The sequence below is a fragment of the Rhea pennata genome, chromosome 9 (assembly GCF_028389875.1).
Source record: "Rhea pennata isolate bPtePen1 chromosome 9, bPtePen1.pri, whole genome shotgun sequence".
Taxonomy (NCBI): Eukaryota; Metazoa; Chordata; class Aves; order Rheiformes; family Rheidae; genus Rhea; species Rhea pennata.
In genome coordinates this window covers 20,486,433-20,555,563 of record NC_084671.1, presented here as the reverse complement: position 1 = coordinate 20,555,563, position 69,131 = coordinate 20,486,433, and the positions used below count along the sequence as shown (strand labels likewise).

At 36.9% G+C, this 69,131-nt stretch overlaps 1 protein-coding gene across 3 annotated transcripts; it reads left to right on the top strand.

The window, feature by feature from the left end:
• The first annotated feature begins 10,185 nt into the window (after positions 1 to 10,185).
• ACSL3 (acyl-CoA synthetase long chain family member 3) lies at positions 10,186 to 62,439 on the top strand. 3 transcript variants are annotated; one of them, XM_062582845.1, is made up of 16 exons: positions 10,186 to 10,249; positions 25,758 to 25,859; positions 31,118 to 31,539; positions 37,284 to 37,461; positions 43,329 to 43,438; positions 45,106 to 45,244; positions 47,360 to 47,510; positions 48,374 to 48,497; positions 48,766 to 48,837; positions 49,604 to 49,743; positions 50,416 to 50,588; positions 51,704 to 51,778; positions 53,072 to 53,263; positions 54,447 to 54,561; positions 58,856 to 59,013; positions 62,095 to 62,439. In XM_062582845.1, the coding sequence occupies exons 3-16, from the start codon at positions 31,189 to 31,191 to the stop codon at positions 62,256 to 62,258; spliced, it is 2,142 nt and encodes a 713-aa protein (XP_062438829.1). In that variant the 5' UTR covers positions 10,186 to 10,249; positions 25,758 to 25,859; positions 31,118 to 31,188; the 3' UTR covers positions 62,259 to 62,439. The 3 variants fall into 3 exon arrangements, with proteins under 3 accessions (XP_062438829.1, XP_062438832.1, XP_062438831.1); XM_062582848.1 differs by lacking the exons at positions 58,856 to 59,013; positions 62,095 to 62,439 and adding an exon at positions 58,458 to 58,649; XM_062582847.1 differs by lacking the exons at positions 58,856 to 59,013; positions 62,095 to 62,439 and adding an exon at positions 58,230 to 58,442.
• Positions 62,440 to 69,131: the final 6,692 nt, after the last annotated feature.

The following is a 69,131-nucleotide window of genomic DNA, read 5'->3' as shown; positions in this document are numbered from 1 at the left end:
GGTCTGTGTTGCATGTGCCACAACAAGCGATGAAGGCAAAGGGGATGGAGAGCAGGGGTTAGAGCAGCTTGGTCAGAGCGCTTGGGTTATGTTCTGGGAACAGCCTGTATAGGTAAGTTGTTCATGAGGACTGCAGTTCTTGTTGGGGAGGGAAAAATCTGGCAGGAGATGAAGCTGAATTTTCAAGGGACCCAGAAAGTTTAGTTAAGCAGGAGAATTACCTGCTGGTTGGCCTCTCCCTTCCCTGGCACCAATTTTGCTGTGCTCTTTTAAAAGAGACATTGTTGAAATACAGCACCTTTTTCTTGAAATTGCCAGTTTGTGGTTGTACTGTCTGCACTTTCAAGGAGGTGTCAAAATCATCAGTTCCTCCTCCAGCCTGCTGTGTCATGTGTGCGAGTGCTAGTCCACAGCTGGCACAAAGATTATTTATTTTGGACCTATGTGAGTCAATGCCCATGTTATTATAGCATTTATGTATTTCCTAAAACAAAGACTGGGTTCTGTAGACAAGAAGTGTTTCTTGAAAGCCACACTGTTTATGTAAAATTTAAAAAATCATTAGCTGCACCATGAAAAAATCACAATTTTTAGTAGTAAACCTAAGATTACATTCTGGATTCTGAGCCTGTAAATCTTTCAGGCTTTGTTTATACAAGCACTGATTTTTTTTTCAATGGAAGTTAATTTTTTATTTTATACCTGACTAGTAAATGTAAGTTAGGGCAAACATAGTTCCCACAAGGCTTACTGTGATGCCTAACAGTGCTTTGAAAGCATTGCTTTTCAGCAGGTTAGGAGATCATGCAGTGTCTTAGGATTAGGAGCTTAACTATTTAGTATTTCTCCATGAAACAGCCTTAATAAATATCATAAAAAATTACTAAATAAGGGTGATAGGGTGTAATCTGTACCACATTGCATGATTCTTTGTATATTTGCAGAATAGTACTAATCAACTTCTAAAATCAGACTGAAAGCTGGATTTTCTCTTGATTAAAAATGACCATTCTTTTCATGGGGTAATTAATATCTTATTGATTGTTATCTTCAGTGCTGTGGACTAAGGAAAAGATGAGTAGAGTAATAAATAAGTCTAAAGAGTTTGTATTGATGCAACATATATTGATGTTGCAAACTGTTAGAATAAGATAGAAGTAATGACTATTGTATCTTTTTTCTAATGACTTGTTCTTTGAAATAGTCGCAGGATACTTTATATTGCTAGAAAATTTCTTTTCCCTTATACAAGAAAAATAAGGAGATACAAGTTTAATGCTCTTCATTACTATCATCAAAATAAATTTCTTAGGAAATGTTAGTTCTGAATGTTTTTTCTCATACTTTCCTCAGCTTAGCAGAAACAAAGCAAATGACACCTGATGTTCTTTTAGCTGTTCCTTTCCCAAAGACATCCAGATTTCAAACAGTGATTAGATATTCCACAATGTACTTTCAGTAATTTCATTTATTATTCACGAGTATGCCACTATTGTATTCACTATTCTTATCCTCTATATACATCACTGTTAATTACAATATTACCAGAGTAGTATTGTTGTCTATTACTAACTTGCAAAGAACCTTGAAAAAATAGTTGATCAAATTTATCTGAAGAATACTTTATGGTAAAACAACCGTTTAGTTTACAGATGTTTCTAATGCATCAGTGTACTACAAGAGTAATTGCTCTTATTACTTTAATATAAGAATAAGTATCTAATTTTGAGAGTGTAATGATTCACATTTGTCATGCCCAAGATTTTACATTTATGCTTATTTTGTGGATATTAATAAAATTTTTATGTAGGCCTCCAAAAACCATAGTTCTTTTCTAACTGTTTACTTAAGAAGCAATTATTGCCCAACCACCCCAAGGTAACAGCAGTACCTTGCTGCAGTCAAAACTGAAGTTGTTGGCTGTGTTAAAGTCCCATTCTGGAAGAAAAATGAGTTGATTCAGTCTATGCAATTGAGTTTTGTAATCTTTCAGTATTGTCTTCCAGTAGCAAAACAGGTTTTGTGAGAACACGGCCTTAATGAGTTGTACTAATTATAATGTGAGATTTAAAATTCCAGGCGTTTGTCTAATCTAGAGAAATAGGTGTGACGAAATGCCTTTAAAAACAACCCAAATACATTAAACCAAGGACAAATAAAATATAGTTTTTTTTACAGAGAATAACTATTTGCAACTAGCTAAACAATGTTTTGTTTTCCCCAAGTTGTCTTAGGATGCATGAAAGCTTAATATATTAAAACCACCTTTTTTGTTTATAGAAGGTCTCTGTGAATAGCAGTACTATCATGTCGTAGGATGACAACTGCCCACACAGCAACACAACGGTCTTTGTCCGTGCTGAGTGTATTATGTCCTTTCAACGCTTAATTGGCTAGCAGGCACAAACCCAAAATGTGTGTTGTGAGTTATTTATAGTTGGAGAGGATAAAGTCATGTTCCTTGTCTTCTTGCCAAATGTAATGAATGTTTGCATTGGGGTTAGAATTTCTTGGCATGGGTTGTCTCCAGAAAGGTCCAGAATACAGTATTTAGGAGGAAATACTGCTCATGTTTTAAACTAGATCCCAGTTTCAGGACCTAGCACTTCTCTGAGTTATGATGTTCTCCTCCAAATATGATAGATTTTTGGTTTCCTAAGGGGAGGGTTTAGAGGCATAATCCCTTAAAAATATTCACTACATGTAAAGAATGTGTTGTTTCTAATTTATTACCTCTATTCACATATATTCTACTTTCATTTCCTGGATGTGCTCATGCTTTGGAAATAGCAGGAGAAATACCAAGATACATAATGTAACATTTGAAGAACACACATATGGTCCATTAGCTGATCAAGCAATTTTTCTGTTGTGATGCAGATCATGATGTTCGGGTGTCCTCATTTAGTGCTGTTAAGAAAGCCTGGTTGTAGTCTTCCTCACGCTTAATCTTAATCCTTCTAATCCTTTGACCTTTCCTGCATCAGGTGAGGATGAACTCTCCATGTGCTCCTAGATATTACTGACCTGTTTTCCCTAAAACAAACCATCATACATCTGAACTCAGTGTTGGATCACTTCAATAATCAAAGAGATCACACTGTCTTCAGTTATTTATGCCTTCTTAAGATATAATTCAGGATAATGCTAACATGTAGGAGGATTATCAAATCATACTTCATTGTATCTTCAACTATAAATTCTTTAGAGAGACCTTTTTCTTAAATCTTCCTGTTTTTATTGTCTGTATGTTTTCTCATTTTACTTGTTACAGGTATTATTCAGCTCTATACTTGTAGCTTTCTTTTATTCTTTTATAATATAGAAGAGAGTGTTAGAGTGTCTCTGTAGAGTCTATTTTAGTATTTGATTCAGCATTTTATTTTATTTGGTTTTAACCTTTCTCTACTATTGCAATGAAATATTCTAGCACTTACTGGAATGCATTTACTCTTTATTAGGCATATAAAATATAGCTGTTAGAGAAATTCCTATTTTACTGTCTGTTGTTTTTGATACTATTTTTTCAATCACTGAGTAACTGTAATGATGCAAATGAGTAGGTGCATCAGTCAGTACTTAAGCAAAACTCCTGATAGCACTACTAAAGAGGAACCTGAAGAGTGAACGTTCTCTGGAGTAGTAGGCTGTATTATTTGTCTGAGACAAACAGCAGAGAACTCTATAAATTTGTAATTGAGCAGATCTGACATTCTGTTCATCATTGCTTAGAAGCCTATGAATGTGTATACCTGTGAATAACCACCAGTTTTATACATGTTCAAGTGTTATAAATTAGGCTTTAAGGAAATAGGTAACTTTTTTTTTTCCCCTTATCTCCCCTACTTGCATACCTCAGGTCTATTACTTGCTGCTGCATAGCCCCAGTGGCTCCAAAGGGCTTAACAGATGTTTGATAACATACAGTTTGGCCTACTTAAACACAATAAACTATTGCCTTGCAAAATGGTCAAGCAGCAGACAATGTAGTAATGGTCAGCATGGCCCATAAAATAGGACAGCTCTGCTATATCCCTAAATTTTTTAAAGATTTGCTGTCTGATTTAGTCAAATCGGTGTGATGGCTTACTTTCCATATCTCTGAAAAGGGGGGAAATAGTTGCTACCCTCCTATATAAAGTGCACTGAAAGCCATTCTTTGGAAGTTTCATAACTTCATTCCAGCATTGCTGTTCTTTAGTATAAACGAAATCTAAGTGTGTCCAATGAACTCAATTTGTGCAGACTAAACTTCATGGCTATTCATGTGATTTATTTTTTTGTCATGCCAATGTAAAATCTAATGCAAGTTAGTATTCAGACAACCCCAAATTCAAAATCAGTTTCATGTATGAATGCATGATGCAGTTTGACTAATCAGACACTGAATATATTGATCAAGAGCGGTGTTGCTCAGAAGCTGTAGAACATAGTCAGTGAGTCACAACATACTTGTTACACACCAGGCGCTTTTCAAAATGTATACAATGATTTTGTTTCTTATACATCACAAGACAAAGAGTGCAACTGCCTATTTTTATATGAAACTTTTCTCTGTTTTTTCCCAGGAGTAACTTCTCTATGATCAGATGTTTGTCAGACCTGCAGTATACACGACTGAATGTTTTCAAAACTATCTTTATAGTTGTAGGCAGGACTAAATCCTTTCAGTCACAAAAATACGATGGGGTAGCGGTGACTGACTTCACGAAATCTTTAGCAGACTTAAACCCACCCTAGAGGAAAGGTGCACTGCAAATGTGAGTGAAGAAGTTGCATTACAAATGCAGTTTGCACAGAACACCTGAGAAATAGGAGGGCATTTTCTCCGAACAGTACATTCAGGCATTGATTAAGTACTGTCATTTCCAAACTTCACATTCTCTGTAGTTTACCTCAGTTAATTTTCTCAAATAATCTCACACAGTAAGTTGCTAGGTAGCGTAGCCTGAAGAGCTCTTTGTGTGCAAACACTATGAAGGGCAGGCAAGACACCTCAAACATGGACCAGTGTAGGTGAATCTGGATATTTTTATAGTCTACTTGATGATTAATTCATGTTGTAACACATTGGTCACTCAGTCAGTCTTTGGAGCCTTCTTCCTGCAGACTCGAGTCACTGCTCGTTCTTGGATGCTTGTGATTCCTCTTGTCTGCCTTTGATGCTGTCAGCTCAATTGTAAGGTTTCACTGGCCTAGAAAAAGACATGAGGCTTTTGTGCTAAAAGTTCAAGAGCAGAATTAAATTCTATTTTTAATACTGCCTCCGATTTTCCATTGGTGACACAATTTCTCATAGTATGGCAGTCCCAGAGTGGCAGTGTTCCAGACTCTGCTTGGAAGGTTTTATTATAGATCCTAACCTATTTACATGCTTTCCCCTAGCTGGAAATTTCAATGTGTGTGTGTGTGTGTGTGCACACGTGCGTGCAGGGGGGGCAGCTGTCATACTGTTAATACCTAGATAGCACTCTGATTTACTGCAGTAGGTTGGCAGTCATCTGTAGTATTAGAAAATACAAGAGGGAAATTTAAAGAACTACTCAAAGCTGAACAATGTCTAGTGATGATAAATTTTACACTATATTCTTGATCACCTTATTATTAATATCATCAATCTCTCTGTCAAAAGCGATAGTGCATATTACCACTAGGCACAGCCATATTACCAAATGTTGTATTAAATAATTAATCATTGGAGGTATGTTGCCACAGTTTGCTGCTTTCCAGTGTAAGCTTAGAGACTTACTCATTTGTTCCTTTATTTGGAAACAAAAAGCTTCTTATATAAAAATGAGTCAAATGTGCTGATATGCAAGTGGAGGCTATTTAGCATTGAAATCTCATGCTGCTTTCTCTACAAAATAAAATCCATCTTTTAAAAGAACATCCCAAAAATAACAGTTCTGAGAATGATCAGTTTAGGAGCATGAACTCTTTCTGCTGCCAGAACTCTCATCGCAGCTGGCTTTCCCTGCCACTTCAGTATATTTGTTCAGCCCTCTCTACATATTAAGAGGACTTTCAAATGCCACACTACCAGGAAATCCTTAGAAACAGAATGTTACGATACCAATCCTATTTAATTAAAAAAGGTCAAATGGTATGATGTGCCCCTTTGTTGAAATGGTTATTGTTTATAGCTAAAGAAACTAAACTTAAAGCAAACAATTTAATAGCATTTTTTTTTTGGTTAAAATTCATATAACTTAGTATGAGTAATATTGTGGCAGTTTGTAGCTCTCAATTATCTAATCAGTCATGGAGAAAGTTTACTAATTGTAGAGTCATTTACTCTTCCCAAGTTTGAAGGCTCTCGATGGAATATATTCTATCCAGACCAAGAGCTGTGTTCTGCACAAACCTTTCTTTAGTAGCCTCTGCTATTGCACTCTAGAGGTCAATTTAGGTTTTAGTTTAACTATATATACCTTCCTGAAGTACCTTCCTCTGTGTCCCTACAGGGATTTTTAGCTAGAAGCTCTCACATCTGTGCTATCTGTGATACTGCTTTTTTTCCTCTAGCTTTTTTCTTGAGTATCAGTATGTAGCAGCCTGTTCATCAAGGATTAATGCCAGCCTTCCACACACATTTACAATTCATAGATTCTCTTTCATAAATGCAGCTCTTAGTGGGCGGTTTTATTAATACCCACTGGATATTAATTAGAATTGGCCATACAGAACCAGGTAACATTGGTCATCTGTTTTCCTTCCTGATGAGTCATTCGACTGTACTTCCAAATCAGTATTTGTGTAAGATCACTTGCAATCTAAAAACTGCTCACTGTTATTTACTACTTGCTCTTCATTCTCTGTTGTTGCTCAAACCATATGGCACTGTTTCTTTTTCCTTGACTGGATGCCCACAGAGTTTTAAAAGAGAAAGTGAGAATAGTTATCAGTCTTTCTTACTGTAAATTAAAAAAAAATGTGAAAGCATTAAGGTAATTGGTAAGGCCCATGAATATTTTCACAAATATTCCTTCTCTGCCTGAATTTTCCAGGGTGACATAAGATCTCCTTTACTACCTTTAATTGTATTATTGTGCTTTCTCCTTTAAATATAAATCAATGAATATTTTAACTTGTCAGTTCTGATCATTGAGCATAGTTTGTGTAGTAAAGATCAAAGCCTTCCAGAATCACGAGTGTATGTCTTACACAGTTTAAATTTCCAACCATAAACATAGGTTTTCAGTCATTTAAATTGTGATCATTGCATCTATTATAAATCCCCAAGATCTTTGGTTTCCCTACTGGATATTCAGCAGAGTCATACAGGAAAAAGTGATAAAGGATAAACCACACATTACCAAAACCTTTCAAACTTTCCAAAGCCCTACTCTGTATGAAACTACGTCTAAGCACAAAAGTATGGTAAAATCCCTGAAATCATGAAAAATGGTAGAAATCTGCCCGTGCTATTTACAAACTTTAAGAATCTGTAAAGAGGCTCAACCTCAGTACAGCGCTGTACAGTACCAGTACACAGCAAAGTTTAAGAAATCTTACCATAGAGGAATGTAATTGGACACAATTTAACCTTTTAATCACAACTCCTTTGAAAATGTTTTACACATTAATGAATGCTTCAAAACTTGTTAGCATTTACTAGTTCCAAATATTTTTGGTGTTTATTTGAATGGATTTACTCCTATCTCAGTTAGCTTAAGATCCATGCACTGGACAGCTTTCTAGGACATAAAAAATGTTCCGTAATGAATGTCGGAAATGTAATCCTGCATGTAAGTAGATCCTAGCTGAGTTCAGTGGTGAGGCAGTTAGGATTTCTAGTGCCCTGGAAGTACTTTTAACTGCTTTGGTTTCTGTAACAAGGTAGCAAACAAATTAATTACAGGCTGCAGTAATAGTTTGGATAACTTAGCTATTATCTCACTCCAGACAAAGTCAGTAAGCACTGGGGGAGTTCAACACTGAAGGCCTTAAAATTTCTGGGAAAATATCTTGCTGGAGAGCTATGTCATCATAAACTCCTCATTTGCTCTTAAGGCTTAGTGATATGGTCAACAGCTATGCCCATTTGCAATAAAGACAGGCCACAGTTAGCTTTTGTATTTCAAGTAACTCAAAGTTCAGGCAAACTTAGAGCACGCACAATGATGCAGCCTATAATAAAGTTACGGGTGAAATGCTAAGTTTACAACAAATTTATATGTGGAGTAAAGATGTATTTGGAATCTCCCTCTCCTAATATTTGGTAGTCTTCACATCTAGCAGTTTAATATAAGGCCACCTTTAAGTTGTGGATTCCCTGCATTTCTCAAAGTGAGACTTTTGCCCAAGTATTGCATTGCTCAGTTGGTAGTGATTACCTAGGAGCAAGCAAGAGAACAGAGTTCAACATGAGGTCTGATGCTGAGTAGGTAACTGGCTGAAGGGGGGGGGTTCCACCTTGCTCTCTCCAGTGTTAAATCTCATCTTTCTTTATGTAAAGCAGCTTTTGCAGTTTTATCTTGAAGTCATTTGAACTGCCTGTTGCAGAAATGTCGTGTTTTCCATCTTCAAAAAATGAGTTTCTCCCCCTTCCATGTATACTGTTTTATACTTACCCCTTTTCACATTTTCCAATGATGTGAGAAGCTTAAATATAACCTCTTTATACTCCTACCCAAATTTCAGTTACCATCTCTTTGGCTGGGTAATTCATGACCTTTACAGCTCAGAAATCTTCTCTGGATAATTCAGAATTGTCAGTTATGATCTCTTCTGTTCCAGATCTAATCACCTGGAAGGATTTCCCCCTCTCCCCCAGTAACTGAGACGACTTATTTCAGTTGGTCTTGGGATTAGAAGTGCATCCTCTGTTAACTTGCTTTTAGTAAGAGCCAGTGTATTCCCTGCCACACCGGGACCCCGGGAGTCTACACTGACATTGCATGTAACCACAGGTAAACAGTGCTTTTCCCCTAAAATACATGGTATTTCAAGGGAAAGGTGGAAGAGCTATTGGTTGTATGTACTGCATGTGCTGTGGACAGCTGCACAGTTTACGAATGCTGCAAAGTAATTCATTCCCGAGCAATCTGTAGATAAGCTTTCGTGCAGACTGCTGCCATTAATTTTTAAATCCTACTATCCTATTCATGTATTTTGCAGTACAGATCTATGGGCTCTTCAGATCCAAGGGCTTGTGCGAGAGGATCACCGGACCTGCATGTAGGGTGGAAAATGAACCAAGCCCTTCTGGCCTTGGTGGTTGCCACCAATGTGGGACAGCCATACAAGCTGCTTTAATCAAATCTTTCTTCTGAGCCTTGAAAACTTGTTTAAAACCTTAACAGTAACTCTAGAGTTCTTGCAACAGCGCTGGACCTGAAAAAATGATGAATGCATCTAAAAAGGCTGAAGACTCTCTACAAGGTGCCAGGGTATGGCCCAGCTCTGCAGCCCGTGGCCTCACCGCTGTCCTACACCCCTCGCTGGAGCTGCTCCTGACCCTTCAGAGCCGAGATCCGAGGCGGTAATGTGCGCTCGCTCCTTCCCACAGTGCGAATGTAAGCATCCCCCTGGCTCCTACAGCCCAAATTCACAATGACTCTTCATGGAAGGCCTTAAAAGTTATGTTGATTTTATATATATATATATATAAAAGTAAGTTACTAACATCTGAAAGGCGGGGCTCGCTGAAAAGACCTACTACTGTGTAACGAAGCTGCAGCCAAAACAAGGTAACAGTTCATGTTTTTGCACCTAAGGCAAAATTAACTTTTTACATGGTCTCTAAATCACTACAGTTCCCCCTCATGGAGGGAGCTGCTATCAACGTAGTGAAAATATCGGCAAAGATAATTAACCTCGCGTTCAGTGCCGGTAAAGGCCTGAGGAGACCGCGGTCCGCCCGCCAACGGCGCCCGCCCCGGCACGCGCCCGCCCCCCGCGCCAGTTCGCTCCGGTTTGAGCGGGGGACGCGCTTCCCGCGGCCGCGCGCAGGCCGTGTCGCGGATGACGCCGCGCGCCGCGGACCCGCCCCCGCGCTCGCCCCGCCCCCCGCCGCCCTCCCGGCCCCGCCCCGCCCGCCGCCAGCGCGGCGCGGATGACCTGTAGTAACCCGCGGCGCGGCTCAACCCCCTCCCCCCCCCCCCCCGCCGCCCCCGCGGAGCCCGGCCCCGCGCGCCACCGCGCCGCGGCCAACCAGGAGGCGCCGCTCGCGCACCGCTCGCGAGGGCGCCCGGCGGCGGGCTGCCGCGCGGGGCCTCAGCCAGCGGCCGGCGGCGCGGGCGGCCCGGTGAGTGCGGGGCCGCGCGGAGGGGGGCGGCGCTCGGCGGAGCGGGCCGGCTTCCGCTCGGCGCGGGCCGCCGCGGCGGGCGGGCGGGCGGGCGGCCGCGCGGGCCTGGCGGCGGCGGTGAGCGCGGGCGGCGCGGGGGGGCCGCGCGGCAGCCTGGCGGCGCGGCCGGGACTCGCGGCGCGGGGAGGGCGGCGGGGGCGAGGCCGAGGCCGCGGAGCGCCGCGCGCAGCGGGGCCCGAGGGCGGCGGCGGCGGCAGCTCCCGCGCGGCGCTCCGCGGCGGGCGAACGGCCGCGCAGCTCCGGGCGCCCCCGGCGCGTGAGCGCTGCGCGGCCGCCGCGACGCGAAGCTGCCGGGGCGGAGTAACGCCCGGGGTGTAACGGACGGAGGGGCGGTTGGGCAGACCCGCCTGGATCTCGCGTGGCGGTGGCAGGGCTGCGGCGGTGCGTAGGCGCTTTTGTGCGTGGTGCCCGGTTTTCATGCGCGGGCGACGGTCTCTGGGAACATCTAAAGCAGAAACGACACAGCTAGAGGTGGTTTTAATCACAGTTTCAGTCATGTTTTACTGTTTTTCATTCCTACTTCAAAATATTTGTTACTAGATTTAATGCTAAAATGTGCCCTCTCAATGTATTCCCTTATGAAAGCTAGCAGAGGGAGCCTTTTTTTTAAATAACTTACAATGTGTTTTCTCCTCCAATACACTTCAAGATTACTTGAGCTACTTTTATAAACAGGGTGAGGTCCAGTGTGTGTGGCCAGTATAAAATCTTTATAAAGTGAGCAAACGATAGTCTTCAGTGAAAATTAAAACCGTCACTTGAATAGGAACGGTTGCAAGGAAGTTAGCTTGTGTGTGTGTGCGTGTGTATTTTATATACATATATGTTTTTTAACAGCAGTGTGCAATAGCCAGCAGATAAGTGTGTGTGTATATATTTTAAATAGAATTGCGTTTTGTTAAAAAGTATCAGATTGTAGAATGTATTATCTGGCCTGCGAAATGGATCTGCTAAAACTAAACATGAAATTCCTGCGTTTAAAAAGCCAAAGTCTCTAGCTACAAAAGTGTTAGTGTCAATACAGAATTTCTGAAAATGAGCAAAACCAATAAACCAGGGTATTTTTTTGCTGAAAACAGAAATGAAAAGTACATGTTTGTAAGTCTTTTCATATGATAAATGTTTTTTAATATTTCTAACAGTCTGTTAACTGTAAGGGTATTAATTCTTACGCAAAATATTTTAGGATATCCTAGAAGTCTTAATTGAGTGATCATGAAATTTTTTTTATAATGCTACTCTAAGCGTCATGTAAAGAAAAGCTACAAAATGAAACCAATATGATTTTATTGGACTTGATGAGATTTTTGTTTGATTCTGCTATAGTAACAGTCTTTCCACATGTTGGACTTAGTGTCTCACTGCGTGAAACTTCACTGTGGCAGGTGACTTCTAGGCGTAAAAAGTAAAAGTCAGAAATGGTAGATGCAGTTTCAGGTCTGAATTATGCCCTAAGAGGAAGATAATCATCTCAGTGTGCTCATAAGACTGCATGCTCATAACCATCTGCACTACAGCAAGAGCATTGTTGTATTTACCTGTTCTCTGTGCCCTAAAAAATTAAGAAAAGGCATTGTTAAGTCTGGTAATTCCTATTTGTACTTCAGAAACAGTTGAAGCTAAGCATTGTGACTGAAAAGCTTAATTTTCTTTGCAAATATTCAGTGTACTTTTTATTGTTAGTCCCTAGAAAGTGGAGGTAGAGCCGAATTTTGTGCTTTATGTGTTTGCTCTTGATGGCTGTCTGACAACCTTGAGCAGATCTCATGGATCTGATCATACATGTGCTCAAGATTTCTGAAAACCATTACCCACCTAGCCTTTGGTATGGACCCTATCCATTGTGTCTGGTCAGGAAAATGGGCTTTTTACTAGTGGAAATAGCATCTCTTGGAGAGAAGCATACCTACCAAATTTATTTTAAAATACTGTATTTTGTCTGATTCTCAAGAAGCTACTGTGTGTTTCTGAAAGTTGTCCCATCTCCAAGATTCCCATTCTTCTCAAAGTAATTGTGAAAATAATATACCCTAGCCTCAACCAAAGATGACATCAGCAGATGCTCTGGATATTGATCTATGCAATCTTCCAATTTGTGTCACTATTATACTATTGTGTCTTGTAGGCGTTCTAGTATAATAATAATAATGAAATACATTTCCTTAATAAAGAGATCTTGTTCAGCCTGAACCCCAAAATGTCAGACTGATGCTTACTGGAAAAGTGGTTCATTTTGAAGAACTACGGGAAATGCCTCGATGCTTCACTGAAAGCACTGTGTTCCTCCTGAACTGGTGAACATTAAAGCCATTTATTCCCCAGCCCATATTTAGTGCCAGTTTAGGGCTTTTATTCCTTCTTTCAACAGGCCAGTGAATGATTTGAGCCTTAGTCATATTAAAGACCAAATTTTTACCTGTGAATCTTCAAGACAGCTGGAACAAAAGCGGTGTACATGGCTCAGAGAGAACTAGGCATCAAGTGTCCTTGCTAAGGAGATCCAACTATGGTATAAATTTCCAGAAGGTAGCAGGAAGGATTGAGAGTCCTGAATTATTTAGAAACCTACGTTTTCTTAAAAAATATTTTTTTTCTTTAGAGGAAGAGTAACTCAATACCTATCCTACTGAACAGACCTTCACCAGTTGTCACAATGACAAAGTCAAAAGAAAATGTAGTCTGAAACTGCAACATTATCATGCCTTAAAGACCAAGTCCAGATGGCCTAAATTCCACTCAAGACTGTTTTCTCAGTCAGTGGAGGAATCTAGGTGTTTTTAGAGAGCCATTCAGGAAGTTTATGTAAGATGCTGAATGGGGAGCTGCCTGAAAGCCAGCTAATAAGAAAAAGTAGGCAGAAGGATTTATGTGGAATTTAGGCCATCTGAATATGGCCCTAAGATGCGACTTAGTACTTAATAAGTAAGGTGTATTAGCACTAAGAAGTCTTGGCTTCAATTTCTATCTATTTTGTCTGCTGCTGATTACTAAGCAAATTTGCCATTTAAGCAGTTACTTAGGGTTGAGGGTTTCCTGACTTTGCTTCCTGGCAGAGGAATAACCAGCCCCTTGCAACAATGCAGCTGGGGCCTGACTGACTGGGGGGCAGCTCTGCAGAAAGGGCCCTGGGTTTTGGCAGACAGCAGGCTGAGCGGGAGGCGGCTGTGTACACTGGCAGCAAGGAAGGGCAAATGCATTCTGAGCTCTATCAACATGAGTATAGGCAGTAAGCATATTGAGTGATTATCCCCCGCTACTCAGTACTCATGAGACAACATCCAGAGTATTGCATCCAGCTGTACTGCTCCCCACCACCGCTGCAAGACAGATGTTGATAGAGTGGAGTGAGTTCAGTGGTGAGCTATCAAAGTGATCTTTTGAGCTGGATTGTCTGCCCTATGAGGAGAGGCTGAGGGAACTAGGCTTGTTCCGTTCAGCTTGGCGACGGGGCTGGGGGTGGGATGGGGGGGGCGCGGGGCTTCAGGAGTGTGGTATTGTGGGGGGAACCTAACAGCAGCCTTCCAGTACCTTGGGGGGGTTATCAAGAAAGTGGAGCTAGGCTATTTTCAGTGGTGAGTGGTGGGAGGACAAGACAGGCCAGCCATAAATTGAAACGAGAGGTTTTTGGATATGAGGCAGAGCTTTTTCACCATGAGCACAGTCACACAGTGGAACATCCTGCCCAGAATGGTATTGTAGTCTCCATCCTTGGAGATTTTCAAGACCTGACTGGATAAATCCTTGGTAACCACAGCTGATCTCATAGCTGACCCTATTTTGAGCGGGAGTTTGAGCTAGAGACCTCGTGAGGTCCCTTCCCACCTGAATTATTTTACAGTTCTGTTTAGTTTCTGCCCACATAGCTGTCATGTTGCTGAGAAGTTTCTGAGACAGCTTATTTGGAACTGAATGCAGTGCAGGAGTTACAAGGTGGAGTTTAATGCAGGTTGATTTATCATACTTGGAGCATTTAAATCAATCTTAAGAAGCTCTCCAAAAGCAAGACTTTAATTGTTTAATTTTACACTTAGAGTTGAAAGTAGTTCTCTTCATCCTGAGATCCGGAGCTACATCATGATTTGCAATTTAGTAAGGCCTGAAGAACTCTTGAAGGATTCAGTAACCAGCTTCAAGATGTGGGATCTAACTATTTTGAGGATGTTGAAAGAAATCATTTGGATAGGCCAACATCCTAATCATACTTTCTGAATGACTATTACTAAATTCAGGATTATAGGAAGTAGTAGTTCAGATTTCTTAAGGAAGCTGAGATCTCAAGCTGTAGTAGCTTTTAAATCAAACAGGAAAAAATGCTTCCTACTCAGTCAAAACTGTTTTAGAATCAGCCTGTTTTAAAACTTGCAAAAATCTTCACTGACCTTTGAGAAGGAGTTATTCTCACACGTCTTCTCATTCTCTAGGCAAATCTACAGCTAATTGGAAGTCGAACTACTGATTTACAGTCCATAATTTCACAGAAGGAGGAGGAAGCAATGTGTCAATATACGTGTACTGTGCAGTTACACTTCTATCAGTGTTCATGAGTGCTGTTAATTACTAAGATGTACTAGTTAATTACAGTTTCAGATATGGGACAAACTAACTTCTCTTATTTCATGAATTTCCAGAAAGGCAGGGAAGATGTCCAGAATTATCAAAAGTTACCGAACACAGATCTTTCACTGTGTGTAGCTCATAAACAGCAGTCACAAACTGCAAGCCTTTTCCTATTTCACTTGAAAATTGGAAACCTAATGTTTAATTTTTGCTAAGTACTATATAAATACTATCCGTATCCTAAATGCTTGTTGGTAGTAGATGAAACCAACGTAAGACTGGGATAAAGGATAGAAGTGACTTGCTGAGAATTAAGCAACAGAGTAGCAGTAGAACTGCTCTTCTAGATCCAGTTTCCCATCTATTTGCTGCATCACTGTCCTTTTAGAACATAATACTCCTCCTGTGATAAACTCATAAGGATGTTCTGAAAAGAAAGCAAAACATTATCTAACAATTTCCCTTCATCTTTAAAGGAAAGAATTTTCTGCCTTTTCCTTTCTGTGCTCCAGAACAAAAAAATGGAATCTACTCCATTTTGCTCAGGTTGACTACTAAGAGAAGTGCAAGAAACCTGGGCCATCCACACAAGGAAGGTTTTATGTGGGTTTCGTGCTTTATCACCAGAAGGCTTCAGACAGACTCGTGCAATATCATGCATCATTATGCATGATAACATAAGATTTGTTGGATCAGACATATAGTATGGTTTATATGAACCAAAGTTCTAAGGTAATTCCAGAATACGTTCTGTGAAACAGTGGAGCATGGCCTGCACTTGTTCCACAAAACCATATTAAAATTTATGAGCTTTTAGTTCTGTGAGAACCTACAAGAAAGTTGGAAAGAGGAGCAGGTGTGGTGAGTGGTTTATGTGTGTTTTTCAAAGTTACATGTGTATGTAATTTGTGTTTGGTAAAGAGAATGCGTATGGTGTGTGTTTCAAGTGTGTTTGCAAAAGGTGGAAGGGAAGAGGGGAGAAGCAGGGGGTTGGGAAGGCTTTTCTGGGAGGATTTTATCTGGGAGGATATGTGTTTGAGTGCTGAAGAGAAAAGGGGTAAGGCCAAAAGTATGGGAGGCACCGAGTGGTCTCAGGTCTTTAGGTTGTAAAGCTTAGTAGGTGGTAACAATGTGACTCAAATTTGTTCCACAACAGTAAGTTCTGTTTTCAGGTGCTGGCTACTTGAAAAGTTCTGTCTCTTGTCATTCTTTCATAGCTGAATTTTTAATTGGTCTGATGAAGTATTGCTGCATTTTTTAAGGAAGTCGTGAGTAGAGAAATGATTCTCCCACTGAACAGCTTTGAGACTCCTAAAAAATACTTTCAATTTTTTGCAGTGCTGATAGCTCTATAGATATTTTTCCTTGTAGAGAAAGATGCTTATGGAGATTTTATCTAGTTCTCTGACAGTCTGTGTAAATAGATTAACCTGATGATGTTCTAGACATCCATGAATGAAGTACAAATCCGCTTCCCAATCAAGGGTAATAGGGCTGTGAACCAGTGTTTGAGTGTCCTAACCATAGAACTTTTGCCTCACCCAAGGTATTAGTGGGTGTTGGAAGGCAGTGTGAAGGTTTTGATCAGGAATGCCAACATAAAATAGACATTCATAAAGAAACTTCTATTTTAAGTTTCTAAAACCTGTGATTTAACAGTAGTAAAAGATGTATTTAAAAGAAAAAAGGTTATCCAAGTCCTGTGTCATGAATTCAGTGTTGTGGCCAGGTCCAGAGCATAACAGAATGAACTGACTTTTTTTCTGTACATCTGTAGATATTTGTATGTCTAAGAGTACAATAGTTAAAAGTATATATATTTTAATTACAACATTACCTTTATTTTTAGTGATTCTTCTGAAGATTTTTTAAGTGGAAGACATGTTTTGGGTTTTAAAAATGCTAGTAGCTCATGAAACACAGCTGAAATAGTAATCTGACCTTCTGTAAAATACAGGGAAAATAATTTCACCTGAGAATGTTCGCATAATTTCTGCAAATGCTGTTAGTGCTGTGGGACTATTTTTTCTTTTTTCAAAGGTTCATGTTCTTAAATTAAAAACTCAATTGTGGAGACTCCACCCAATCAGATGCTTCAATTTTTTGATCTTTATACTATACAGTCAGGGTCTAAGGGTGTGTCTGTTTTCCCTGTGTAGAGAAACAAGATTCTTTTCTTTTGCCCAGAACTCCCTACCTACCGATTACATATCTACTGTTAATGACTTAAATTATCCTCTATGGAGAGTTAGAGAATTATCTTATGTTTATCTCCTTCAGCCCACATCTGTGGGCAATGGATGTTGTCTTCTGATTTTCAGCACTTGAGTTTGTAACTTGCATTTTAAAGGGAGCACTTAAGGAGTTGGGGTCAGGATCACACTCTTAATTGCTTCTTTACTTAGGATAAAATGGTCTCTAATTTAATGAGTCCTTGTTTTTCATATATTTTGTGTTATAGAGTTGTAAGGCAAATTCATAACTCATTCTGCCGTGCTTTGCTTACAAGAGGAGAGAGAGAATACTGGAAAGAGAGAAAAGATATTCTGGTACAACTGGGGAGAAAGGTTCTCTTTACGTTCCGTTACTTTTAAGGTTAGAAAATAGGAGATAATCTCAAATGAGTAGGTTAGGCAACCTTATACTTTATATAAGTAAATTTGAGTGCTAGATTTTGAACAAGGGAGTCGTTTCACCAATCAGTATAGATATGAAACCTAGATAAAGTAATTCTGCAAACATTGAATTTGACAGAAATATTTTCCTTTCATTTTTTAAAATTTTGTAGTATTGGAAGGCTACTGGATTGTTACAGCTATCCCTAAAATTCCAGAGCAGCCAAGAGAATTTACTTTATAAAATGAGTTGCACCAAAGCAGCCTACTAATTAATCATTCTGTAATTTAAACTTTCATGTGTGATTCTCCTTCCCTCTCTCCACCCCTACGCACAGTTTTTTAGTGTCAAGAAAGAATGCTGGTGGCTCCATAAATAGATGGGGTTAGGGCACAGGGAAGGAGGATGAAACAGTAACAGTTGAAATCTTCTTCTGTGGTAGCCTTAAAGAGATACAGTGAATAGGAACCTTTTTCTGGTCCGCTTTGCTGCTGCTGAGAACAGGACTGAGTATCCATGATAGATAAGAAGAGTTCCTAACTGGCTTCCAGGTGTATTTGTGATGTTCCTGCTTGGCAGTTTAACATGCATAGTGTCGTACTTATGTCCATAGACGACGTTATTTGTCGAAGTCCTATTTCTCCTTCTTAACTATGTGCAGCATTGTAAATGTCTTATAAAACAGTTTTGTTTCGTTTGACAAAGATTTGTTTCATGTTTCAAATGCTTTTTTTTTGAAATTTTGAGTTAAATAAACTGAGTGTTTTTGTAATATTAGGATCTGAAAAAAAATATTGGGGGAAAAGTAGATTTTATGCCTTGTAGTGCAGCTGGCATACGTGTTCTCAATATTCAGATATAATTCATTTTAAACTATTTCTGTAAGTAACGTAAGTAAACCTCTAGTTTGATGTTTTGGAGATGAATTTTCACAAATCATTTTAAAGTTAGTCTAATAGAAGACTATTTGTTTTGAGAATAGATTTATAACTTGTAGCAAAAGTGCTCAAAAAGTATACTTGAATTTCATATTTACAGAACTTGAATTTCATTTCTGCCTTTCCGCTTGTGCTGAGGAAAAGTTTCGCAAATTATTCTCTGCGTTTATGTATTTACTAGAATGAAAAAGCTGCCTTGTCTGTCTCTCAGTTCTTGTGGAGAGGTTTACTTCATCAGCTATTAAATTTCCAATGAGGCGTGTGTAAGTTTTGTTTTTAGACGTTTTTCCTGATTCTATTTTTTCAAGTTGTGCGATAGGTCACAGTGTTCCTGTTGCTTTACTGCTTTTTGGCTGGTAGAACGAGGACCTCTTAATTAAATTTAAAGTGGATGTTACAAATGTAGTCTGAAACATGCATGTGGAATTAGGAGCATTAGCCTTTCCCTGAAAGGTATTATTAGCAAGGCTCCTTGGCCAGATGAGAGGGTGAGAGGCAGTTGTCCTGTTTGGGAGATAGAATTGAAACAGCAGAGGTGGGTGAATGGGCAGATATGCACAGATGTTACTACGTTTCTGTGGGAAGTTGTTAGTTAGGTTTTCTGTAAAAAATCCCTGTAGGTGAGTGTATACTATATTATATTAAAAAAAAAAAGGGGGGGGGAGGGGAACCTGAAAATTTACTTATTTTTTGAAAAAGAAATTCTGGTGAAAATGTCACTAGTTTAACCTTTCAGATTAAGTGTGAAATATCCAAATTTATCCCTTTGATACTTTTGGTCATGCTGTGGATGTCCTTATTTCCTTTAACAAATATTGTATAATTTCTCTTGAAAGTAATGTTCATCTTGCTGATGTTTTTCTTGTGAGGAGCTTCTCTGAAGATTTGGACTGAATCCTTTACTCTTTCCTCTGAAGCCTACAACATCATTTTGTTTTTTTTTTATATTTTCTTTGTTGTTTGACTTGAGTGTATTCACTTACTACTTGTTCTCTAAAGGGATTCTGAGATTATTCCTAACAAAAGCTAACCAAGTAAGAGAAGAAATCTTTCAGAAAGAGAGAAGAGGCATGATGTAAATACATGGAGTTGCTGGATGCTGGAATAAGCCACCCTTTTTTTTGTTTTTGTTTTTTTTAATGTAGGATAATAAGTAATAATTTTTACTGCCACTACATAAATTGTAATTCATCTAAAGCTACATGATATAATTTTCATGTTTATATAACTTATGTTAGAGAAAAGATAAGAGCACCTTTTTGGATAAGAAATTTCTGGTATAGTTATGTTTTTTGTTTGATCTGACAAATACATGACTGAAATACAATACAAAACCAGACTTAAAATACAGTAATGGAACATATATACAAAAAGAATACAGTAAACTGTTTTGCTTCTTAGCATTTCAGGTTTCCCTGAAATTAGAAAAATCATTCAAGGATGTATTTTGTGGTAGAAAATGGCATGTTAAGCCATTCTGATTGTTTCTTTCCATTCAAGTGAAAGCGGAGTCTGCCTCCCAGTGGAAGTATTTAGAATGATTGTCTCAAATGATTGAAAAAATGACTTCAGAAATTTAGAATGCAAACTGGAAGTGATAGCTGAGCTGTTACTCCACTTTGCTAGAAGCCAAAGGTTGTGGCTAATGAAAAAGCTTCCATCTTTTTTATTTTTATGCAGAAAATTTTCATATTAGAAATTTATTTGTATTGTTCTTGTTCTACTTCTCTTCCATGTTTCATTTATAGTTGTGTTTGGAAATCTAGTATTGTGTTTGAAGAATCATTTTTTCTTTCATTTTGAGAGTTAACGTTCAGATGTCAAAATTACTTTGAGATCTCATGTAGTAGTAAGATACTGTGCATTAATGTTTCCTGACAGAACAAAAAATAAAAATAGTTAAATACATTAAATACACCTGTTGCATGTTTTAATAGCTGCTTATGAAGAGGAATAGAAGGAAGATATGACAATATCTGATAAAGCAAAGTCCCTGAAATGAATAAGACACCTTTTTGCCATAAAGCAGTGTTATATAGTGGGATGAAGAGGAGGCCAAGATGTAGGAGTACTGGATTGTGTTCCTGGCTTAGCCATTACTTTGTTGACTGATTTCAGATAAATATTTTTCTCTCTCTGCAGTACTAGTAACAATGACTTCTTGGGAAGTGCTTTTGGATCTTGTGAAAATAATTATTACCTTAAAGCTGTGTATTATTATTCTTGTTAGTAGAGGATTTATTCATCAATCCATAAAATGTTTAGCTTGCCTTAAATAAGTTAATTTTAAAACTTATTTAAGGAAAGTAATTTTAAACTATTTGGAAAAGGAAAATTTCTGAAATGCAAATTTGTAATAGGGTTTGCGTTTTTCAGCTGATTTACCTGTCATAGTTAATAATAGCTTTAGGAGTGTCTGTTAAAGTATTGCTCCTGAATTAGCACTGAACATAACTTGTTTTTCTTTTTCATATGTTACAATGGTTAAACTTTAGGGTGCAGCCCACACAGTTGAACTCTGCAGTGAAAGTCCTGTAGTTTGAGGGAAAAATAAAGCTATCTGTCTGCTATGTGATTAATTTGATTGTCATTTTAGCCTTCAAATCCTCATCAATTTTACTCTTTGTTTTGTAAAAAGCAGAGGATAGATTTAGATACTGGAGTCTCCCACTTTCCTGCAACATGCAGTGAGATTTCATAAAAGAGAGTCTTGGAAGTATATAGAAGAGGTTGTGAGCAAATAGAGAGTTTAATACCTTTCTAGAAATAGTTGGATATACTTAGGATCTGCCTAGAAGAAAAGGCACTTTTCTTTTTAGGAAATTTCAATTACTATCTAATTTAGTTCTGTGCTAAACAGATTTATCTCTCTGTTGTCTGCTACTGTTAGTCCCCACCTTGCGCTCCCCATTTACCCCATTTGGCTCTGAAGTGTAAATGAATCTAAAGCGTATATTACTAGAAGGAAAAGAAAATGCTAATTTTACAAGCTTTTTTAGAAACTAAGATGAACTTCTGTTTTCTGAAGCTGTAGTTAATATAGTAGGAAGTCTCTCTATAAAATAGTTTTTTTAAAAAAACTGAAAGGCCTTTGACTTTTAACATTCATGTAACTCCTACCGTTATAGTGTCTTTGTGCCTAGTAAATGCATACTATATTTATGCTAATAACATGTCTTCTGGCAGCTCCTAAGGAAATGGAAGCCTCATTTTTACAAATGGAATTGAGATGTGAAGGCCATCATTTAATACCCCTTGTATTAATAGGAATCTTTATCAGAGTTTAAAGGTATTTAAGTTGTAGCACTTGCAACCACGAAATGTGAAATCCAAAAAAAGTAATGTTCCCTAGTTAGTGAGAGAGTGAGGTTGGTCCTCCAGCGCCCAGCTCCCCTCTCCTGCCGCTGCACTGGTGATGAGAGTCACAGGGTGTTTCAGGTATCACCTGTGCTGATCTTGGATCTTTTACAGTTAAGAGCTGAACCAAGATTTACAGCATGACTGCTAGCCTGCGTCTTCCTCTTTCCCAGCTATATGTTCCCTTCCCTGTGGTGGGGATACGGTTTGTCTGTTCACGGTTACCCAATTTAAGATAGTGGAAAAATTCTTCCTTGTAATGTTAATTTTCTGTTGATTTAGGTTCCTGAAATGACTCATGCTAGGCTCAAGTGAGCACCAAAGCTGATACAAAGGAAAACTAACCCTCCTTCACCAAGAAGGAGAAAGTTTAAACTGGATCAGGGAGCTAAGCTGACTCATTTGTAGCCATGCAAACGCAAATGTATCAGTGCAACAGAGGGAAAGTGCTGGATTACGTTCCGGAGGTGGACGCTCTTTTTTAACGGCAGTGCAGTGTTAAATCTACACCCTCAGGCTCGGCAGTGCAGTGTTAAATCTACACCCTCAGGCTCTGCACTTCGTGAACAGCCTTGGCTGCCCTGAACAGACCTGTCTTTGCTTGTTGTCACTTTGTGCCCTAATGTATATCTAATGTATACTTTGCTGAAATGCATGTATGTACAAAATGCCTGAATCACCCTCAGAAATGGAGTTTAATTGTGGAATAGCTTATGTTCAAACCTTCCAAAGGGATGTAATTGTGTACAGAAGAGTCAAAGTGCTTAGACGGCTCTGGGAAGCTGTCTGGTGGTGGTTGTGATACTGAGCAGAATGGAATAGAAATATTTAGGGAATCTGAGAAATTCAGCTAGGGTTGTGTGAGAGGTATGTAGTAGAGCTGGAATCTCTAGGGGGAGAACAAGGTAGTTTAAAATTAACGGAGACAGGCTTACAAAGAATTGTCATAGATTCTTCATCCTTATTCCCCCCTGATTTTTTGAGAAAAAAGCTGCTATCAGAAGTAATTCTTGTCTCTTACTATACCTTTTTCTTTGCATACTAGTAGTAGCAGTTCACAGCACTTAGACTTGAGGAAGGCAAAGTCCAGGGAGAGACACAAAATCTAATGTTCAGAATTTAGAATGGAAAATTAAGGATCAGAAAGGATGTGGGAATTAATTTCATTCTTGAAATTAATTCTACCTACTTGAAAAGGTTTGATGCAAACCTCCAGACTAGTAAGGAAGGTTATTATAGCCATACAATCCTACTCTTACCAATCTGACTTTCTTTAGCAAAGGCCTTTTAATAACCTTAATAAGCCACATATGGTCAGATAGAGATTTGCAAGAATGCGCTGTTGATTGGAAGTTGCTGTGGTAGGTTTTTTATTTCCGGTGTACGGTGGTAATTTAAGGATTGGTTCACTGAGTGCTAAGATTACTTTTTTATTTTTTTTTTTTTTAATCATCAAGGAGAAATTATTTTGTATCAAGTTGCAAATCTCCCCCAAACTTGACACAAAAGAGGAACTTTATTTTAAAGGAGGATTTGAGGTCAGTCCAGTGCAACTGTTTCAGAGCAGCCCAGCGGAAAGGACTCCAGCACTCCAGTCGTGGAGCCAAGGCCAGGTGCTAGCCTCGGCAAAGGTGACCCCTGGCTGGGAGGGAGCTCACAAACCAGTGGCCCCAGAGGCAAGCCAGCATTAGAGCTGGTGGAGGAGCTGGGGCTGAGCAGATGGAGGGAACTGCCTCGCAGAGTGGTTTCCCGTCACCGCGATGGTGGTGTGCAGAGCAGGATGGACCCCACGAGCTGTGCCGGGGATCTCAAGGTCCCTGCAGCGTGTAAGGCACATCCTGGCCATGGAAGGCAGCATCATGGGATGACTCAGGTTAGCTGTAAGCGTGCCCTGGCTTTAGGCTGCCAGTGCTTCAGTGCCACTCTTTAGTGATCAGGTGTTGATTCCTGCCATGCTTTGGGGCTCTTCAGCTCTTTCTTTGATGACCCATGATGTTGCTGTTTTTATTTATTTTTATTATTGTTACTGATAATAAATAATTCGGAAACTAGATGTTTATCTTCATTAACACCAGCACCTTCTTTTGTTTTTTTCATACGGCACACTATTTTTCCTCACAGTATGATCTGACCCTGTTATTTCAGAGCTAAATAATCACCTGGTCTTCATTGATTTCAGATACCTGAATTTTTTTTTCTAAAACATTTCTGTCTACTGCACTTTTTTCATTCTTTCTGTAGATGAAATATTTGCAGGACATTAAAAGTCATTTAGAGGGTTGATTAGCTTAATGGTCCATTGATGAATTAGGCTGACCAGCTTAAGATATTTTTATGTGCTTGCTTTTCCCTCTGTTTTGAAATTTTTTCTTTATTCCCTGATAATGTATGAAAAATAAATGTAAACAAATGTCATTTTGCTTCTGTTGAATAGGTAATAAGTGAGAGGGTAGTTTGTGAGCACATTCAGTTGACAAATGCTTCACTGTGGGTGCAAGAGCATGTTGGTACAACAGGATGCAGCAGGGTGGAAATGCTCCCATTTCTCTTAGCAGTGCATCTTCCTGCATTTTTAATTGGTTGATATTCTTGACAAGTGTAACTTATCTGAGGATGTTTTTTCTTTTTACAGTGTTATAGCATCATCTTTTCACAAATGTCCTTTATTAGGAGTGGTTGCCTGCAGTTGAGAATTGCTCACCTTTTTGTCACACCTCTTTGTTACCAATGTGTTTCTGTTTTTGGTGGAACCTGAGATACAGAATCCAGTGGTATTAGCATGTTTGTTTGTTCCAACAAATAAATGGCAGGAATATCTAGACAAGAGTTTGATGTTTATTAATTTCACTCTTCAGAAAGTTTGTTTTTGCAGCTCACTAGTGGACTTAGAAGTCTAGAACTGACTTGGGAAGATCAAAGAATTATGAACATTTGAATTAATTGCAATAGAAATAAAGGTAGTCTAGCAAAATTAGTCATTTAAAAGTGAAATAAATGTTTTTCTTCACAAAAAATATTCATAGTTTTGAGCCTTCTGTGGTGATCATGTCCGAATGCACAACTGTAGATAAACCTAGCTTGCTCTATGTGATTTAGTGCAACTGTAAAACTTACTGGGGCTTTCTCTGCCATGTATGTCTTTAACTTACATATTCCAAAGCCTTTTGTTATTACTTGTTTGATTCTATAAAATTCTCTGTAAAGTGAACTGTAACCTAAAACTTCCTGTGTTCCTTTCTTAAATTCACTTCAGCTCAGTTATCCCTTGATTATCTAGGGAGACAGTTTAATGCCATTGCACATTAAATGCCCCTTCTTTGGAGATATTTTCAAATAGACTACATGAAGAGCCAGTTTTCATCTGGTTAAACTTACTATCTCATGTACAGCACCACATAAATGTGATAATACTATTTCCAGGATGAGTGTGGATCTTGAATTTTCTTTCCTTTTTTTTTTTTTTTTTTTTTAATTTTTCCTCATAAGTTAACTTATGTTAACTATTTAAATATGGGCTCACAGGAGTTGTAGGTTAAGGGAACGTGTGTTAACTCCAAGTTAGTACTGACATGTAGAAGCCAGACTGGCTCCGTGAAAGGGTGCAGCTGACATGCATCTCTTCCTGTTCCCTCCAACTATCTCCATATTTTGGGGGTTTTTACATTATCTGAACTTCAGTACTCCACAGTTTATGAAGCAGTAACCTCTAATAAATCTCAGTTTTTATCCTGTTTCTTACTGCAATGGACAGTTTTTGTGTTGAGTTATATATGAGAGTTTTCATGTATTTTTTGTTACCATAGTTGAATACATACGTATTTCTGAGAGGGGAGGGAGGAAGTCTGATTATTCGTTTACTATTTTATGTGATGTGTATGCAGTCATATGGGGAAAAATGTTGCTTTTATTTATTATAAAAGATGAAAGTACAGAGGGTATATTTTATAGTTGCTGTATTTAATTGGGATTTTCCATTTTAGATTTCAGAACGGTTGCCTGTGACAGCTCCTGTTGAGTAACTGAGACGAGAACTTGTATCAGCTGTTGTACCTGTGCCTGCCCACGATGAGAAGTTGCATAAGGTTTCTTTTTCTTGTTAATTCATGCTTGTATTGTAAAGTAGTTGTTATAAACAGATCAATTAGTAAACACACATTCCTATAAGGATTTCTTCCCTTCTCATTTAACAAAAGTTTGCTTCTAAAACTAAAGGGTAGAACAGTATTAGTGTAAGAAGTATACAGGGCCAAATCACTGATTATGTACTAAGTAGGATTAGTTCTGAAAACTGCTGGTTTATTTCGCCCAAGCTCTTGAATGAGTATGCTGGTTGCCTTTTGTCCTTGCTATTAAAAACAGTGTAACATTTTACTTGTACTCTTACTATTTCCAATTTGGTGACTACTTCATGAAATAGAATTATATACAAATTGAACAGGTATTATGCATGTGCAGAAATATCCGCTTCTATAGCTTTTTATATGAGGAATGTTCTTGCATGAATTAGCAGCTCTTTCATCCAGGATTTAGTTTAATCTGCCAACCTTTCTTGCATCACTAGTCAGGGTTTGACCACTGATTCCTCAAAAACCACAGCACCAGAATGGATACATATTATTTAAAAACCTGAGCATTTAGAGCTACTCCAATGCAGACTGCACCAGTTAAAGATATTTTCATGCTATACATGTTTTTGTTTGTTAGTGATTAGATAGCATATACATGAAAACCAAAACAAAACTCGTGAAGGCAGTGAACTTCCTCAGTGTCATAGTTAACCAATACTTGATAAAAGTGTGTAGGATACCTTTCCCCTCTTCCTTCTATTCTCTGACCCCCCAAATTGGGTTTACTTACCCTCTTTTTATGATCAAAAGTGGTCATCTGCTTCCAAAATTAATAAGGTGACCAGAAGTTGTAATTTCAATGAAATGTAAGCTTAAGTAAAATATTTTGTTAACTCTTCAGTCTGATATTTTTTAAAATAAGATATATTAAACAGCAAACAGTGTGTCCCTTTCAAGCCTTTCAAAATTGAAATAACTTTGAAAACTTTGAAAATTTCTCTGAAACTTTATTTTTTAAGTAGCTCTGCTAATTGAATATTAATTATATCTTTTTACTTTGAATTTTTAGGATAGCTTACATTAAAGGGTTAAAAATGTGGAGTATTAAGCATAGATGCCATCATGTTCAAGTGCATGATGGCAAGTGGTTCCGTTTGCAGAGATGAAGAAAGGTAGTCCTCTGTACTTGATTTTGTGTTGAGTTTTTCTTCTACCTTGTCATCGGAAATTGAATCTGTATTCCACTCGCAGAAAATACAAGCTTTCCCTGTAAAATATGTCCTGGTAGCAGATTAAAACAGAGCTGTGTGTGTACTGAAAACATTCAGGCTTCCTGTCTCCCATTTTGGTTTAGATGAACAGTTAAGCCATTAAGTTTTCAATTGCATCTTGTTTATGTGGAAGCTTTTTAGGTGTGTGATGAAACACATAGGCAGGCAGCTTAATAATAAGAGCTACTCATTGTTCCTTGGATGTGAGATAATGTTCAGTATTACATCTTTGGAAAACCATAAATGCATGTGTGCTTCGCTGTGAATGCAAATATCTGAAGGAACCATATTGAAGAAGCATGTTTTTTTTCACAACCTGGAAGTAGCAGGGCTAGTCGACTTTCTCCCTGCCTGCCTCCTTCCCTCCCTCTTTTTCATCTGATAGTTTCTCCGAGATTTTATTGGAAGCTCAGCGATCCATTTAGCTGACTTAATGTTCCTCTGCTGGGAGTGGCAAAGATAAATCTATCTGATAAAGGCGTCACTACACTTTAACCAGACAGAAATAATGCATCTCTCTTGATTTTTACCTGAAGTCTTTCTCTTCAGCAACACAGTGAACAAGTAAATGAAAAGATGGGGAGGAGGGAACCCATCTTGTGTTCTTCAGTCATACAAGGAAAGAGATAGAGTTATTAGCTTATCACCAAGAAATTTCCTTTGTGTCACAGCTCAGCTGTTTTTGGAACAACTAGAATATGTTTGCCTTCCCTGTTCAAAAAAGGCATGTGTTTTTTTTCCCCTATTAATTACAGTGGTATCATCCTAGAAACAAAAGCACATGAGCAGTCTCTTTATTTGTTTGTGTTATCTCCTGATTACAAAGTTTTAAAGAAAGAAAATGTTAAGTCTTATTAGGCATTTATGGCAAGCAACTGCATTTGTAAAAGCTATTCTTTTCTCTTTAATTAGCATTTTAAGTGAAAAAAAAATTAAATGTTGATTTATTAAAAGAATCTGTTTGAAAGGGACGCTCACTTTATTGAAGGAGAAACTGACATGATAAGCAATAAACCCAGTGATGAATGCATATCAGAATTGGAGTTCAAGGGCTTGTTTCCAGGCCTGACACTCAATTTTCTGAACTAGGCAGATAACTGAAAGTATTTCCCCTTCACTTGTCCTATGGGGATGTTCGTTACCCTCTGTTGGGAGGCAGCCTTTATGAAATCATAGGCATAACATAATTCATGATTTACAATTCAAAGAAAATATTTCCAGGTTTGAGATTTTGTGTAAGGCTTCAAGTGAGTCAGAAAAGAGCTCCTGAGAGACCTTGGTGCAGTTATTTTAGAAATAATATAAAAGATTCTTTTCTTCTAGTCTGGTGAGGTGGGAATAAGGATGTTAGAGTATCTGCAAATTCAAATGGAAAGCTGCTATTCTAAAAGGTCTCCATGCCTCCCTGCTACAGAAAAGTATAAAACTCAAAGTGGATGTTTTTGCAAAATCTCAAATGTAAAATACCTAGTGGTGATGTATGTTTATCAGACATGGCACTTCTTTGGAGAAAGATTTTCAGAAAATATTAAAACACTTGCTTTCTCTCTCTCTCTCTCTCTCTTTTTTTTTTTTTTTTTAAACTTAGAATCATAGAATCAGTAAGGTTGGAAGGGACCTCTGGAGATCATCTAGTCCAACCTCCCTGCTCAAGCAGGGTCACCTAGAGCCTGCATTGCTCTAGTTGCATCCAGGCGGGCCTTGGCTGTCTCCAGAGAAGGAGACTCCACAGCCTCTCTGGGCAACCTGGTCCAGGGCTCCGTCATTCTCACAGGGAAGAAATTTCCCCTCACGTCCAGCCGGAACTTCCTGTGCTTCAGTTTCTGCCCACTGCCTCTTGTCCTGTCACTCGGGACAACTGAAAAGAGTTTGTCCCCGTCCCCTTGACACCCTCCCTTCAGGTACTTGTACACATTGATCAGATCCCCCCTCAGTCTGCTCTTCCCCAGGCTGAAGAGGCCCAGCTCTCGCAGCCGTTCCTCCTAGGGCAGGTGCTCCAGCCCTCTGATCACCTTCGTAGCCCTATGCTGGACTCTCTGCAGTAGCTCCATGTCTCTCTTGTCCTGGGGAGCCCAGAACTGCACACAGTACTCGAGATGAGGCCTCACAGGGCTGAGTAGAGGGGCAGGATCACCTCCCTCCACCTGCTGGCAACACTCTTCCCAATGCAGCCCAGGAGACCATTGGCAACTTGTCACAGTGTTTGATAAATTGTTAAAACACAGTTATCCAGCTTTACATGAAAAATGAAATCCTTTTTTTTTATTTGTTTGTTTGTTTGTTTGTTTTTTTGTTCCCTTCCCTTCCCTGAGTTAGGCAATGCAAAATTACAGCCCAATTCATAACTTCATGGAAAATGGGTAAATTTTTGTCGTGTGAACTCTAGATTCAGCTTCAAGACATCGTGTTCTATGCCACTATCAAAAGTAGCTTACTGCCTGGCATACGATTATTTTCATTAAGCATCCCTCAGTGACAGCCTAAGAACATAAGTCTCTTCAACTGATTATTTGTTCTTCAGCCTATTTATTTTTTTGTCATTACTTCTTTCCTTTTGATCTGAAAATTAAAATATACACAGTTCCATTTTTCTTTTTATATCCTTTTTCCTCATGCTGCCTGACCCAGTAACTCCCTACCTTGAATTGCTCACAGACTTTATTTAAATTTATGTCTCTGGGTGCTTTACAGAATAGCCTTGATGTTGGTTGGTTCCTTCAAGTACTACTGTATTGCCTATATGAGGGGAGTGTTACAGAGTGAGGGTTACAACAGCTTTTTAGGGAAGAAGTTGATATTGAGATACTTTGGCTTGGAGTTTTAAGAAATTCAGTGGTTTAGAGAAAGATAGAATTAATCTGATCCAACAAATGTAAGGTATTTATTTATTCTCATTTAAAATATATTTTAAATAATATAAATACACTTCACTCAGTTAATGGTTTTAAGGTATTTATTGTGAGACTATTTTTTTTATATGTAAAAAGTGATTTTTATAATTGATAGCTCATTCACTATTGCAGAAATTCATCTTTAGACATTATGACAAGTTCCTGCTATCCATAATGATTTTAATTATTTTGTGGATTAAGCAAAACTTCTTGTCTTTACAGTAGAACACATTAGAAAGTTGCCTTAATCTTGTTCTTTAGATACGATAGATTAATATTAAAAGAAAAAAGAAGTTCCAGTGGCTATCCTGGCATCATTAAGGAGCCTCGAAGAAGTTATACATTTTCTTCATAATGCTATTGCTAGGATTTTCTTCTTAATTTTTTTTAGCTATTTCCCAGATTTTCCCCAATATTATTTAGCTTATTTTCATGCTTGTTTATATGACAAGTGCATGCACTGCATACGAATGTTATGGATGAAACCTGGTGGATGAGGGAATGTTCTTAGGTATAAAAGAGCCAGCAAAGTTATTTCACATGAAGGGGCTTCGTGAAGGAAGGTTAAAATTTCCTTTTCTTATATAGATGTCTCAGTTCGTATAATGTTTAGAAAGTATGTGGACAGGTTTAGTGATCAGATAGAGAGGTGGCATTGCTTGTTTTCTTAGGGCTTGTATGAAGTTTGATTATTTACAGTTGAGGGACATGAAGGTTGCTAGTTAGGATATTCATCCAGGTGTGATTTATACTGTGCTGTCTTTTGAATTTGTAATTGGCATGTATTTATATGAAACTGTTATGTGATTATACAGGTAATTTAATTTAAAAACTCAAGTCCTAAATTCCTTAATAACTCTGTTATTGTGTTGTATAGAATCAATAAAAATAAAAATATAATATATAACGCTGCCTCTTAAAGAGGAATAGAAGAATTTTTCCTCATATATCAGCATCTTGTGACGTTTGTTAGGAGTAAAAATTCCTACCCTATTTTCTCCGTGTAAAGAGACCTATTCCTCTTATGGATTGTAATAATGTTTGAAAATACCCCTCCCCCAATACAACAGCTATAGAATTCATTGCTAATCTTCTCTTTTCTTTTTTCCAGATCTTTTTGGATCTCCACTTAATTGATGCGTGTTTTCAAACTCTTTCGTATAAGCTTCACAAGCAGCCAAAATGAAGTTGAAGCATAACATCAACCCTGTTCTTCTGCAATTTATAAACTTTATAATCTTGGTGTACACTTTTATAACGTACATTCCATGGTACATACTATCAGGATCAAGGGAGGCTATAGCAAAATCCAAGCAGGTTAAAGCTAAACCTGTGAATAACAAGCCTGGGGGTGCATACAGATCTGTTAACAGTCAACACTGCTTAGCTTCAGTTTTGTATCCTGGATGTGATACACTTGACAAAGTTTTTAAGTATGCTAAAACTAAATTTAAGGACAAAAAACTCTTGGGAACACGTGAAATATTAAAAGAGGAGGATGAAATCCAGCCATCAGGAAAAGTTTTTAAAAAGGTAAGTGTATTACTGTCTACCTTCAAGATTTTTTTTCAACCAGTATTTAGTTTACTTTACTTTTTTTCTTTTTTTTTTGGGGGGGGGGTACAAAAGTTAAAGCTCAGCAAAAGAAATTGGGGAAAAGGTAACTTTCGCTACTTAGATTAAGTAGTCATGCAAAGAGTTAACTAATCTAATTCCTACTCTTTCATTAATCAGTTTTTAAAACAAATCTTACCTTCTTTTTGCATTCTTGAGTAGATATCCTTTGTTATGTCTTCAACAAAGAGGGAAAAAACCAAGTGTGCGTTATACTTTTTAAAAAGGATTGCTAGCAGATACGCAAGCAGGTATAAGTTCTAGTTTCCATTTTAGGTGAATGAAATATTCCCCTCTTTGTGTTATTCTGAACTCTAATCACGTATGTAATAGAAAAATTAGTAGATGCCTATTCTCAAACGTGCTTTTCCTGTAAGCCTGTTAGTAAATCAACAAATTACAGTTTTGCCCTATATAATTAGGACTTAAATGTAGTTCTGGTTTGAAAAAGGTTTGCACAGACTTTCATTGGGAGAATATTTTTTTAGCCTTCTTTAAGGCAAACTACATGTTTGGAAATCTGTAATTGTAAGGGGCAGAGGTAATTCCAACAGAAAAACTTACCTTGTTTTGAGGGATTGGGTCTTTTAAGGTCAGGCCTGTGTTGTTGGTTGCCAATTTGTATCTATTCAGAGGCACTTAAAAATGTATTTTTGCCTGAGAGAGTGAGTCAGATTCCATTCAGAGAATATATGTGCAGATAAATGTTAAAGTTCTGCCCTCCTCTATTAGAAGGTTGCTGCCTTCATGTTGTAAAGATCATTTTTGGATAAGATTATTTTTGTGCAAGGGAAACATTTATCTTTTCATATAATAAGAAAATCCTTAAATAATACTAATTTTAATTCTGGTATTTGTGTATAATGTTTAAAGTAGAATTTGTTTAACATCATGATATATGTTTAATATGACAAAGATTTGTTCTGTTGAAATCTTAATTTCTCGGTGAGAAGGAAATGCTGTTCGGAAATGCCTGCCTCTGAGAGAAATGCATGCATACAGACTTTTTCAGTGCACATTTTGCTGCCTTGTTGACCTGAAAAGAAACAGAAACAAGTTGATGTTGAATACCAACTAGGTTTTTCATTAGTTTTTTTGGCTACCAGTAACCTCTGTTCTGTTTTTCAAAGCTAATTAGTAGTATAAAGCTTAAGCACTTAGGAGTTTTAGCCTTTTGCATTATGCAAGTAAAGTATTTTGAATGTTAGAAAGCTGAAGAACGTTGATGATTTATTTGAATAACTTGTTTCTAAGTCTTCAATTAGGTAATTTTGACTAAGCTTGACAAAACAGTTCTTTATGGTTGATTGCCATAATTGCTGTTCTGTTATTTTGTTCCCAGGTGGTGGCATTGTTGTCTAAGTTTACTTTTGATTTTTTTTTCCATTAATGAATACAGTGTTTTATTAATACCTCATAAGGTGTTTTAGCAAGTGGGTAAATCTGAAAGTTTTGCATGATTCTTTGTCGATTCAAAATGTTAGGATTCTTTCTTTTGATTTTTGTGTTTTATATCATGCGTCCTTTTATTGCCTGTGACTCTTCAGTAAAGGCAACTTGCCAAGATTTGTTTGGTGCAACTTCTTGAAAAGGTACATGACAGTTTTGAATCCTTACATATAATACGTGTAATCTGTGTACCTTAAAGGGATTGCAAAACTTGATAATTATTTTTTCCATTTCAGAAATTGAACATACAGTGGTGGGAATGACTGATGTATTTTTGAGGTCAGCTGCAAGTCAGTGGCAGATCTGAATGTGGATCATGAGTCTGTGTACTGAATTGCATTACCAATTAGAAGAGGACTGTTGTGCAAGCAGCAAGGGGCTGGATTAACCTGATTCTTAATAAATAAGATTATGATCTATTAATTAATAGGTTAAATTAATATCCCTCAAAATATTGAGCCTGCGATGCTTGGGAGAACTAAATGTAGTCACAATTTTAGCTTAATTTGTTTAAAGCTAGATGTCTTAACACGTTTAAGGTTAGATACTACTTTAATTTGCCAACGCATGGATATGCCATAAAATCTGTAATTTCTTTTTTAATGCTATTATGTTGTTTGAAAGAGTTGTTCCTTTGTGGTTACCAATTGAATTTACCAAAATAACAGAAATTAAGATGTTAATAAAAATACTTGTCCTTGCTTACTTTGCATTTTATAGTATTCCATATATAGTTTTTACATTTTCTTCAATAGTATCCTTTAAGATGTGGATTAGAGAGCATACTAATTTTATGAAATATGTTTTTCAGTCAGAATAAAATAATGTTGAAAGTATTTCATAGCTTAAGACTTAATTGGAATAAAAAGTGCAGAGCTTACATTTTGTTTAGTGAAAATTTCTATGAAAAATGAAATAACTCTTTATTTGTTTCACTTTGCCCAAAATACGAACTTGATTCTATTGGTTGATTATTTTGTGTGGTCTTAGCTATAGATTATATTTTCATGGGCTTGATTAGTATGTGGATTTTGCTTTATTTTTGTCTTGTTCTTTTAAAAAAGTTTTATAACCAAGAACAGAATTAGTGGAACATGGAAAAATACGATTGGGAAAAGTAAACATGATTTTGGTAGGGGAAAGTGATCTTTTCAAGTCTGGTATTTTGGAAGGCTGTCACAAGCATTAAGTATGTAATTCAAGTATTTTTAATAAATTGCAGTTTGTGTTAAAAGCTGGTACACTAGAGGGCAGTATTTATCTTATTTATTTATTTATTAAGAAAGAGCATTTATAGAGACTCTCTTTTCTCATGCACTGTTTGATTTTGTGCCTGTGTTTAATTCTCAGTAATCTTGACTTGGGCCCTTCTCTTGCAGACTCTCGGACAACCACCTGACTCTATGTGTATGAATAGTTATCAAGAAGGGGGAGGAGGTTGTCCAAGTTGTAAAATTAAGCATATGTATGAATGTTTAAAAGCTTATGACACTTAACATCGGTCTTAACGACTGTTTATAGTAGAAGACTGTACATTAGAAAAAGCTCGTGAAAAGGTACTGAGAGAAGAGCCAGAAAGGGAAGTGGGTTTGGAGACAGGTACTTGAACATAAGAAAGGATGGAAGAAATGATCCTGTGTATGCTGTAGATTCATATTGGGAAATGTAGAAGAAAGGGACACGTGAAGAGAGGCAGCATATTAATATGTCATAGAGAGGGAACAGAGACATCAGGCATGGGGAAGAAAGGTACATGGGAATTTAAATTAGAGTAAAGCAGTAGGAGAGTTAAAATTCAAAATAGCCTCACTGAAAATGGTCTTTTCATCTGTTTTCACACACCTAATTTTCTAACATTTTAAGAAAGAAAAGCACTAATAAGACCATCTTTACTAATTTACTTTGCTATTTGTATAAAATTAGTGTAAACAATTAGGATAAGCTATTTAAGGAAAAAAATAAGGAAAAAAGAATCATAGATATTGTTTAGAAAGATCCATTTTCAACAATTTAATGATTTATTATTTCTACTTTAGCAAGCTACATGGTAACTTTTTTCTTTGGAAATTGCAAAAAAATGGGTAAGCTACTGATTGGTGAATTTACTAAAAATAGTAAAGACACTGCGTGCTCTTCTTGGCTTATATATTTGAGAGCAGTGTTCCTTGAAGCCATTTAGTAGGTTGAGCATGAGAATGGAAAAGGTGTCACCTGATTCAGTACTACAAATTACTTTCAGCTGATGAGCTTGTCAGGAATTTCTGAGTCTCTGAAAAACACTGAGTTTGGGGGAAAATGTCCCAAATTGGAATTAAACTCCCAAATTACTGAACTTACAATGGACAGGAAAACATGTAGTACTTGTTTTGGAAATAGTAGAATATTACCACACCGGAAATATCTTAGCATTTCCCAAATGAAATGAACTTCCAGGTGGTTCTCCGCAGGTCTGCCTGCAAGCTCAGGAGGTAAGGCAGCTGGTGCCCAGGTGTTCTGCCGTGCGGCGCTGCCGCCAGCAAACAGTGGCTGAGCTTGGTCAGTCAATATTGTTTCTGTAATTCTGTAATGAGTTACAGTAGAGATATTGTGATGTTGCCTTCTCTGGTAAGGTTTTTGGACTTCCTGGCTTTGAAATGGCCTATCTGCCAGTAAAGCAGAATTTCTATAAATGATAAAACAGGAAAAGCTGGGCAGGTATTCATCTGAAAAATGTTTATTTTGTGGTGAAATTGTTGAGTATTCCTATATTGGTGAGTATTTCTTTTGCATTTTGAATAATTGTTGTTTTTAAACAAAAAAGTTGTGTGAAATTTCTAAACAGCTTTGTGTATAATGGTCTTGGGGTAAGAAAGGACTGTCCTGCTAAAAACGTAGCTTAATTGGTAATATTCAAGAAGGTTGGAGTGGATACAACTCAGTTATTCAGTTGTAAACTTCTGTAGTTTGGAAGTGTTTTGATAGCAGAAATTTATTAGAATTTATTTTTCTATTCTATTAGAACTTGAGAGGGATTTTTCAAACCCATTAACAAAGTTGATGCAGAAATGTATAGTCATTAGAAATGTAGTTACATACCAAAAAGTTAATTCTTACAACCCACAAATTTGAAATTTAGTTAAACTAGGTAAATGATATCTGGAGAACAGAATGGGAGAAGGCAAGAGAACTTTGCTTTTACATTTTTTCTAGCTTTTTTTCTTTAATGTTTGCATGCATTTATTAATAATGCTATGTAGACAAATGAAAGCTCTGAAATACTTGACCAATAAAGCTAATATTTTTCAAAACTGTTGAGGTGCTTGTATAACTAGACAGGTAAGGTATAATTTAGGGTTTGAATTTTCAGTGTAAAAACTTCCTGGTACTCCAGCTGCATATGAGAATTTATAAAATAATCCTCAAAGAAATAACTTAACAGTTGGTGGAGAAAAAAAAAGTACTGTAGGGTGTTAGTGTATACATGGAAATCTATGGTAAGGTAGATAATGAACAGTAAATTCAAATCCACAGTTTCTGTGCACAGCTTCCACATGTGGAAGAAAAGTGAAATGCTTAACTTTTTTCCACATGACTTTTCAGTATTGAGATTGGTCAGTCAATTCCATTCAGGTCTTCTGCCTTGCTTTTGTTTAGTGGTAAAAATGGCAAACAGGTTGCTCTTCCTCCTCCTGACATTTGCCTCAGAACAAACAAAGGAAAGGGAACTTCACAATCTTTGACTGAAAAGCCAGCATATAAGGCTTTCTGGGTTCCAATTTCCTGAGTATTTTTCATAAGAATAAGCATTTAAGTATCATTTATGTGGCAGAATCTGAGTCCAGATATCCAAGAAAGCAGATATAGAGAATGTTTTGTGCTAGCTCTTTTTATCCTTCATTCAAAATAAACCTTCATGAAAACTAAAAGCATGTGGGTCAGATATCATGGCCTTCTAGGGAGCTTCTGAAGTCTCAAAATGTGGTGGGAATTCTGTGCTTCCCTAATGTGAAAACAGAAAATGAGGTGATAACATTCATGGAAATGTTTGTGTGATGGAACTTCCATACTCCCTATAATTATTTTAAAGAATATTATTTATTTTCTTGAATAAACTGTTGTTTTAACTGAAACAGAAATTTGAAATGAAAGTTCCGTTTTGTTCACATGGTTAAAGATGTAGTTGGACATGTGTTAAGGCGTTCTGTTTTCTAAATTGAATTTATTATCCTTACTAGGTGATCCTTGGCAAATACACTTGGCTTTCATATGATGATGTATACGTTAAAGCTGTTAATTTTGGAAATGGCTTAGCAGTGTTGGGTCAGCAACCAAAGACTAACATTGCTATCTTCTGTGAGACTAGAGCTGAGTGGATGATTGCAGCACAGGCTTGCTTTATGTGCAACTACCAGCGTAAGTATGCACCTTTCTTAAAATTTTAAAGTCTTTTTATTTTATAGCACAATCTGAAAATAACCCTTTTCTTACTTCATTTTAAACACTAAGAAAAGTTCATATAAATTGAAATCAGGATACAGAATATTTAAAATTACAAATAAAAAAAATCCTTGCTATGCAAGGTAGTGAGTGTGCACTTGGCAGTGTTTCACAGAAACCTGTATCTGTTTGCAGCTGAAGTATGGTTTCAGTAAATGTATCTTGCTCAGTGAATTTGTGACAGAGCTTTACTTTCTCGTTACTCTCACATCAGTACATGTTCTCAGGTTTCTAAAAACAAAAATCATATATGAATTCATTGATTCAAATTGAGGAGTTGATGTCAAACCTTCATCTGTTGCATGCATATTTATTTTAACTGGATATGTTTTTTATTTGACTTACAGTTTATCCTGTTGATCCCCTCAAAAAATGAAAAAAGAATGAGCAAGTCCTGAACTTACTGTGGAGAGCTCTTTTTAGAAAGTATTGTTCAGTAAATTCTTCTCTGCCAAATTCTCAGCCATTCCTTAATGAAAACCTTTGGCTGGGCCTCATTTATTTATTTATTTATCCATCCCCTTCCACTGAGAAATCTGTTGGATCCTCTCCTCATCTTACTGCAGGGAATGTTTTCATATGTCAGGCTTGTTAATGCGCCTTAGCATCTGGTTACCTGACACCTGACCCCCTCTCCCCCCCCCCCCCCCCGCCCAAACCTGAGAGCAGGCCCAGTGGCACACCGTGCTGTTTCATTCCTTATCTTCTCATGGCATAAAGATCAGTGCCCTTAGCAGCTGTTGGGCTCTTTTCTTCAGTGCCACACTTATCCTCTGCTTTTAACTTGTCTTCATTAAATTCTGTCGCTTCTTTTAATCCTAGCCCTAGATGGCAGGAGCACACTAAAGACTTGGGAATCATATTTTTCTCCCTAAGAAAGTTAGGCAGTACGATCCTCAACTTTTTTCCGAGTGTGCCTTCTAATATTAGTGGCATTGTCACTCCGTTATTTGTAGTTTGCTGAATGTTAAGCATGGCCCTCATTCTATTTCACGGTTTACTGAAATACAAATTTGCATATTTTTTCATGGAGTAACGCCATGGTTCCTGTTCTAAAGGTACTTTGGCCATTTTTTTCCAGCAAAACATTATCACACATTAAATCCTAATTTAACCTGAATTTGAGATTTGAGACTGTGCTCATGGAGAGGCTTGAGGAGTCCTAATTGCTCTTCCTGAAGCTTTAAGACTGCCCTGCTACATGTAGTTTGGGAGAGCTGTGCGTAGTCAGTTTCACTGTCTGTCACTGTGTCTAAATTATCCTTCATTAACTGGATTCTTAATCCTAGAAGTGGACTGAGATGAGTTTCTCACCTGTTCAGAATGATACTGCTCATTTTCTCATGGATTGACCATAAGAGAAACATCTTGAGCCCTTTTGATCTGATGATAGTCTTAGTCCCATTCTTTAACTTCTAGTTTAATTATCCTTTAGTCTTCTGCTGCTTTAGCGCTGAGACTACTAGCTGTGTTGAGGGAAAGCTAAGTATACTCAAGCAGGAAAACAAGCTTCCTTGGCAGTTACAGATTATTTTGGAATTGCCTTTGAGAGTGGCAGAATAGGACAGCCTGACTGGAGCTGACCCTCCTTGCCTTCAATCCCCTTCAGAACAAGAGACAGATGCAGAGCCAAGCTCACTTCTTTCTCCTTATTTGTGTAATATAGAAGGGCCTACCTATGCCCAAGGTGCATCTCAACTATGGAGAGAGCGCCTGCTGTGTACTGTCTGCCAGTCTGATACACAAAAATATGGATAGGAGCCATAGGCCTAATTTTTCCTTGAGAAACCTCTTGAGTGCTGATCTCAGCTTGGTGTAGGGGGATGCTTTATTTTATTTTATTTTTTTTTCCAAGTATCCATTTCATTGTCACTCGTTAGTATCTAGTTCACTTCTCTGTAAGTCCAACCTGAGGAAATAGGCTGACAGGAACCTGATGAAGTTCAGCAAAAGCAAATAGAAATTCTTGTATCTGCGCTGGGATAACCCCATGTGCCACTACAGGCTAGCGGATGACTAGATAGGGAGCAGCTTTACAGAAAAGGAGCCTGGGCTCTTGATGGACAGAAAGTTAAACATAAGTCAGCAGTGCCCCCTTGCAGTGAAGACGACCAGCAGCATCCTGGGCTGTAGTAGCGTGACCATAGCAAGGTAGGTTCAGGGAAGTGATCCTTCCCCTCTATTTGGGCTCTACTGGTCAGACCACCTCTCGAGTACTGTGTCCAGTTTGCGTTTTCCCAGTACAAGATGGACATTGACATATTGGAGAGAGTCCAGCTGGCCAAGGTGGCCAGGGGGTTGGCAAACATGACATATGTGTTTTGATAGGACAGGAGGTAGCAGACACAAGTTCAATCTGAGGAAAATCTGCTTAGATATTAGGAATAATAACCCCTGAGGGTAATTAAATACCAGATCCTAGAGCTGTTGTGGAATTTCCATCCTTGGAGATGCTCAGAGCTTGACTGGACGTGGCCCTGACCAACCTGCTCTAATGTCTTGTTTTGAGCAGGGATGTGGAATATGTGACTTTCACAGGTGCTTTCTAACCAAAATTCAGTCACATTTTTGCCCTTTTTTCATTGAGCAACTGCTGCCGACTTTTCTCCTGGAATAGAGATTCCTGCACAAGCTGTTCTCAGATGAGATGTCTGCCTTGTTTTTTAATTGCAATTCTCATAATTGCAACCAACATTATGTTGGTTCCCTGTTAACACTTCTGGGATCTATTAAATTCCTAGTGACCATTCTGGGAATAAAATGGAAATGTTTGTGTCATTTATTTTATCTTTGGAAGTGAAGGACAAATTCTAGGAATATTTCATAATTTGAAAACATCTGACATAGTGACTGGATGGATATCGTGTGTGTAATGGTATGCATGTGTTTCTGGTTTTGTTGGATTAATGTTATAAATTCCCTTTCTGAGACGTGCTTCACACTGTCTGACGTGGTATTAAGTGTCTAAGCTGTATGTGATCTTACACGAACTTGGCTGACTTTTGTGTTGGCAGATGATGATATTATTGTGCAAGATTCACGTACTCATTTTGCAGAGCGAATTACAAAATTCACCTTTTGTTCTAGCAGTAGTATGGCAAAACATTAAGTAACCTATTAATACTATCTTTTCAGTTTTCAAATTTTGCGAGACCAAACTGTTCTGATAGTGTTGTGATGTTCTTTCAGAATGTGAAATGTATTGTATTTTATGGTATGTGTGCGGAATTTATGTCAATGAAAGTTACACGTTTCATATCTAGTGTTGGAGAGAATGCCTTCTGTACTTTAATATTAAACATGGGGAAAACCATTTTTTTGTTAGATACTGTGCAGAGAACAAATGGTTTGATGGTTAGAAATACCTGCGTGCTCTAATATCGTAGTTGTACGTTATTTGAAGCCAAGTAAGCATTGCAGGAGGTAGAAGAGGACTGATGATTGAAATATAGGAAAAGAATGCGAACAAATGCATTTTTCTGAAGTATCTTTACTTCGCCTGTGTGAAGAGCTCTTCACCAGTGTGAGCAGATAGAACACCTGAGTCTGTAACTGAATTATGAAATAAATATGAAAGAGTATGCATCTGTTGTTCAGTCACACCTTACTGAAGTTTCAGCAGAAGTGCTTTTGTCCTGACAAAAATTGATTTTGTTGAAGCCTTTAAAAGTATACTTTGCTTTTTCTGTTTGGTATATGATATAGGACAAAATACTTGGTTTGAAATTTAATTGCAGAAGTAAATGGCAAAAATGTTATTTGTTTTGGGAGGTTGAGACTTTGCCCTGGTATAATAACATGGCAGATTCAACATTGTTAAGATTTTTCTTTTTGTCAGACATCTCTTAGAGCAGTATTCCTAGCATAACTCCTACAAATTTTGAATTTACATCTTATTTGTCATATTGCTTGTGTAAAGACAAACATGAAAAGACAGCCTTCTCAGTATGACTCCAGTAGAAAAGGGAAAACCTCCACCACTCTCAGATGTGTCTGAAAAAGGTTTTAGGTGTTAGTGTAAAGAAGAGGGAGTTTCACAGATCGGAATGATCGCTCACTTTTCTTTCTTTCCATGACATCAGTACACCATCTTATAAATGGTATATCTCTGTTCTGTGGCTCTATCATGTAACTGTGAGTTGTTTTTGATGTATTTATTTTGTAGATGAGTACGTAATTGTATAAATGGTTATTTGAGAGATTATACTTTTTTTTTTTTTTTTTCAGCTAGTGTGGTATCTCAGTTGTGCTTGTTGGCTTGGGGAAGCTGAATTTCTGCTAGATGTTTATATAACAAGGGTCACAGAAGTAAGCAGAGAGAGCTCGTGGGAACTAGTAAGGCACTCTTCTGGACTTTGCTCCCACCAAATTAAAGCAAACACTGTACATGTGCATTTGCCCTGCAACAGTTCTGAACTATGATAGACTGTTTTAACAAGGAAAAAATAAGTAGAGGTCAACTATTTACTTTTTTGTGCAAGGAAACTTTTGAGGTCTTCCTTAGTTTGCCATACTGAGTTAGTAACTCTCTGAATTTCAGGCTCCTTGAATTTGAAATCTTAGACTACAGTGGGGTTTTATCTTTCTCTCCAGTAAATATACTGCAGTTAAAGCCCTAAATTATAATAAAGTCTTTAGTAATTGTTGTGTTCAAATTTTCAGTGAATATCTAGATTGAAGTACAAAAGAAATTTAGATAATCTCACGTGACAAAACTTCCAGCATTGATGATGTAATTTTTAATGATTGTGATAATTGATCTTGTAAGTTCTTCAAGATGTGAGCTATACTAAATTGCTATACTTTCATTTTGTGTTGTGTTTGGAAAATGGAGAATTAGCTTTGTTTTAAGAGCAATATCTCCCTTCCTTCCTGAACTGTCTCTTTCTTCCCTCGATCTCTTCCTGTGTGTAACTCTCTTTTCTCATGCTGTTCCCATAAGAATGACAGGAAACAAAATTTGGTTTTAAAATGATTAATATGAAAGAATTGTGATTTAACACTGTTGCTAATGAGCTACTCTTAAAATACACAAAGCATTTAAGGAATTGACTGTTACAAAAACTTTATTTTCTTTCCTTGTGATATTGTGTTCTCACAATGTTAATTCTACATCTAATAGTTGTGGTGATTAAACCTTTATTAACTTCAAATAGATAAGGGAATATGATAGTGAAAGATTTATTACTGAGTGTGGGAATTAATCTGTTGATAACATGTATTATAATGTTTTAATAACTTCTTTTGTGCAATCAGTTCTAAACAGCGAGCAACAGAATAGAGGAATTCTAAAAGGAGAAATCAAGTAGCTGCCTTTTTTTTCCTGTGTACAAGAGGACTGTTAAACACTGTAAAGTATGTATTAAATTGAGAACAGATGCCTGCATTTTAAATGGTAAAAGTCATGAAGATCAGAGAGTAGGTTTAGAAGAGAATTACCCAGGATAATGTGAGTTTGATACTTCTGGTTAGAGCTTGATAAATAGCAAACAGTCATATAGACAATATTTGTTATTTATTACTTTTGTAAGCAATTGAAAAACTATGTTGTTTTTAAATCCATGTAATGTACTTTTTTAAAGCAGAAGGCTACTCCACCTTTATAATGGCCGATGAGCAGATTTTTGATGTTTTGGTTCACATAAGTGGATTAACCTGAAGTTTTCTTTCTTTCTTTCTTTCTTTCTTTCTTTCTTTCTTTTCTTTTTCTTTCTTTTTTGGTAAACTTTAAAGTGTAGAATAGAGATTCACTAGTTCTTGTGGGTTTTTTTCTTATCTTTCAGTTGTTACACTGTATGCTACTCTGGGAGGACCAGCAATAGTACATGGGTTAAATGAAACAGAGGTGACCACCATCATCACTAGTAAAGAATTGATGCAAACAAAATTGAAGGTCAGAAAAATACTTGTGAATTTTTCTCCAGTGTATCTGGTTCATTATTATTAAGAGATCTGTGTAGCTGTATGGAGCAATGGTTACTTTTCTTGCCCCTCTATAGTGCAGACATTTCTTTTAAAACAAGATTTATGTAATCTGTCTTCATGTATAGGAAACATAGTAGTTAGGCTTTGTTGGGATTTAGGCTCCTGAATGACTTGTGAGAACAGGATGAAGCAGTTGCACTATTGAAGACATGCAGTGCTGCCTGGAATGACGCCTTTACAACATGGTGCTGTGGTTTCTAGGTGGTTTTTGTGGTGTAAAAGATAAACAGCTGAAGCAAATGGGAGGAACAGAAAATGCATAAACTGCATATGAATAGCTAAATACAATAATACTCGTGATTTATTGTTAGGTGTCTTCCCGACAGAAGATTACTCTTAAATCTGAAGATTGATGCTTGAATAGTTAGTGCTGTTTTCTAGTGTTGGGGAAAGCTTATTAAATATTTTCATTAAAATAGTTCAAATAAGATCTTCCTGTTTTATTATGCGTATGGATGCTATACCTAGCATGGTAGTTAAGTGTGTTTTAAAAAAGTATTCTATTAAATAAAAATCAGAAGTATGATAACAGTATTTCAGGGTTTCAGTTTGCTACCTTAAATAATTAGGATTCTGGGAGACTGACTGATGCAGAAATTTAAGTGCCCGATTTTAAAATCTAAAGTGCTATAACAGATCAGTGAAGTTGCTGAGCTGTTTTCAGAAGAACCTTTAGGACTTGGTTGTTCCTTTTCTTCAAAGGCTTTGATTTCTGAGACTATGAATGGGCTAGAAGCAGCCTGTCTCTGCTGCGTATTAGTTACTGCATGGTAGAGCTCTGAGTGCAGAATCCCCACCGTATTCCAAGACCGTACTGTCCCAGAAAACGCAAGCAGAACAGCAAATCTGTATGAACTTCATCTTACTATATTTCGTAGGAACAGGACCTTTCACATAGAGGAGTACTATTGTTGCAGTTAAAAACTGCATTGCTGCATTTTTGCATGACAATTCCCCAAACCTTATTTTTTCCTTTTAAGTTACGCAGAATGACACTGGATATGTTACAAGCTAAAATAAATGTGCATTGTGAGAGAATGAATTTCATCTGCTGGAGGTGATAATTATCTTTCACTTGAATGTTCACAGTTGTTTTAAAACTTACATTTTGCTTGTAATGCTTAGCTGCTTCTTAAACAATTATTTTCCATATTCTGTTACATATTTTAAATAGCCCAGTAATCAAGAAGCAGCATAGGAATTACTGTAGCTCAGTGTTGCCCATGATATCTTTTTGTTAGTGTTTTATGGGAGTAGAAAGTCAATTATATGTACAAATTATTCCTGTCTTATTTGTGGGCATTTCTTGAAATAAGCCTCAGATTAGTAAATATTTTGGTGTGCGTGGGGGGAGGGAAAACCTTCTGGACTTCTAAGTGGAAAGTCGAATTAGTTCTGTAAATCTAAAGGGAGAAGGTTTCAAGCTTTGCAATTGTCTGAGCTGGGTGAGGTTTCCTCCAGTATTTTAAATACTTGATATTTTAAGTCAATATTTTTGATTGTATACAGTAGATTTTTTTTCCTTTTTGGCACAAACATCACGTTTGCTTTCTGAACAAATTTTGATTTCTACAGGAAATCATTTCTCAAGTTCCACGACTGCGACATGTTATTACTGTAGATGGCAAACCAACAACATGGTCAGAGTTTCCCAAGGGCGTCATTGTTCACACTATGGCTTCTGTGCAAGCTATGGGGGCCAAAGCAGACACTGGTAGGTTATCTTTGCTTTCTATTTGGATCCTCTGAATTGCTGTCCTACTTTGACCTTGTTAGGTAAATTTGGGGAAATTGCAGGTCTTGGGAAATTATGCAGTGATTAACTTTTTCTAATCTGTTTTTATCTTTAATTAAAAACCCAACAAACTCTTTTTTCAGTAAAGTGAAGTCAAATCCTTTTAATGAAAACAGTCTTCTCTATAAACAAATTTCATGTAAATTGAAGAATATTTTTTAGGATAAATTTTGGGCTAGGATAGTAATTTAGAATGTATTTAAATAATCAGGTTTATTAAAAAGGGTTATTCAGAACACGCAGAGAAAAGTCACTCCACATTTTATGGCAGATGACATGAACAATTTGCAACTGTTACAGAATCACAGAATCGGTAGGGTTGGAGATCTTCCAGTCCAACCTTCCTGCTCAAGCAGCATCACCCAGAGCATATTAGACAGGATTGCATGCAGGCAGGTTTTGAATATTGCCAGAGAAGGAGACTCGACAACCTCAGTGGGCAACCTATTCCAGTGCTCTGTCACTCTCACAGTAAAGAAATTCCTCCTCATATTCAGATGGAATTTCCTGTGTTTCAGTTTGTGCCCACTGCCTCTTGAATTCACAAATAAATGTAAAATAGCTGTTTGAATCTGGAGAGATTCAGAACTCAGTCCTTTTTATTACATTTCTGAAAATACCAAATTACTATGTAATTATATTTTCAATTGATTTAACTTTTTTTTTTTAGAATTATATATCAGTATTTCAAAGATTTTTAATTAACTTGCCAGTAACAGAAAATTTTATTCTTGGCTCTAAAGAGTTGCTAAATCTAGTGTTTTAAGATTTCATTTTATTCAGTGGTTGCTTTCTTCTGTTCTTGTTCTGTGTGTTTTCAGAATCTTTTCATCACTGAAGGCATATAAATGCTGGATGGAATTCTGTTGTAGAAACGGGGTGGGTAGTTAATCCATCTGTTGTTGATTTTCAGGGAAATGGCAAGTTTGTTCCCAACATGGGGGGCTCTCAAACTCTCAGCTTCTTTAAAAGATTATCTTCCCTTTTTTGATGTGCCAATTCTGTGTACTGCTAAAACTGTTTCAGACAACATCCACAGAATAAATTATGGCTGTAACTTATGAGAGTCCTCAAGATTTGTTAATCTAAGTGCTATGTAAAATGACATATTCAATCTTTTAAATATCGCATACTGTAAACTGTAATAAAGGAACATTACATTTGTCAAGTGAGCCATTCAGAAATGATGGAATACTACAGCTGAAATTGCTTATGGTCAAGCATATTCAGTTAGCATTATATTAAATAAATGTGCTCCTTTTGTACTTCTTCCTGTGTCATTTATTGTACAGAATAGAAGGGGTTCAGTGAGTGGGAAAATATTAAGTGTGTTTTCACTGTTCTTATTTAGTGTGTATGTTGTGCCATAAGTATTGCACATGGGGTATGTTCAGAGGAGAGTTCGCATAATTCTCTTAATTCCTAAACTGAGAACAAGAAAATAAAATATTTATAAAGTGGGTATTTTTTACTTTATGCACTTAAATGTTTTAATCCTATTAAACCTATTGAACTTTATTTAAATACTTAAAGAATTTGGACCTCGCGTTGACTCAGTAGTGCCTTGCTGTGTATGCTATGAATGGGGCAGTGTGTTGCCACTTTGCTGTGGAAGCTCATGACAAAGTAGCTTTGTAAATGAAGGTTTGCTATGTGGTTCCTGGAATTAGTGCAAGATACCTTAAAGATATGAAAGGTATTCAGTGATATTTTGGAGGAGAACTTAAAGCTCTGTCCATTTTTCTTCTCCTCTGCAGGAACACAGGAGGCATAATAGTCTACAGAGACAGCATTTTTTCTGTCCAAGTCACTCAAAGTACATAGCACATCTAGTACAAAGAAGCACCTACTCTCTGTGAAGGCACTTAAGCTTGACCACGATCTTTTTAATGAAATCAAAATGTAATAGTGATAGTTATATAGTTACATATCAGAATAATTGCTATAATATATTAATATTTAAGATCTTCCAATCTGATAGGCTTTCCATACATTATACATTCTCTTTTTCAATAAAATTATTGGAAATTACAGGAAACAAACAGCAGGCAAGGCCTGTACCCTCAGATATTGCAGTGATCATGTACACAAGTGGATCCACAGGAGTTCCCAAAGGAGTTATGATCTCCCATTGCAACATAATTGCTGGTATAACTGGAATGGCTGAAAGAATTCCTAATTTGGGGTACGTACCAACAATGCTTTCCTGTACTTAGATGTAATTTTAGATTATCTGTTTTGTACTGCAATCATAGAATCATAGAATGGTAAGGTTGGAAGGGACCTCTGGAGATCATCTAGTCCAACCCTCAGCATAGCCCATATGGGGATTGAACCCATGACCTTTGCATTAGCAGCACCACACTCTAACCAACAGAGCTAAACCTGCATACTGTTGTACACTGAGCGTCTTTCAGTACTGCATGAAATGATATGATTATTTCATGTGCTGGTTGTTCTCTCATCTTCTGTATTTGGGCAAGACAGTACGCTGTGGAGTGCCTTGTTTTGATTGAGTTTGCTAAGAAAGACACAGTTGAACAACCCTTTCCCTCCACCCCCCTTCAACTTTAAATACATGGAGCAGTGAGTGATGAGATTTTTGATGGTTTTGGTTTGGTTTATGTTCTAGATTGTTGCTTGAGGAAAATAATTCATTCTCATAGATAAGCTCTGCCCAGTTAAGTGGTTCCTGTGTGCCAGAAATGCAAGCTGTTTATCTGAAGCACTCCTACTACTAGCTCTTACACATTTTCAAAGGAATTACTGTAGATTACTTATTTCCTTATCTGTATAATAATTTTACCTTTGAATTGAAAATATTACATTTCTAAGAAAGAACTTAAAGTCAAATGGAAATATTCTGAATAAAGTAACTGAGATTAATCTTTTAAAATATGATACTAAAGCCTATGCAGCCACTTTGCACAGAGGGGTTGCAAACTACCCTAAGCAGTGCTACTATTAATTAGTATTAAATTATGGGTTTTCTGTTTGGTGCAGTACTTAATCTTGTCTGCATAAACTTATCTTAACAATTGTTCACAGGGAAAAAGACATCTATATTGGCTATTTGCCCCTTGCCCATGTTCTGGAGCTGAGTGCTGAACTTGTCTGTCTGTCTCATGGATGCCGCATTGGCTATTCATCACCTCAGACATTAGCTGATCAGGTATGTTGTTGGTGTATGTCAAGTCTACATAGTAAAATATTAGTCATGTTAGATCTACTAATACATTTTTTTTAAATGTTACAGCAGATCTCCTGTTTTACAATTTATGAAACAGGATTTTGGTGGTTATAGCTACTACTCTGGACTAGTTTTTACTGCTAAATGAGAATATAAACACAAATGATAATTTGCAAGATGTACTGTGTAATTTTGTTTCACATGTTAAAAATCTTGGTGTGTCCTTCAGTTAACTTATTCTTCACTTTAGTCCTCTAAAATAAAGAAAGGAAGCAAAGGTGACGTTACTACACTTAGACCAACGCTAATGGCTGCTGTCCCAGTAAGTAACTGAAAGATGAATCACTTTTAAAATATAATTCATAATTCAAATTTTTAACAACAAAATTAATGCAGTTATCATTGAAAAGAAAAAGATAGAACCTTGAATTTAAGCTAGCTTAAGAAGTATTTTCTATATTTGGGATAAATACTTACCATATGAATGTCAAACTTAATAATAATAATAATTAGAGTTGCATGGTTTAGATTGACAATTTAATTAGTTATATGTTCATGATAGTAAACACTGTGTGTGTATATATATGTATGTGTGTGCGCGCACTCACACATAGTTTAAATGCAGCCATCATGTGATGAAGGTGGCCCTTGGCATAGACTTTACTTTTTGATGATTTAAAGAGGAGAGACAACCTTATTAAGCTTTTTGAAGGAGGAGAACATACTCTTTACACCTCTTAGCATTTTAAAAACAGTAGTTGCCTATTTAGTGACATACTGGGTTTTGCAATAATTTCAGTGAAGTGCAAAGTGCTAGTCAAGAAATAAATGGATTCCCACCTGCATAGTACTTCATAGAATAAAGATAGTTGGCAACAGGCAGATTAAAGCTGAGTAGTGGTGATCCTACTCAGATGTTTATTTTCTGCAATTTCTGTAAATATCTTGCTGTCCTTTAGCAAGGGAGTAAGCAGCAACTGGGAGTGATATGTCATTTGAAATATACTAGAGTTCTAGGTCAAGTTCCCTTTTAGTTGTATTAAAATTGCTGATACTTTGAATTAAAGTTAATCTTTTTATGCAACTAGGAAATTATGGATCGGATCTACAAAAATGTCATGAATAAAGTGAATGAGATGACCAGTTTCCAGCGGAATCTATTTATATTGGCCTACAATTACAAAATGGAACAGATTTCCAAAGGCTACACTACCCCACTCTGTGATAGGTAATTGTAAGTTTATTTTTTAATGGCACCAAAAAAAAATACTCATCTAAGCCTTACCACATGATCAATGTCTGATCTTTTTGTGTGTGTGTGTTTTTTTTTGTTTCTATGTTCAGACATTGAATCAGACATTAACAAATCTGTATGAGGTATAAAACAAATCAGTAGTTTTTGTGTCAGTTTTAAATACTTACTGATATAATTTATTAACATCAGTTGTTTAACTTGTAGCTGACTGGAGATTTATTTTCATTGTGTTATTTCCATCTAGATCTTAATAATGGTTTTATACAATTTGTGAGCAAGATGAGAAATCTGTTTCTATGGACAGCTGTAGAGTTCACATTTTCACAGAAGTGAGGCCAAAAGATAGTATAATTACAGAATTTCTACAGCTTGCTTCAAATATTTTTGAGGGGAAAATCACTAACTTCTGTCTTCGTGAAAATATCCTCTCAAAATGTTTCCATAGCTTCAAATTAAAATGTGGAAATGAACATAGAAATCTGTGCCTGTGTTTTTGAAAGCTTCCATATGAATGTCATAAATTTTATCTGAAGCTGGTGAAAACTTTCAGTTCAAATATAAAATTAGCTAGTCATTTTGTTTTGTTTTTAAGCAACAAATATATCCTCTTCTCTCTCTCTCTCTCTCTTTTTTTTTTTTTTTTAGCCTTATTTTCCGTAAAGTACGAATGCTGTTAGGTGGAAAAATTCGTATCCTGCTTTGTGGAGGAGCTCCACTCTCTGCAGCAACTCAACGATTTATGAACATTTGTTTCTGTTGCCCTGTAGGACAGGGATATGGACTAACTGAGTCAGCTGGAGCTGGAACAATCACTGATGGTTGGTGCTGATGCATGCTACTGAGTGCTGTGATCTATGCTGAGTGCTTTGCTTGTATAATCTTTGATAGACTGTTCATTTTGTTTGTCACCAAAATAATTGGGAAATCCCAAGAAGTGCTTGTAATCATAAATTTATAAAACTATAGGAGTGCTAATTTTGATACATTGTGCTAGATCTGGTGATCTACGTATAAGACGTTCTCATTTGAGATAGAGAAACTTATAATAATACGAATGGGATTTTGGCATTATTGTGCTTACCTGCTGAATTGAAAAAAATATTCCTAATTTTGATGAATATATTTGATAATATTTTAGTATACATTAGGAAAGTAAGACACATTTTCCTTCGTCTGTAGTGGAATAGAAAATTCTTACCTTTAAAGAAGCATTCTTCTCCCTACTGCTTCCAGTGTTACAGTATAAATAAAAGCAGATTTTGTTTACAATTGAAGATGTCTTTTTTTCTGTCCTTTAATTCAGTTCTAGTCCTAAAATCTAGCCCCACTGCTAATTTTTGGATTATATAAGGAGAATTCTTTTAGAACCTCAGAGCTGTGATCACTTGGAGGTGTTTTCATTATTCTTTGGTTAATGGGAAACTTAATTTTTGTATGTTTCTCTTAGTAGAACAGAATTATTTTACCTAGTACTGTTAGAACAGTTAACTGTTTCCTTTTTATTTTTTTCTGTTCTCCATGCAAAGTAAAATATAAGACTGAGATATCAGAATAGTGAACCAAAATACAGAATCACTGTATTGTTATGAAATATTGTTGCTTATCATTTTCTTCAGAAAGTCAAGCAAAAACTATTTAAAGTTGTAATGCTGCTTCTGCAGTGTGATCCACATAGTTTATTGTCAAAGCAGTGTTGTTTGTCCTGGTATGACTGGAGGTATCCACAAAGGCAGCAGTCTAACTTCACAGGATAGGGACTTAATCTGCCTTACTTTGATATATATTCATTAGTCATTTTGAAAGTTCTGTTGTAAAAATTAAACTGAAGAAATGAATAGTATTTAATTTTTGCTAAATGAAATACATGACAAAGATTTTTCTGACTAGTTCTGGTAAAATTTATTCTAAAAATGCTTTTATATTTGAATTCTAGTTTGGGACTACACTACAGGGAGAGTAGGAGCACCTTTGATCTGCTGTGAAATCAAATTAGTGAACTGGGAAGAAGGTGAGAATTTCTGTCCGCAGTTAAATTTTAGTGTGTTTGCAAGAACTTCATAGAGCTGTTTGTCTGTTAGGCTTTGCTCTAGTCATGGCTTTCCAATGTGTAAATTAAAATTGCTGCTTGTGATGCATCTCAGGCCCAGGAGGCAACAGCTTGCTGATATTAAGGTAGATGGAGGATTTACTTCAGGAAGCCTAAGGCCTCTATTATTTATTGAAAAGGAAGTGACTGGGTTATCTAGATAACTTCAAATTTGAAGACAGAAAACTGATACAAGCACTTTGGGAGGAGATAATTAAAAAGATGCTGGTCCAATTCTGTTTTGTTATTCCAGAAGAGAGTAAGATTGTTCTGCTGTGTTTCGGTAGTACGAATTAAAAGTTTTTTTCTTTTAAATTTATTTTTACCTATATGGGTTTGATTTTTGAGGGGAAGAATAAAAGCAATTCTTTAGTTATTTTTAAGCTTACAAATATTTAGGGAGAAGCTATCAACACGTGAGTGGCATTATGAGTAGGTAGTATTATGACTTTTTTGCTATATTATTTCTTTCAAGTTGCATTGTAATTGCATATGCATATTGTGTACATGTAAACAGCATCCTTCCCATTCTGATCCAGATTAGCATTCTTGTAGGAGAGGGTGTGAGGACTCGTGTTGTGTTTTGGAGGTGCTGGATTTAGTAGGCTTCGACTTCAGGGTGTGCATGTTGCATCCCATTGCCATTAAAAAGTTTCAAAATAGTCTTCATAGTATTATTAAGAATCAAATAAATAAATAATGGCCTATGGAATGGAAGCTTATTGGATTTTTGATAAAATACGTTTATTTAGGTTTGAAGTGTCTTTAGATGGTTTCTTCTTATTGTAGGCTTTCATATATTGGGGAGCTACATAATGATTACAGGAGTCTAGGGGCTAATGTGAAACTTCAAAATTGTTTTTTCCTAAAAATATGAGGTAAAATCATCCATTTTATTCCAGCTGTATGACACGAATACAGCATGTTAATCCTGGTAGAGAGATTGCACAGATGTGCGCACACATCTGTGTGTGCACGAGAGAGAAAGAAATTCAGTACTAGTAAACACACATGTTAAATCTATATTCATATGCTGAAAGGGACTGGATCTGTCTTTGCTCTTATCAAAATATTTATGTAGTGTTTTCAAGTGGTACCTTTGGCAGAAGACTTACTAAAGTGGGTGATTTTTATGTTTAAATAATACAAATAACACAAATTTTGGCTTTGAAATACATTTTTGTTCTTATTAACTTAATAAAACCTGTATTTTAGGTGGATATTACAACACTGATAAACCATATCCTAGAGGTGAGATTCTTATTGGAGGGCAAAACGTGACTGTGGGGTATTATAAAAACGAAGAACGAACCAGAAAAGATTTCATTGTTGATGAGAATGGACAGAGATGGCTCCATACTGGAGACATCGGAGAGTTTCATCAAGATGGATGTCTAAAAATTATTGGTGAGTTGTGGCAAATTCAGGTAAAAATATATATGTGTGTGTGTGTGTATGTATTTATTTTTTGTATTTTAAAATATACACACACACCCACATTTTCCTGACCTGCTAGTGTCAGTAACCACAGCTCTGCATACGCTGGCATGCAGTTGAGAGCTCTGCCATATGTCTTCCCAAGAAAATTCTGATAACTTAACAATGTAATCTTAATTGTGTGTTTTTCAAAGTTGCTTTTTAAAATAATTCCTTTAATTACTTTCTTTTAAGACAGTCTTAATATTGACTCAGCTCTGATAGTGAGACTGAGTAATAATTATAGAGTTAAGAAATGTAGGCTGACTTGAGCTAGATAAACTGTATTTGATTTTATAATTTATATTAAGAGCCAATGTTAAGCTCCTAATAGTTTGACATCTGTAGGCACAAAAAGAAGTGTCCTAACCATGTGCCTTTTTTGAACTCTGTGGGTGATTCAGGGTGCTCATTATTTTTGAAAATAGATCCGCAACTAGAACTGTGAGTACTGAGCTTACTTGTTTTATTTTATGGGCCAGATCTTAGGGCCTATTGCAGCTGCCTTGTGCTGGTTGAATGGTTAAGACAGCTACAAAACCACCTTATGTGATTGCACAAAGAAGCGTACAGGTGTTAGAGCAAAGGAGAAGTAATCCAGCTGCTGGATGGATAAGGCCCTGTGGTTGTGTTTGTACATAGCCCCCAAAAAGCAATAAGTTCAAGTAATTCAGGCTTAATTTTCAAATTTGACTGTTTCAAGTAATGGATGAACAGCTGCTCTTAAAACCCTATTTAAACATAAGAATAAATAATAAAATGTCACCAGATGCTGTGTCTCCTGCCTTAAGTATCTGAACTAAACAGCACAAAATGTATGTTTCTAGCTGAACACTGGCTTTTACATAATTCTAGCTACATTCCATTGATATACTAGTACTATCATACAGAAGATGCAATCTTAAAGGCAGAAAATACATGTAATTAAAATGTGGATCATGTTTAGGTAAGGGATGGATTGATTTTGGAATATGATATTAAATATGCTTGATGCATTCACAATCCAGCTTACATGGATTTTGGCAATTATACATACATTTCAGAAAAGGATGAAGTCAAAGTCTCTAGCTTTTCTGTTCTATAACTAACATATAAATCTTTTTTTTGTCAATAGATCGTAAAAAAGACCTTGTAAAACTCCAGGCAGGAGAATATGTTTCTCTTGGCAAAGTAGAAGCAGCTTTGAAGAATATTCCACTGGTAGATAATATTTGCGCATATGCAAGCAGGTAAGGCAGCTGATATTTTGATATTGCTGTATTCTTTTGTCTGTCCTACTGAACTAATAAACAAAATATTTTACTGCTTAATGTGGGATGTTTTTTACCAGTTGACAAATTATTTATAATGAAATAACTTTTTATATCAAGAGAAAAACTACAATCTATGTTTTTATTTTTCCTTCCCAGTTATTTTTCCTTCCCAGTTTTTCCTTCGTTTTTTAGAAAATGCTCAGAATGAATCTCTTTCATTCCTTTTTTCCCAATCTGAAGAACATTTGATCTTTGATTGTGTTCATAAAGACATCCCTCAAGCACTTTAGGAATGATACTACCTTTAGAAGTGCTAGCACACCTTGTTCCTTGCCATTTTTAACTATGGTCTGCTCTTCTGAGGAAGTACTTCTGCACTTTTGAGGAATGGAAAAAAAAAAACTCAGATTTTTCAACAGCCCAGAAGCTGGGTTGTATATTAAGAATATTTTTCTTTTCTAGCCCCTGCAGAACACCAGCAGAAGCGTTGAAACTTGAGATAAAACACTATGTAAATAGTATGTGAACACACAATTAATAAACAGCAATCAAATGTCCTTACAATTTCCTGACTGTAATACTATATGAGATATACAAGGGCTCAAACATATATATAAGTTTTTATTTCTAGAATTTCCTGCCTTGCTATGTGTAAGATATACGTAACAATAGTTTAATGTAGAAATATATTTCAGATATTCTTGGTTTCATGCTGTCATTACAATGTTTAGAAAGCCATTTTGTAGCTTCCAAATGATCAGAAATGTTCTGATTCACAATGTAGCCAAAAACCCACCTATTTAATAACTTTAAAGAATGCCCGGAGTAGTAATAAGTAGAAAATTAACTTTTTTTTTTCACCTGGTTCTCTGTGTTTTATCTTAATTGTCAGTAGTCCTCATGCAAGTATACAGTTTTGACAGTTTCAGAAGATGCACTGAACACTGTCATTGTATTTGTTTTTGTTTTTGCCCCTTTAAGTGATAGTTGTCTCCTTGTGTCTGAAGTTACGTATCTGTTCTGAGTATCCTGTATAGGCAATGGAGAGAGAGGTTGCTCCAAATGGTGGTTTCTGCTGTTTTAGCATTAAAATTCTCATTCTACTATCAAGTTTTTGTTAATCTTGCTATATCAACATAAGATTTACAGTATACTAGAAACATGTTTTTTGCTAATGGTAGTTTCTTTATTGACCTCTTTACTGTGTCATACGATCAGTGGAGCAGAAATGTACTGCTATTATTTTTTGATACACTTCTCAACATAACTAGGAAAATGATTTGGCTCTTCAAGAGCTGGGTATGCATGCAGAGTGAGTAAGCAAGAGAATTTAGCTCTGTTAATGGCTTTACTCTGCAGAAAAACTTTTTAAATGTTGTTCTTTGAGTTACATGTCTTTAACATTTACAAAGGATTTAAATATATACATTTTTATGTATCTGTACACACACATACTATATATAATATATATAAATAAAAAAAGTTCTGTTATAGTACTTACACAATCGATTCCATATATTTGGAGTATATGCCTGCTTAGAGCTTGAAAAGGTAAAATAAGTCAGCTACTTCTTTCTGATTACAAAGCTCCTTCTCGAAAACCAGAATAATGGATTTGTGGCCTAATCTGGTTCCATGTTGCTGCAGATATCCTGCTAACTTGTACTGTATATAATATGCTGAGTGCCTGAAGAAATGAAGGGAGGAAAGAGTCTTCTGATCATCTTGCAGTAGAAATTAGGACAGATAGGTGTTCTTCATTGTGGAAACTTTTAAAAGCTATATTTATTCTTTGACTTATTCTACCTTTAAAATGAGCTATAACTGTGTGGGATTTTTTTCTCTAGTATGTGATCAAAAAACGTGGAAGGGAGACCCAGCAGAGCAGGATTTGTCCTGTGTATACAGCCAGGTATATACACAGTGCCCTGGCCAAGTTTGTCTTGTTGTCTTAGAAGTGTAATGGTATTATTCCAATATTCAGAAAGACTTTTTGCATACTAGAATTCGCTCCTCAGATAGGTACTGGACTCTGATGGTCATATTTCTCATGTATTATTTAAAAATATGAAAACCTATGAGCAATTTTTAAAGGTAGTATAAAAACAGAGTCCAAATACATTAATGATTGTTTCTCTGCAGTTGCTTTATTTCTTCTTTAATACTTTCCTGTGTATAATGCAGTACAAGTAACTGTGTAATACAGACTCTCTGAATGATTGTCCATATGCACGTTTCATTGTGGGTATATATTTACCTCAGCAATGTGAGCTCAGAGACTTTTGGTTAGCAGTGCCTATGACCTTTCTTGTATCCTGTCTCTCCTTATACTTTGCCTGAGTGAATCTCATACACAGGAGGGGTACTTCATTTGTAGATGTTAGGTGTTTTAACTCCCACAAACAAAAGCACAAGGAGGGCAGACTGCTCTTTTACTAGTAGGTTAGAACTGTGACTTGACCTTAGATCTTGGGGTGCAGAGCTCTGCTGAACATAGAAGCAGGAAAGCAAAAGTGTGTGTGCAACATCACTACTTCAGAAGTTTTATTCATTGACCGCTTCAGACAAAGTGCTTGGTGAGATAAAGATGAAAACGTTTGCTGAAAAGGATTTATAATTAGATCTCTTTTCAAAGGAGGATCCCACAACATTGCTAGTATTCGCCCTATCCAAGATACGCTTACATGGTCTCAAGCATCACGTCAGGAAACTGAGTTTGGTTACTTCGGGAATGAGCAAACATAGGGCAAAAACCAAGGAAGTTTGAAGCAGGAAGCTCACGAAGAGTTGATAAGGACCAGACTTAACAGAAATGTATTAAAAAAAAAAAACAACAAAAAGCCCAAGGCAGTATAGCAAGAAGTATGGAGAAGGAGAGTCTGGATGCCTTAATACATATCCAAGAAAGATATATGGAGTAGACCTGAGGCCACGTTGCAAGGATTCATTTCAGAATATAGCATGAGTTTGTAGAAAAATTAGAGAAGCAAAGACAGAAGATGAGGTACAAGTAGTAAGCAATATTAAGGCTAATATGACATCTTGCTGTAAGTGCATTAATAATAAGAGGAAGGCCAGGAAAGGTTTGGAGTTAGACAAGTGGCCAAGCTTCTGAACGGGTGATGTGAAGGAAGCCTGTATTTGTAATGGGCTTTTGGCAGTCTTCACCAAAAAGATGCTGTCAGATGACTGTTAAAATTAAGAGATGACAAAGAGAAAAATTTCAGTGTTAGTAACCTAGGGAGTATCTGGAGTTAGTATTTTAAAATCATATTGGAAACCTTAAAGAATAAGTGAAAATAATCTTCGTCACCCTCTGATTATTAGCTATATGAAAATTCAACTGACTTAAATTGCAGAAAGGAAGCGTGAGGACAGCCGTGAGGAACAGCCACTCAGTGGTAAGAGTAACAAAGCATCGGCGTTATCCTTTGTCTGATGTTTAACAACATCAGAAAAACACCTGTTAGATATAGTAAATCCAGCTTCAGGGCAGGTAAATGAATTAGGTTATCATCTGAGATCCCTTTCAGCACTTCTTCTGTGATATGTGTTGTTAGTATGTGTAGAGCTTCCATGTGAGGTTCTGTTCACGTTTCTCCTAAACTTTATACCATCTCCCAAATTTTGAATATTTGTTTCAGGGTGAATTTCAGGGTTTTACGATGGCTTTGAGATCACACCTTCATATGTTCTGGCATATCAGAAAAAGATTGCCAACAGTTGAATGAGCATATGGACAATCACTTGAAGGAGAAAGAGAAGTTGTTTACCTTACAGAAATGGATGTTCTTTAAGATGTGTTGTACATATGCTCATTCCACAACGTGCTGTCCAACACCTCTTCACTGCAGTCCTCTACTCCTCTACAGTAACTGAATTCTGCAGTTGAGAGGAAACTGAGGTAGGGAAGCCGCACACCAGTCTCCATACCAATGAGGATGCAAAACATGAGGAGAGGCAGGGCGCATTGACATCGTATGGGTACTGCTTCCCCAAAGCTTTGAGCATGAGGCACAGTGGAATATGCATATGGACAGCACACCTTGAAGCAAACCAGTTGTTTTAAGGTAAGTAACTTCTCTTTCTACTTTTAAGCAGGCAAAAGTAATTTCTGTGAGAGATTTTGGAGAGATTTATCAGGTGAACAAAAGCCAGCTGCTAAAGAGCAATACCTCTGTATGAAATGCATACCCTCCAATTTCAAATGTGATTTCTGAGGTCTTGTTAACTTTACAAAATTCATACTAAAGTATATTATACTTCTCAGTTTCCATTCTTATGTCATTGGATTTGTTGTGCCAAATCAAAAGGAGCTTGCAGAACTAGCTCGAAAGAAAGGATTTAAAGGAACCTGGGAAGAGATCTGTAACAGTCCTGAGATGGAAAAAGAGGTACTGAAGGTGCTAGCTGAGGCTGCCATGGCAGGTGAGTAGCCTGGTAGTTAATATTTGCCTTGTGGAGAGTAATGTGTATGAAACAAATAAGGATATGCTCTAAAATATACCCTTAGGAGTATCTATTTCATTATGCATTCACAGAATATATATATGAAGTGATTTTTCTTATAAAAAACCAAAAACATGTGGATCAGAGCACAGGGTCAGCCCTTTTGGCCCACATAGCCTTTAAAATCCTCTGCCCCCTGCACTGCGGCCACTAATTGAGGGAAAATTGTAAGAAAAGGGCAAACATACTCAGCTCAGTTCAGGTCCCTAAAAACCAAGTTTCTGGTGTTCTTTAAGATTTCCTGTAGTATCTTCTTGGCCTCCAGCTTCTGGGCTGGAGGAATCTGGGTCATGTCTAGATCCATGATGTATCTGCCAGTAACCTGAGGATGCCATGGGTGCTGTGCACATGCTGTGTACCTTTGCATACGCCATTGAAGTAAGTCTGCGACACAGCACTCCTAGCCTCCAGTGACTGGTATCTTACGGGCTTCCTAAGCTGAAAGTAGTGTCTTCACACTTAATTTGTGGTAGACTTTTTCTTCTATTAACTGTGCTAGTCACATTTTAAAGTTATCTAAATATTGTGTATCAGTTACCGTAGCATCTTGTGAGAGACTTGCACAGCTCAACTGTGGTAACATAAAGAAATGAGTCTTGTTTGTTTTAATCCAGCTGCCTGTTAAAGTTGATTCTCCTGAGTTCTTGTATTAGAAGGGACAGTGAACAGTCACAGTGGCAGTCATGATTTTTTTTTTTTCAGTGTCTGTTTACTTCCACCTCAGTTGTTTTGTTTTTCAGGTTAGTTGGTCATAGTCTATTTAGCTATTCTAGTGCAGAATTACGCAGTGGCATTTTTTTGTAGTAATTTCTGCCTTGTTTTTTGCTTTTGACCATTACTAAGCGCTGAGCTTTTTTTCATATTGCTGTCAGTTATGACCACAAGATGTTTCTTGAATGGTCATTGTGGATATTTATTTATTTATTTATTTATTTTGTTATATTCATTCTCTTTTACATTTGTCTGCATTGAATATGTTCTGGTGTTTTATTTTGCAGTAGCTCAATGTCAGAAGGTCCTTATGCAGCTCTGCATAATTTATTCTCATCTTTACTACCCTACATAATTTTATACTTCTAACAGTCTTTGTCTTGTTAATTCTCAGCACTTCTCCAGGTTACCTGTGAATATCTTAAACTCCTTGGTTAGTGTGTTTGCAGACTTCTGTTACTGGAACATACTCTTACAAGGAGTGTGTTCTTACCCTAACACTGGCAGATATTTTTTTTGCCACACATCACTAGTCCATTTTACTTCACTGTGTGTGTGCACACACAAAAAAGTGATTTGATGGTTCAGCTAACAATTGGGAGTCCCTTTTGCTGGTAGAGTTGCATGTGTTTGGCACATACCTAAAAGAGGATGCTGTGCAAAGCTGTCTGTTAATTTCTTTGTACATGTCATGTTATTTTCCAGATGCTATCTGAAGTGAATTAGAACTGTGCATGAGGGAAAAAAAATGATTTAGTTAAAAATGAGGACATAGCTTTAAATTAACCTATAAGCAATGGCCTCTGAAACAGTTGTTCCTTATGCTGATTTTCCAAGTAGGACTAATTTCTTTTTCATTAAGATTACCTTTGTACAATTTAAGAAGCTGTTACTAGTGTGAGCAAACATCCTCAGAGGAAGTTAGTACGGAGTAGGTACCATGTTAAAACTTGCTCTTTAGCTTCTTTCATAATGTGTCCATGCTGACAAATCCTTAATCTTGCTTTTGCAAGGCTATAAATGCTATTGTATTTGCACCATCTTCCTCTTTATGGAGGACATCATTGTAGCAGCAAACTGTTGGTGAGTGGGAAAGGAGCTTTATCTGTGATTGCTCTTTCTGTGACACGGCCTCATTCACTGTTACAAAGTAGACCAGTGCATTAAGGTGTAGTTTGATTTTACATTTATCCTGCTATAAAACTTGCTTTGTTTATCAGCGCTGAGGTTTTGCTGAAGTAATTCTTTGTATATTTTCTACACTATAAACCAAACCACCAAAATGATCTTTTTGGAAAAACCTGATATTACGGGTTTTAAAGCAGTCTCACAAACAGTTGCACTGGCATGGGGGAGATGTGGCACGGGTTCAAGGGTGAGTGGATGGGAAACTTGCCAAACTTATGACCGTGCAACTGAAACATGGCCCTAAGGCCTCAGCCCTTAATATTCATTAGCTGAGTAACTTTGTATAACTAAATTAAATGATTTTTCACACTTTGAAGTGAAATCACAGTCTTAAAATTGCTCGAGAAAAGGTGAATATAACCATTTTGAGTGGAATTGATGTAGTGTCAAGGGGAATAAGATAAGCAGGAAGAAATCCGAACATGTCACATTGCAAAGTATAATTATCAATCTGTGGAAATTTTTTGCAGTTAATCTGAAAATAGACTTTTTCTCTAATTTAGAGCATCTGATGATTGATTTTCTTAAGAGTTATTTTTCTTCTATTATGTCTGAAACTGTAGCAGAAACTCTTGCAATTAAATACTGTTCTGTGCTAAATATATAACATGTGGACCTGTGGGTCATTTCAGTAAGGGAAATGGATACTATATGAACTTTCTATTCTTGAACTTTTTAGGACTAACAGGAAAAAAAATGCAAAAAATGTTTTTGCAGCGTAGATAGTAGGGATATTAATGACTTTTTATTCAGAAGATGAATATTGTAACACTGACATGACAGCTCATATTCTGAGGAAGTCGTCTCTACACACTGAGGCATTTTTAATGTTAGGGAGCAGCACAAATATCCAAACATCTGGTGCTTATTTCAGTGTTTCTGTGGAAACTGGAGAGTGGTTGCTGATAAATTCTGTGTTTCTGCTTGCAGCCACACTGAGGTTTTTGGAGCAAACTGCGTGTGCATGGGGGGTGTTTAAGGAGCACTTCTTTGTTCACGTCATGTACCTTTCTGTGTGAGAGAATAGTTCCTCCTCTTTATGGTTATTTATGAAAAAATATTACATTTTAAATCTTTTATTAAAAATGTTTGTTTTTACAGCTAATCTGGAGAAATTTGAAATACCAGTTAAAATTCGTTTGAGCCCTGATCCTTGGACCCCTGAGACTGGTCTAGTGACAGATGCATTCAAACTAAAACGCAAAGAGCTTACAGCATACTATCAGGCGGACATTGACCGAATGTATGGAAAAAATGTAAAATAATTCTTTTTCTGCACCACTTTGCTACAGTGAGCTTGGATCAAATAGGAAATACTTGAATCACCTGTCTCAACACTTGAGATCCACACAGAAAACCACCATTCCTCATTTGCAGCTTAAACTGTTACTTCTGATAACACCACCATTATGACTGACAAGTTTAGTAAAATGTTACGGCAGCAAACTTGTCTCTGTCTCCTTTTTTTCTATTTTTTTCAGCTACCTTGTCAGTCTATGGGTTTTCCTAAGTCTTTTTGGGAAACCATGATTTTGAAGCCTCAAGTTTTTAAACATTTATAAATCCTGTATAATGTTTTGTTTGTATCTTTAAAGTTTTGATGTATATACAGAGAACTTGGCTATAGAAAAAAATGGTTATTCTGGGGGCCTTTTTACCTAATTATTTAAATATATGAAGGTATGGATGTTGTGATGTTACGTAAACTGAAAATGCTTATAAATTTGATCACTGCTGAACAGAGGACTGGGTTATTTGCTGCTGTGCCATTGTTCTGTGTAAAACTGAGGGAAGAAAATTTATGACATTCCAGTTTGTGTAATACACCTTTAATATGTGCCTAATGGTTGTTCTTATTTTTATCTGAAATCTGGTCAAGGCACAGCTCCACATAAAGGCAAGTACTCTTCTAGGTGTTAGTTAAAGCTTAATTAATACAGAAGATGTTATTAACACAGCAAAAGTTACACCTTGGAATACAGAATACAGACATTGTTTTTTGAAATATCTTAAGACCATTTCATACAATAGTCGATTTATTCAGAGCAAATAAGAAATCTTGGAATTAAGTTCGCTTAACATTGTTTGGCAATGTCTTTTTTAGCAGAGAGACTGTAACAAATTTTCTCTCTTTTTCATCAGATTTAGACAGCATGCTGGTTTGTTCTTTTATTGTTTCTAAAACTGTGATAAGAATCCTGTTCTAGCTGCAACCCAAATGCTTTGGAGGAGATTTTTAAAGTCATAATGACAGTTATGTTCTTAGCTTGCACAGTGCCTAGCTGCTGTTTGTGCCATTAAAAATCTCCCTCTTTTGTGTTATTTTGTTGAACATTTTTTTTGCTTTAAAAATGTATTTGAATTTTTTGTCAACCAATTATATTTATGTTACTTGGTTATTTGTTACACTCAAATTTCTTTCTTTGGGAGGGAGTCTTGACTTCTGTTTTACCATAGATACGTGAATATTGTTTTAAGAGTTGTGGAAGACCTGAAGACCTGAAGGGCCTCTTCAGGTCTTAAATGAGAACCTTTAGATACATTTTGGATATTAAGTTTATTTTCAAAACATATGCAGAAAGAATATTTTAATCGAGGTTACATGAGAATGTGAAAAGGCATACATCAGTAAACTTTGCTGGAGTAAATATGCAAACAGCGTATTTAATTTGGAGATATGCTGTCATGTGCATTATCATAGAATCAGTAAGGTTGGAAGGGACCTCTGGAGATCATCTCGTCCAACCTCCCTGCTCAGCAGGGTCACCTAGAGCCTGTTAGACAGGGTTGCATCCAGGCGGGCCTTGAAGATCTCCAGAGAAGGAGACTCCACAACCTCTCCGGGCAACCTGGTCCAGGGCTCCGTCACTCTCACAGGGAAGAAATTTCCCCTCACGTCCAGCCGGAACTTCCTGTGCTTCAGTTTCTGCCCATTGCCTCTTGTCCTGTCACTCGGGACAACTGAAAAGAGTTTGTCCCCGTCCCCTTGACACCCTCCCTTCAGGTACTTACACACATTGCTAAGATGCCCCCTCAGTCTTCTCTTCCCAGGCTGAAGAGGCCCAGCTCTCGCAGCCGTTCCTCCTAGGGCAGGTGCTCCAGCCCTCTGATCATATATGTATGATCATTATATTTACCTGTAGTACTAAGAATCAAGGTCTTAACGCTATGCCATGGTAACATAGAGCAATTCTAAACAGCAGAAGCTTTGTTTGCAGGAGGGAATTGCTGCTGTTAGTGTTTGTGAAGTTTTGACAAGGGATTTTTGGGAAATTATTTGATAAGGAAATTCTCATTAAAATAAAAATTCTGAAATATTTAAATTATTTGATCAATTATAGAAAGCAGTTCTTCTGGAGATGAAATTTGTCAAGTAGGTTCCCTGTATTTAGTTTTGGTAAGATGAGAAGGTTTTTGCTATCTTTTACATTACACCTACTGTTCATGGATTTCCTCTGCTGCTGTCTGGAAAAAAACTATTATTGTTTGGTGAACTTAGGTTTAATTTGTCAGTGCAATACAAACAAAAGAAATCAGAACCACATTTGTATGAGATTAATGCCTTCAAATTTTTAGAACATGAATATAAACTTTTGACAAGTAGAGAGAAAACTAATATTGGAAAATGACTGAAGAAGCAGTATGTGGAAACTGCCCAGTCTGTAGGGAAATGTCACACAGTATACTAGTCATTAATAATATTTAAATATGTATCTGCATTCCATCAGTTTTCATAAATGGTTTACATTCAGCACAGGATGTGCATTGTTAATTTTTTTGTGATTTTGATGAAAATTAATAAATTGTTGAAGTACTACATATATCACTTAGTGCATTGTGCAGCAGATTTAAAATAAATTGCCTTCTAATTCAGAAGGAATCTGAAATTATTTTATTCTGCTAAGAATTTAGATGCACTTTTGGATAAATTGCATAGGTACTTTAAAATGGTTTGGAAATATTTTTCCTTCTAAACCAATTTCAAGATTGGATTACAGACTAACTGTGCATTTGATTTTTTTTTTTATTATTTGTCCAATTTTTTATGTATTTAAAATTGATTGGATATAGTTCCTCCTTTAGACAGCAGATCATTTGGACACTTATTTCTTCTACAGTATATCAAAAGAAAGCAAGTTTAATAATTCTAACCTCAACATTGAAGATAAAAAAAGGCCTTTACAGTGTGTGTGTGTGTGTGTGTGTGTGTATGAACTTAAAATTTTGGTAAGTATCTATTTCTCTCAAATTAGAACATGGAATTTAGTCCTGCAAGATTCTTGAGTACTTTCAGGTCCTATTGAGGACACTTGTCAGTGGATATCCATGCTTCTCAGAGGATAAAAGATTGCACTAATTGACCAGAGCTCTAGTGGGAAACATAACGCAGTTGCTGTTGCGATACGAGGCTTTGTTGCCCTGGCAGCTTTAGTCCTGTAGGCTGTTCTGCCCGTTTGTTACTTTGGCACCACGTTCTCGCGTTGTGCGCTTGCCTTGTTGAGCAGAAAGACCACTTCAGGGGAGCTTATTGAAGCCCTAGTGGTGCTTGCAGGGATGGATGACATGACAGCCAGGAATTTGCCCATTATCTTTGGTTTTTGTCTTCCCATCTCCAGTGTAACAAGAACAAAAAAGCCTGATGGAATGTTTTTCACATGTCCTAAATGCTGTGGACAGCTGTGTAGTAAATCATGACAAGTGCATGGTTAGAGGTAGCAGTCTCGCATCATTTGGTAGCTGCAACTTTTAAATAGTTTTTCCAAGTGTAAGAGTTGAGTATGTACTGTACCTGAAGGGCACTAAAGGGGGGGGGGGTGCTTTTTGACAAAACATTTTTAAATATGACTTCTCAGGATTTTGAATCATTGGGAATTGTAGCTACTTATTCTGTTGTGCAAATCTGCATAGCAGTATAATATATTCCATTATAAAAAAACAACTGACTGACCTAGAAATTCCAAGGATGCACTGAATCTCTTTTTAATTCTTACGATTATTTTAAAAAATATTCCAGGATTTTAGACTAACTTTAATCTAGATGTCATAAATGTTCCTTGCAGAGAATAATATTTCTGGAATATGTTAGGAGATAAAAAATTACAAGCCAGAGCGACCCTGCAAGTTTACTGATGCTGCTACTACTGCAGATTATGTACAGAAGAAAGACTGTACCTCAATGGGAAGCTGTATCTTCTCAGCAGTAAAATATTTTGCTGAAATGAAAGTGAAAAGCAATGTGCAATTGAGACTAAGAACGTAATACATACCTACATGTTACTGATTTTATAGATAGGATGCAGAGAAATGTATAGAGTTGAAACTATACATTAAAAAATCCTATAAAGCTTGTAAATTTGTGCAGAAATTGCTATAGGACGTGACTCCTTTGCAATAACCTTTATCCTGCTAAAATTCCCAAATTTTTAATCTTTACTAAAATTGCATTTAGGCTATGTGATGCAGCATTTTTATTAATGTGATGTAGTAACTCCTTTGGACTTGTTATAAAATTGTGTACATCTGTGTCTTTACTGGTAAGAGGAACAATTATCTTCAAATAACATACACCTTGGACGAGGCTGAAAAGTTAACTGAATGACCAGTTGTATATTATTGTAATTGGTTATTTAATGTAAACTCATTTCCAGTGTGAATTTGGTTGTTATTATGAACTGCCTGAACATTGTATATCATAATTCAGTTATATTGTATGAATTATTTATTTGTAATTGGACATGTTTCAAAAATAAAATTAATTTCACAAATTAGGCCCTAAACTTCATTTTAAATGGCATTTCATTTTTTTATCAATCTGAGTTTAGATAATTTACATCTGTAAATTAGTGAATTTTTGTGGACTTAACCTTGCATCTAGCTATTCATATGCTGCTTGTGTGATATACATACTGTTATGGGGTTATTGCTTCTGTATGTTAATACTGTTGGTAATGAGTTTGTATCTTTGGATTAGAAGTGACCCTTACATGCAGGGCTCACCTGTTCAAAGTTTTTTTTTTTTTTTTTTTTTTTTTTCTTTTTTTAAAGTATCTGGGAAAAACAAAAATCTGGGAAAATCAAATATTATCTATCCAAGTGTACTGCTACTTGCATTCAGTGTTAAGATTTTCATGGAGTTTGTGGGATGAAGGATAAGATTTCAAAGTAATATATGCTTGCAATTCCGCTTTATAAGAGCTTGAGCACTTAAGTTTAGGGTGATGATTACAAGCCCACAAACTTGCTTATAGCAACCCAACCTGTAGATATCTCAATTTACTAGATGCCTCCTTTTTCTTTCCTTTTTATTTACAAGTTCCCTGGATTCATATAGTTGTAGTGCTGGCTAAATGTCAAACCTTCAATGCTGAATAGCTGGTCTTTACTTTTCTCTCTAATCAGCCATGAGAAAGCTCCAGCTTCCTCCTGATTTTTGGTTGTATTCAAAGTTACTTGTTTCTTTCCCTCTGAGACTGAAAACTTTTTGTTTTAAATTCATTTAGGATAATATGATACATTTTAATTGATTTTTCTAAGGCACCCACAGCTGCTAAAATCCCCTTAGGAGTCTCTTGGATAAAATAAAGAGAAGCAAGCACTTTCTAAGCTATTATAGAGGCTAATTTTGGAAAGGATAAATATGTAACTGTTTTAGGAACTGTAGTTTTCAGAAAATGCTGTGCTAAAGAAACCATTAGATCGGATCACAATAATAGATGCAAGAAAATTATGGCTAAAAAGTTGAAGGCCTAAATTGCTGTTGTTATCAACACTAGAAGAATCTAGAAGAGACAGCAGGGAAAGGGAAAACTAAAGAGCTGAAAACCAGTGAGTCATGAATTACAAATTATATAATTATAAAAAAATTTAATTTTCCTTTAATATTTAGGAAGAATGTTTCTGAAAATCTTAATAGAAGTTGTATATACACAGAAATATGGCAAGCAAAATTAAAGCAGGAATGATGCATGTGCTGTATGTACAGAACTGTTTGTGTACTTTACCTGCCATCACATATTCAGAATTTGGAAATTGCCTTGCTGCTTTAGTAAGTAACAGGTGGTATCTGGGCATGCCCGCCAGCTGTAACCAGGTGGGAGGGAGTCTTTGTACTCTGCTGTTTTAAAAGTTCTGTTGCAGGCAAGAGAAGATGAAAAGCAAATGCGGGGGAAAACAGCAGTAATTTTCCATAGAAGTCTTGTGTGCATAAGGTGGGTATATCTGCACTCTGCAAACTAGGGGAAAAGATGATACTACGCCTTTCCTGTGTGCTGGGGGAAGTGATTGGTAGAAATTCCTGTTCAAGGGGAAAGGAATGAGCGGTTTTCACCTAACTTCTGAAGTGCCAGTGATGATGGGAAAATTGAAAACCCAAGAATAAACCCTAGAGAAGAAAGCTCTTGAGTATCAAAGTCTAATTTTTGTTCTGTTTTTTGAAGGATTTTGCTAGTCTAAGTGGAGCCAACCAAAGATAATTTATAGAGTAGACATGAAAAAGTCTGCTCAGGGCTACTGCACTAGCTATGCACTGTAAAACCGAGAGTTGATGATAAATTTGATCATGTTATACAATTAAAAAAGTCATTTGTTTAATTTTAGAAACATTATTTTTAAACTTATTCTTCTCTGCTTAGCACCTCAGTTTCTTTTTTTGTGTTCGTTTTCTTTCCATCAAAGAATATCTGGAAGAATGGTGCCAATTCTGATGTTTTAGCAGGCTTTGCAAAAGGGGTGGAAAGGGAACCTGTAACTGGAGCATGCCATGTGAGCCATGATGTGCCACACAGCTTAAGGAAGAATTTCTCCCAGGCAGAGATGAGCAAAGGACTGAAAAGAGCCGAGTCACTCCATCAGAATAAGAAGTAAAATGTGAAGGTGACTGACCACTGGAAGAGGTTGCCCAGAGGGGTCATGGCATTTTCATCCTTGGAGGTACTCCAACTGAACGCAGTCCTTCGCAGCATGCTGTAGGTGACCTGTTTGAGCTGGGGGGTGGGACATGCTGGTCTGCAGAGGTCCCTGCCAACCCCAACAGTTCTGTGACAGATGACAGTAGGCTGCATGAAGGAAGTGATACCAACTAAAGGAACTGGTAATAACAAGAGTCCTGCCAGTTTGTACTGTTAGCTGAAACCCTCCAA

Excerpts from the sequence above, each read along its gene's own strand:
- ACSL3 (XM_062582845.1), top strand. The coding sequence starts at position 31,189 with ATGAAGTTGAAGCATAACATCAACCCTGTTCTTCTGCAATTTATAAAC. Across the intron at positions 45,245-47,359 it reads GGGGGCCAAAGCAGACACTG|GAAACAAACAGCAGGCAAGG; the intron begins GTAGGTTATCTT and ends TGGAAATTACAG. Across the intron at positions 48,838-49,603 it reads CGCTAATGGCTGCTGTCCCA|GAAATTATGGATCGGATCTA; the intron begins GTAAGTAACTGA and ends TTATGCAACTAG.